This window comes from Phaseolus vulgaris, chromosome 6 (genome assembly GCF_000499845.2).
Source record: "Phaseolus vulgaris cultivar G19833 chromosome 6, P. vulgaris v2.0, whole genome shotgun sequence".
Classification (NCBI taxonomy): Eukaryota; Viridiplantae; Streptophyta; class Magnoliopsida; order Fabales; family Fabaceae; genus Phaseolus; species Phaseolus vulgaris.
In genome coordinates, this window is record NC_023754.2 from 381,213 (window position 1) to 442,168 (window position 60,956).

General features: G+C 29.9%; 3 protein-coding genes across 4 annotated transcripts; all 3 read left to right on the forward strand.

Moving 5' to 3' along the window:
* The first annotated feature begins 13,110 nt into the window (after positions 1 to 13,110).
* Positions 13,111 to 17,217, forward strand: LOC137832958 (ARM REPEAT PROTEIN INTERACTING WITH ABF2-like). The gene is made up of 19 exons (XM_068641362.1): positions 13,111 to 13,303; positions 13,392 to 13,567; positions 13,673 to 13,845; positions 13,942 to 14,044; positions 14,112 to 14,204; positions 14,283 to 14,377; positions 14,501 to 14,576; positions 14,681 to 14,788; positions 14,924 to 15,052; positions 15,168 to 15,236; positions 15,384 to 15,443; positions 15,530 to 15,653; positions 15,744 to 15,886; positions 16,039 to 16,102; positions 16,187 to 16,263; positions 16,482 to 16,546; positions 16,634 to 16,751; positions 16,845 to 16,969; positions 17,068 to 17,217. Exons 1-19 carry the CDS (start codon positions 13,111 to 13,113, stop codon positions 17,174 to 17,176), a joined length of 2,100 nt encoding a protein of 699 aa, XP_068497463.1. The 3' UTR covers positions 17,177 to 17,217.
* Positions 17,218 to 19,371: 2,154 nt separating this feature from the next.
* On the forward strand, positions 19,372 to 26,147 carry LOC137830910 (OVARIAN TUMOR DOMAIN-containing deubiquitinating enzyme 11). 2 transcript variants are annotated; one of them, XM_068638310.1, is made up of 10 exons: positions 19,372 to 19,522; positions 19,756 to 19,932; positions 21,608 to 21,681; positions 22,168 to 22,222; positions 22,339 to 22,413; positions 22,854 to 22,927; positions 23,027 to 23,075; positions 25,344 to 25,428; positions 25,763 to 25,819; positions 25,943 to 26,147. In XM_068638310.1, exons 2-10 carry the CDS (start codon positions 19,765 to 19,767, stop codon positions 25,984 to 25,986), a joined length of 681 nt encoding a protein of 226 aa, XP_068494411.1. In that variant the 5' UTR covers positions 19,372 to 19,522; positions 19,756 to 19,764; the 3' UTR covers positions 25,987 to 26,147. The 2 variants fall into 2 exon arrangements, with proteins under 2 accessions (XP_068494411.1, XP_068494412.1); XM_068638311.1 differs by having other exon boundaries at positions 19,389 to 19,522; positions 19,721 to 19,932.
* Positions 26,148 to 57,963: 31,816 nt separating this feature from the next.
* On the forward strand, positions 57,964 to 60,669 carry LOC137830911 (receptor-like protein EIX2). Its single transcript, XM_068638312.1, has one exon. It carries the CDS (start codon positions 58,014 to 58,016, stop codon positions 60,594 to 60,596), a length of 2,583 nt encoding a protein of 860 aa, XP_068494413.1. The 5' UTR covers positions 57,964 to 58,013; the 3' UTR covers positions 60,597 to 60,669.
* The last annotated feature ends 287 nt before the right edge of the window (positions 60,670 to 60,956 follow it).

The window sequence follows — 60,956 nt, forward strand, 5'->3', positions numbered from 1 at the left end:
TGTTGGAAAATAAGTTAGCCACCAAGTGCAATTTGGTAAGGAGAGGAGTAGAGTTTGAGAGTTATTTATGCATTATGTGCAGGGTGGAAGAAGAGTTTAACCACCATTTATTTTTCGATTGCAAGATAACTTGGCTTGTTTGGAGCCAATGCTACACTTGGTTAGGTGTGGCATCCGTGAACCATTATGACTTTTACTTCCATTTCTTACAGTTTAGGATGTGCAAACCGTCTGAAACTGTTAATGTGGTTTGGAGGACTATCTGGACTACTATAGTAAGTGGGATTTGGAGTATCAAGAATAAGATAATTTTTAAATGAGGGGTGGTGGATGTTTCAGAAGTATTTGCTCTTATTCAATTGAGGACTTGATCTTGGATTGTCTCCAAGGTCCCTTCAACGTGTTTTTCTTATTATGATTGGTGTCTGAATCCTCTGGTGTGCATGTTCAGATTTCATGTTGTTTTTTAAGGTTGGTTGTTTGGTTGGTAGTTGACAGTTGTGCTTTCTGCAGTTGTTAGGTTTGTTTGGACTTTTGTTTTGCTCTCAGAGGATAAGTTTTTGTTATGTATAAGAATTAGACCACCCCTGAAGTGATTCATATTTATTTATTTATTTTTGCCGATAAAAAAAACGGATTTAAGTATATAGTCAATTATACGAAGAAAAAATAGTGTTGTTAAACATGTTGTTAAAATAATCAATTATCTTATTTTAGAGAAAGTTTTTAAAAAATGTGCATATAATCAATCATATTTAATAATAATTAATTAATTTGTGTAGACATGATTTTTACATGTTTAACATATAATTGATAATTTTTAATATATTTAATTATTTCAAGTTTTTTAAAAACATATTTTTTTAATATAATCGATTAAGTATAGTTTCAATATATTAAAATTATCATAAACTACTTTTTCGGTTGACGAATGAATAAATTAATTGATTATATAATTATTTTATTAATTATATCAAAATTTCCTTAAAAAGAAGGCTCATTCATTTCCAAAATCAGTTTCAAAGTCACAATTTTCATTCATTTCATATCTAAAGTGCATTGTTGTGAGTAAGAAGGTTTCATTGATAATACTTTTACAAAATCCATCTTATTTTGAAAGATTGCTAAAAATCCATTAAGGAAAAGTGATCATGTTGAGTCATTCCATAATATATCATCTAACAGGTGATGTGATTGTTTTTGTCTTAATCTAGTTACATAGTTGTTTTTTTGTAATTGGATATTTTAAGGTTTTCAGTAAAAAAACATATACTTCAGGTTATTTAGATGTAAGTTTAGGAAGAATCAAATCATTATAAAATTTCTTATGTGTTGGTTTTACTTTTAATTATTGTATTGACCTTTTATTATTTTTTTATGTTCATTGACTTGACTATGTACTTTATTTACCGATAATAAAAATAAAATAAAATACTTGTACACTTAATCTCTCTTATTATCAGCAACTTTTTTTTTAAAAATTCAACCATCTTATTTTTTTTTGTCATTCTTTGTTTTACAATATTATCGTATTCATATATAATCAATTTTGATATTCTATATCACGGTCACAACATCATCCCACAATAACATAAACACTATAGTTTACTACCTATTAAACAATTTTCATCAATTCTAACGTTAAAACTAAAACCACAATTCACTGAAAAAAACAATATAATTACAATGACCTAAAATGTAATGTATAAGAGTGAAAACAATATATGAAATATGTCTGAAATGAGGAATAAGTAACAAATTGAAAGGATCCTTAATTTATTAAACAATAGAATAAAATAGAAGGTAATGTGAGCCTTTAGAAACATGCATCCAAAACACAGCAGCAACACAATGCAGCACAACTGCGACAAAATAATGACACATATCAATAATTACAGCCAACAAATGAGACATAAATTAAATATATATATATATATATATTTTAATAATATTTTTTCAATAGTATTGTTGTTATTTAAAATGTCAAGATATCAAGTTGTATAATAATGTCTAACAAAACTTTTTATTTAAAAAAATATGACTAATTGATTTTTTTCCCTCTCAAATTTGATTTCGGTGTCAGTACTTTTAATTTTATTTTCAATCTCATTTATTTTTTTAAAAAAAATATGTTTTCGTTTAAAATGAAAGTTGATAAATATTTGGTTGAGGATTAGAAGTTGTTTTCTTAAGAAATGCTTTTAGAAAAAAGCCAAAAAATTTGCATTTTTTTCTACTGCTAAAAATAGTCTTTGATCATTCTTGTTAGGTCTTCCATCATATCTCTCTAAACCTATACTAATACTCCTCATCTTGACTTAAAAACTGTAATGATGACTTAAACTAAAAATTAAAAGCAAAAACAAGTAATAAAAACAAATAAATTTTCTGAACCCTAAAAACTTAAATTGATTTTTTTTTCATGAAAATATAAGTATTTGAGAAATCAAACTTTGAGGGGTGAATTAAGGAGATTGGACATATTGCATGTGACAGAAATGTTTTTCTCATTTTCTGACTGGTATCTTATCCTCCAATCTATATGAGAATGATTTGTTGATGTCTTTTTTCATAGGTTTGTTCTTTTAGGTGGGATCTCAGGATCCAATTAGGTGAGTTGACTTGAGTTTTATTATACGTATTGAATCATCCTTAAAGTGGTTCACATTTATTGATATTTTATAAAAAAAAATGAATAATTACCATCCTTTCCAGAAGCCATCACCCTTAGACTTGGTTTCCACCATTGATGAATTCTGAGGGTATTGAGGAATGTCTTGGGTGGGATAACCAACAGGTGGAGGTGGAGGATAAGCTACATTCAAACAATTAACCACCATATTAGAGAGTGTATGTGTATTTGAAATAAATTTTTTAACTTGAATTGCTTAAGGAAATTTTAATGAAGCCTAAAATGAATATATATGCATAGGAATATAATTTCTGAAGGAGTTGTGAAATTCACAATGGTGGAAATGGAAGAAAATGACATCAAAGTTAAATGTGATTAGTTGAAAAAATATTAAAAAAATAGATGAATAGAAATAGGTAAAATATAGAATATTAAAATATTATTATTATTATTATTATCATTCTATCTTTACTTTATCAAATAATACCAATTATTTGTACACATTTTTTCTTCTAATTGTGTGTGTTTTGATTGCAGATAAACATTTATAAAATTAAATTTTAAGTGGTGACTTATGTTTGAGTATTTTTATTATAAAAAATAAGTTAGTAACTAAAATTATGCAGAAAAATTATCCAATTAAAGATTATTTAAATTGTTTCAACTCAATAAATTTTATCATTTTTGTTGTGAAATAAATGCATTAGTAAATCTATTATAAAATATTTGATCCAATAATATATATATAAAGGGGATTCCCATTATAAGTTCTACACAAATTTCTTTCAATTTTACTCTTATTTAATATATTTCATTTTATTAATATAATAGAGTATTTTTTCATTTTATATAAATTATTTAAAAAATAAAAGTATTTTTTAAATTAATATTAATGTACACTCACTCTTTTCTTAATTCTTTATTTTAAGGCAACAACGGAAAGAAATAGAGAACATAATCTCACACATTTTAACATCAAATTTCACATATCAAATAAAATAATCTTCATTTTTAATCATTCTCTCCACTTTATTTTTTGTTTTTCAATTTTGACTCATCTAAAGTTATTTTTGTATGTATATTAAATTATCATAAAAATTAAGTCAAAAAATAAATGCGAATACAAAGAAGCTGTGTGTTTGGGTAGTATATATATAAAGTTGTTTAAAGACAATTAATAAGTCTATAAGACACATAAAAATCTACTTAAAACTCTAACACGAAACCAAACTCGTTATATAAGGAAGTAGTTATATATAGACTTTTTAGTTATACCTTTAGTCACGCAATCTCTTAATACCACGGAACCTCAATTAAACTTCATTACTTAATCATATGATAGAGATTCTTTTAATGCCAACCCCTTTCATAATCCAATTAAGAACAAAAACAAAAATCTCAAAGTCATTATTATGTTTCTTATGCTTTTCAAAACTCAAATTTCTTGCAAACTAAACACCTACATCTCAACTTTTCAAAGATTATCAAAAATTAAAACATATTGGCACAAATTGTACAATCTTTTTCCTTCAATGATACACGAAAACAAAATTTGTTTTACACAAACAAAATTGTTTTAATTAAAAATCAAATTAATAACAATTAGAGATCTACGTCAATTAGAAATAAATATATTTTATTATATATAAAAAATGAGTATTACTTTTGTAAATTGATTATATAAGATTTTTTAATATGATCAATTTAATAAAATAAATTATTCATTGTAAATTAATTACAAAAATAAAACCTTCTTTCCTATGAGTAGAATAAAGAACATCATCTATGATAAATAACTTTCCAGCCAACATACATCAAAATGCATTAACACTTAATAAAGAATTCATATTCAACTCTATCATATTCCAAAACTTATTGAGTGAATAACACAAACATCACAATAAGTAAGATTAATCTCTGGTTATGGGATTTGGAGAAAAGTGGGAAAGGTTGAAATTAATATAAGAGAAAAATTAAGAATATGGTTTATTTTGTAGAAGTGTGAACTTGTAGAATAATAATAGTACTTTGAATTTAAAAATTGAGAATCATTAGTTGAGAAAAATAAAAAGTGAGAATAAAGAGAATAAAGCATGGAAGGGAACCTGTAGTAGTACTCTGACCTGAACTCATCTTCAAACAAAGGAATTCTCAGCACTTACCAAATATCTGAAAGAAGAAGGATGAAACAGGAGGATATGAAGATTGTAGGGTGCATGTATTTATATATGTATATGTATGTATAATACTTTTTATAAAGAAGAAGAAGCGAAGATATCAATGTTTTTGTTTGAAGAAATTGAGGATGTTACGTGGAAGACAACGAAGAACTGAACAAGGGGACGGCACCGCGTGAAGTGAATGATGAAAAATTGGATGAATGAATCAAGAAAGAGAAGAATCACAATTTTTTTTATAGATTTCTTACTTTATTATTTCAAGGAAATCAAAGTGATAATGGCAAAAAGATTTTCTTTTTCAAATGGGACGCGTGTCCTAAAATGAAAGGGACTTACTGAATCCTTTTGTCGCCAACCATTTCTTTCCTTAACCAAAACTTTTCTAAACAAATGTTTTGTACTTATAACCATTTTATATTTCTAGTTTGATACCTTCAAAAAAATTGAATAGATTAAAGTAAATATGATCATATAACATGAAACTATTCAAAAATATAGTCAATAATTTTGATAAAAAAAATATTTAGGACATACAACAGATAATCTTTTTTTAAAATAAACTAAAATATTATAAATTATATTTAATATATTATTTTCAACACTCAATTTCGTTTAAGTAAATAATATTTATTTTTAATAAAAAAATACATATACAATTAATTTAAAAAAATAAAAAAATGAAAAATGAAAATATTTAAATAATAAAAATATATTTTAGAAAATTAAATATAAATTTATTGATTAATAAATTTATTTTTCAAAAATTTAAAAAAAATAAACAAATTCAAAAATAAATAATATATATATATATATTGAAATAAAGTTTAATCTCAATATATTTATTATTCATCCTAATTTTATTAATGGGAATATGATCTTAATTAAGATTGATATATCACATAAAATGTTAAGTTAGGTAAGCAAATAAAAAGTTGATTGAGTTAAAGAAGTAAGACTTGATTTAAAGTGACAAAATTTAATAATTGAGATTTTGTGAATATTGTGTTAAAGAAAATTCTACAAATTTCATTTTGATATAAGATAACAAAAGATGAAGAGAACCCTTAATTATGTTTATGTTGACCTATGGGTCTATTTTTAGAAAACTAATAAAATCTAGTCAGGACACTCTCTAAACTTTTAAAATTTACAAATTTTTGTTTATGTTGCCTATGCTCACATAAGGTAAGGAAAACTAGATGCATGTGTTGTTAAATACACGTTTCTTAGCTATCTAGAAGGTGTGAAAGGATATCGTCTATGGCATCTTGAGCTAGGATTCAAGAAGTATATAATCAGTTTTGACATCATCTTTAGTAAAATTGAGATGGCTTATAAGACTAAAGTTTTAAAATTTAAGCCTAAGAGTAGTTGTTGTGGTCAGAAGGAAAACATTTAGTTTGGAGTCTAATACACAAGAAATGTCTGATAAAGACAAATGCTCTAGTGACAATAGATGAGAAATGTCTAATGAGGTTTTTTGACCATCATGGGACCTTTTTTTTTGTTTTTACCAAAATGGGATCGTTGTAAAAAAAAGTACAAATCTGGGGCAAGTTGTGCAAGAAGTCGTGCCAAGTTGGCATGACTTTGCCACGTCAGCATGAAATCGTGCCAACTTGACACGACTTCTGCCACGTCAACCTAAAGTCGTGCCAAGTTGGCACGACTTTGTCCACATCATATTTTTTTAAAAAAATTCTTGTGTTTTAAATAAATATATATATATATATTATAATTATTTATTTATAATTAAAATTATAAGTTATGTAATATTTGAAATTCATTTGATAAATAAATTTTTATGAAGAAATAAATACTTAGGTAAAGAAAATGAGAAAATTAATAATCAAACTTGAAATTGAATTTTATTATCAAGTTTGTTTGTACGGACAATTGCTTCTATTGTGACATTCGGTTCTGCAATATGAACATTTTTTTGTTTATTTAGAATTGAATCATCTATTTCATGGATTAAATTAGACCTCATAAGCTTGAAAATATTGTGGAGACTGTACACTCGGGCGAGTAAATGACAAAATGAGCAAACAACAATTACATGTGGACAAGGCAGAGACGTATAGCTTAAAACTCCCCACAATTCTCTATTTATTTTCCAAATAATTAATTCTCATTTCTATTTATTTCCAAATGCAATAACAATTTTTTCATATTTTTTATTAATCTAATAACCAAATTAATATATTACATTACCGTCAAACATGATCCATACACAATTATTCATTTTTTTATTCCCATTTTGATAAAAACGAAAAAAAAGCCCTATGATGGTCAAAACCCCGTCTAATGAAGATAGACGCTCTTATGCATTTGATATAAACTGGTGTGCTCATGCAAACTTGCCAAAGATAAAACAAAGAGAACTACCAGAGCTCTGGAAAGGTATTTTTTTTATCAACAATAATGAATAAATAAATATGGGTCACTTCAGGGGTGATCCAACCCTTATACAACAAACCAAAACAACCAGCCAACATAGAACCATCCAAACTACTTTAAAGCCATCCAAACTACTCTAAAAGTAGCCCCAAATCCAAAAACAAATAATTTAATCGCAAAGCCAAATCGAGTATAAACACACCTTGAAAAATGATCGTATTCCTAAGACACCAAATCTCACTAACCACCGCAATCCAAATATTCCCCAAGACCAGATTAACATAATTAGATACATTACACAGGTTGAACTGCAAGCAAGAAAGCTTTGGAAAGGTATGAGTACACAAAGTTTATATATACTCCTTAATAGTTGCTAGTGAGGTGTTAGGAGATGAACCTTCTAGTGTATCATTTACATTAACAAGTAAGAACAAGACTCAATGGTTAGACGCTATAAATAAGGAGATGGGGTAACTTCATCTGAATAATACCTAGACTCTTATTTGTAAACTTGTAGCTTCTAGATCAATCAGTTGTAAATGGATTTTCAAACGTAAAAATAGTAATCCAAAAACTTGTCAACAAAAATTCAAGGCAAGATTTGTAGCTAGAGGTTTTACTTAGAAAGAAGGAGTTTATTATATTGATGTTTTCTCTCCCATTGTAAAGGAATCAACCATACAGATATTGTCAATCATAGTTGTTGAGCTTAACCTTGAGCTGGAAGAAATGGACATTGAGAATGCATTTTTATATGGAAACTTAAAATAGGCCATCTTTATGGAGCAGTCAGAAAGATTTGATGTAGTAGCCAAAAAGGATTGTACTTGTACACTAAGCAAATCCTTGCATGGTTTGAAACAATCCCCAAGGAAATGGAAGAAGTGGTTTAATGAGTTCATTGTTAGTGTGGTTTTGAACATAGTAAGTAAGATACTTGCGTCTATGATGTGAGTTGATTCTATGATTGCACATTTTATGGGTTACTCTTTTGTTTATAAGTTTTCATATTAGCAATTATGGTGATAAACTCAAAGAAGATTTCCATTGGACACGAACTTAACCAAGTGGTTAAGTAAGTGTGGATGTTCTCTTCTAGAGAGCAAAAGAGAAAACACAATTATATGGTGATGATGATGAGGTACGAAATTTTAAGACAACAAAAGGTAGAAATGATAAAGATGACTAAATGGAGAAAAACATTAAAGAACATGAAATGAAAAGGAATAATGGTGCAAATAAAGAAGGAAAATAGAAAGAGTAAAAAAATCTTATGGATGATTGAGGGGTGGTCACGCCACTTGGAGTGGTGGAAGACTCCAAGATGAATGGGGGAAGACTCCAAGCAGAGATTCTCTTCTATATTCAAATTCAAGTGTAAATTACACGAGGCAAGACTCCTTTTATATAGGAGAGAGTGACTTGGGGAGCAAGAGTGAGAGGGGTAGAGGAGTCATTTGTGAGAAACCTTCTAGAAGGTAAGTCAAAAAAACCCTAAACCTAAGTGCACATGTCATGAAAGGCGGGCTTGACAGAAGCCCAAATTACTAAGCACACCCTACTCAAATTACTAAGCACACCATACTCTATCTTATTCTTCTATTTGGACCCTCAAAGTGACCCCAATTTATTTACATAAACTTGTCTTTAAAAAAGACCATAAGAAAAAACATCTGATGCTCTGGCCTATGTCTAGTTCTTCTTCTGCTGAGGTCTTTTTGAAGTTTAGTGGGACCTTGTCTTGGATGCTGAGATGACTGACTTAATTGTGAAGTTTTTGTTGTGTTCCTAGTCATTTGTTTGTCGAGATATTTTGTATAAGTTTACTTAAAGTTTATAGCAAAACATCGCTTCATAGTATTGATGTTGTATGTTGATGACTTTCTAAATTAGCTAGCAATAGTAAGCTTGAGGCTGCGAAGGTTAAGACTAAGTTGAATAGCAAATTTTATAAGAACGATATTAAAACTGCTATTGTGATCATCATACAACAACATAAAAGGATAATTGTGTTTATTTTATTTTAAAGAGAAATAAAAAGATAGTCAAAAGGGTCATTGTGTACTTATATAAGTAAAAAAAATGAAATTAAATAATATTTGTTTGTAATCTATTGATTATATTAAAACTTTTCAAAAGTCTACTTGAAAGATAATTAAACGTAGCTTAGTAAGAGTAAATTAGGAAAAAAATATTTATGTTTCCTTCTATTAAATGTGTATACTATATATCATGTTTAAGTCCTTCCACACAAGATTTACAAAATAAATATATTTTAACACATCTTATAAATTCATAGATGATAGCCATTAGACCGTGTACTAGTTCATTTGTTTTCTAGCTTCTTTAAAAATATATATAACTCTAATCAACTTTACACTAGGTTAATGATGAGAACATCCAAGCCTAAGGGCATGGTGAATAGGAATTTGATTAAGACATTCCAGATTTAGGTGGACTCATGACAAGAGGAAGGCTTAGAAAGGTTCAAGAGACATTGCAGCACAAGGTGTTGAATCGCCCACAATTTAAGAAGACTAATAATATTATTATTTTACTTCAAGTAAGATTTGAACCCAGATCCAGTTTGAAAGTATTTACTTAACCATTGGGACAAATGATTCTTCTTAAAATATAGGGATTGTATTTTCATTTTATTTACTTACAAACGAGACAAGACCTATAACTAAATTTGTATTTATACACTTTTGGAATTCAGAATGAGTATGAATATTTTGGCAATTTAAGAGAGAATATTTCTCTACTAGGACTTTTCCCTACATCTCGTGATCTTATCAAGAATCCATCAATTCTTGTGGTGATCCTCCTTAGGCTTATCAAACTTAGTTTGTGGTGCCTTCCTTTATCCATTTTTTTCATTGTTACTATTTTTAATTGATTCTATTCCGTAACCCTGAATTCCTATTTCCATTATCAGTTCTATTTGGAATCATATCAATTAACCTCACACTTTAACTTTTACTATGTATACGAATATAACCATTGTAATCTATGACAATCTTCAAAATAATAGTTACAACTTCCACCATTACTACTATACTACATGTCAATACCACCACTAACATATGACAACAATTACCATCACAACTTCAACCTTTATTATCATCATTTTCTCTCCCACCTTCTTTTGTAAATATATATTCCATTAAAAATAAAAAATAAAAATTCTTATTAATATTAATTCTATGGATTTGATTCATTTTCCTCTAACATTTTTTCTGAATTAGAATAATGAAACACCTTCTCTAAAACTTGCACCATAGCAAAGTCTCTTACCTCAATGAAGAACAACAATAAAAAAAATAATTTAAAACACTGCAACCATATAAATTAATTATCAATATGAGATAAATTAAAAAGGACTTGCAAAAAAGTTATAGTTATGACAAAAAAAAAACATTTAGAAGTGATAAGATAAAGCTAGATTATAACTTCTTCTTGTTTTACAATGTGTTTCCATCCAAGTGAGTATTGTTCATGAAGATAGTAGGTAGTGATTCTTGATCAAAAGATTTATGTTGAACTAATGTGAAGATTTGTAAAAATTGATTTAGTAAAATCTTGTTAAGATTCCTAGATCCTTTGACTACTTCAAATTGTCTTATGGTTTAGGATTGTTTGATTGTCCCAATTTATATGTCTTTATCAAAGCATTTGATGACATCAAATCGCCTGCCTTACATAAGACGTTAACTTCCTCTTCGATTAGATCATTTCAAGAGTCCGTCAAAGTGAAGTTTCAAGCTTAATAGTGAAAGCATTGTTCATGTTTCGCTAGTTTACGCATGATTTATGAAAGTTAGTTATAGTAGTTATGCCATATAAATAGAAACTTATATTAATAGTTTTGTTCACTAAGAGTTATTATTCCCGATAGGAGATATTGTTAGTGGAGTGAGAGTTCAATGAAAGAGAAATTACAAGTTGTAACCTTTATTGATAATGAATGATGGTGAATGTATATGAAAGTTCGTTCACACTTTAATTGAGTTATGTAGTTTCTATTAGTGATTTGGTTATGTCTTTTTGTCATTTATCTTTTATCAATCTTTCTTTTTATCAATCTTTCGTATAAACTTCTCAATTATCATTTTATTCTTCATAACAAAAATAAATATAAAAAATTGATATATTTTGTTGATTATATAAAAAAAATCGATATAGCATATAGTTTCTACCTCGGTAACAAAGACAATCATGATTTGCATAAAATATTTTATATCTATTAGCCATGTAATATCTATATAAATTTTCGTAATTGGAAATGTAAATATTATTATTATATATAAACCTTGAAGAATTCTAATGAATTTGACAAAATAAATAAATAATAGTTCGATATTTATTATAATTTATATTATTAACTGACTCGTTAAATTATTGTTCAATTAATATAATTAATAATTTATGTATTTGTTGACCAATTTATATTGTAACGGATACAGTAGTTACAATACTATTGCAATTAGTAGTTACATTCAACCCCAAATGCGAAATTTTGATTTTAATTTTCTTTAATGTTTTATCTCTATTCCACTTTTGTATTACAGTATTGAATCATATTATAAATTTTGATATATGTCTATATAGTATATTTAGTAAATATTAATTAATCTATTTTTAAATGTACACTATGTTTAAATGTTTAATATACAATATTAAAAATACCATATTTAATATGCATAATATTTTATTTCACAGTCAATTTTACTTATGTGTTAATTATAGTATATATTCAATAATATAATTGATTAAACAATGTCAATATATATATATATATATATATATATAATATGAGATAAAAATTGATTAAGAAAAAATTATATATATGTAAATGTATATATGAAAATAAATTAAAATACCTGTTAAGAATTTTATTATTTGTATTACTGTTTAAAAACTATAGAATAAACTGATAATAAATATATAAAGATAATAATATATCTCTTATGATTTATATTTGAACATTTATCTATGATATTTAGTATTATGATTTATATTTGAACAGTTGTCTATGATATTTAGTAAATATAGTGTTTAAGTTTTCGGAAAAATTTGTTAATTATTGACTATTTCAGAAGGAAAGAGTGAAAACAAAAAAAGAAAGAAAAATAAGAAAGATTTATAATATATATATTAAACAATGTAAATATATTTTATTATTCAATGTAAGATTCTGACCAAGCACTCACAATATATATATATATATATATATATATATATATATATATAAAATGAGATAAAAAATTAATTAAGACAGCAATTATATATTTATGTAATTGTATATATGAAAATAAATAAAAATACCCGTTACAAATTTTATTATTTGTATTACTGTTTAAAAACTATTTAATAAACTGATAAATATATAAAAATATATCTTATCATTTATATTTGAACATTTATCTATGATATTTAGTAAATGTAGTGTTTAAATTTTGGAAAATTTGTTGGAAAGAGTGAAAACGAAAAAGAAAGAAAAAATAAAGATTTATAATATATATTCAACAATATAATTGATTAAACAATGTCAATATATAGATATTTAAGGAAACAAGTAATTAAGATAAGTAAATATATTAAATATTATCATAACTATAATTTTGTTATTATAAGAAAATATATATATATATAATAAAGACAGTAATAGAGGTTTGATAATAAATGATAAATAATAGAAAATATATCTTAGACTAATAAATCCGTGTATAATGTATTGAAGATATGGTAATGTAATATAAGATAAGATGAGAGGAAGAAAGAAAAGTATGAAGAATTTGTTTTTGATGAAAGATTTTTAGAAAGAAGAGTTGTTATATTAAAGAGGTCTTTTCAGTTTCACACTCTCAGTCTTTCTTCTCTTTGGCTTGTTCATCCATGGATTCCAGTGCCAGACAAAGCTTGAAGCGCAAGTTAGCGGAAGAGGTGAAGGATTCTCTCTGCAAGCGAGTTCCCCCAACTTTCACTTCCATTATTCTTAAGACTCTCTTTCTCCTCAACTCTTTCGATCACGTTCTTCTCAACAAACTCATCACCATTCTTGTCAAACTCTGCAAAACAACGAAGCATGGTACATATTTTTCTCTCACCCTTTTACGTAAACATGCTGACATGAACACCCTTTTTCGCCTTCTCACCAAATTTCCTTTCTTTCGCAGAAATCCATGACGATTTTATTGATATTTTGGTGAATAACGGTGCTGTCCAGGCTCTGGTGAGGATACTTCACCTACCGGAAAAGGTTGTGGAAGATTACAGTGACAGACTTATCCAGGCTCGTCTCCTCCAACTGAAAAAAGGGTGCGCGTTCATCCTTGGAACTCTTGCCAAAAAGGTAATTAACTAACTTTCTGCTGTTAAAAGAAAAATCAGAAATTTCATTTTTTTTTCTTGTTGTGTTAATAACGAAGCATCTTAACTTTTTGTCTTTATCATCCAGTCGGTTTATCAGCAACTTATCATAGATGCTGGAGCCTTCTTGTATCTTCTGCGCTTGTTAAAGAGCCACAAGACGATTCCCAAATCTCCATCAGTTCCTGGTTTTCTGAGGAGAGTGGTTGATGCAATATCCAAGCTTGCTTACAAAAATAACAAAGTTAAAATGCTTATAAGGTTTTTGTCTTCTTCTTTTCTTTTCTATTTTTAAAGATATGTTTTCTTTAATTATTGTATTCACTGTGCTTGTATAAAATTTTCCATCATGTTTAGAAAGGAAGATGGCATCGCTCCTCTGATTGAATTGCTCGAATTCAAGGTGAAAAAGGTGCAGGTCGCGGTTACAAATGCCTTAGGAACATTGGCATTTGATAATGCTCACACTGTAACTAAGGTACTTGAATTTAGTAAATTGGTTTGATGAAGGTTTATGTGGTTACAAGATTGAAAATTGCTTGCAGATGGTTGAATGCAACGCATTACCCAGTCTTGTACTAATGCTTCAATCAGAGGATTCTGTAACACAATTCACGACGGTAATATGATTTTATTATATGTATTTTGCATAGTTCTAAACTACTAGCACCAGCATCTTAATTAGCACTGTTTTGTAGGTGCAACTGATTAAAATAATGGTAGACACTTCACCGCATATTGGAAGAGAAGTTCTAAAAGCTGGAGCTTTAACACCTGTCATCTGTTTACTTAGGTAAAACATTATACTTTGGTGGTGGTTTTCTGTAAGAAAATCATAGAAGAATGATATGTTTATTGAACATTTTAGTAGTTTGTTCCCCGAGTAGACTTTCAATGTTTGTAATTTCAATGACAGTTCCTCCTTTTCGGAGAGCCAAGCATTAGCAGCCCTTCTACTTGGTCACTTTCTCGGGACTGATTCTGATTTGAAGGTGATTTATTTTGTGTTGCATACTTGTAATATGGTAAATCTGAGTCATGAGTCATTAAACCCTGTTATTAAGTTGCCTACTTTGCTTGTGTTTCATGCATGCAGGTTCATATTTCCCAAAGAGGGGCTATTCCACCATTAGTTCACATGCTTCAGTCCCAAAATACTAACCTTCGGAAAGCATCAGCTTTTGTACTTGTGATATTAGCACAGGTGATTATTACTAGCAAGTACCAACCATCATTTGGCCCTATGCTTACATAAGCAATACAATTCAAACTGATTTCTTTTATCATCATTTTCTACCATAACCATAAACCTTTTTTGCATGAACAATTCAAATGGTAGGACTCACATAATCAAGTTAGTATTGCTCATAGTGGAGGTATAGAGCCTATGCTCAATCTTTTTCAATCGGACAATCCAACAGTTCAACAATATGCTGCTCGTGTTCTCTATTCTCTTGCTGATAATGAGGTGAAGTTAGCTCCCCTTGTTCTTTATTTTGGTCAACTTTGTATGTTGCCCTTCAGAAACAACATTGATGTGCATTGATATTGTCATAACATAAAATGTTTTGTATGTGTGATAGGACATTGTTGCAAACATTATTAAAGTTGGCGGGTTTGAAAAGCTAAAGGATTTACATTTCACCGAGGAAGTATGTTGATTTACTCGTCTTTGTAATTGAAGAAATAAATTTTCATTTCAACGTATTTACTCCTATTTCTTCCTCTTGATAGATATTTGTAATAAATGCTTGCTAACAGAACACTTTTCTCTCCCCAAATTTCCTTGTGATTTGCAGCCTATCAGCGAGTTTGTAGCAATCACGTTGTTAAGATTAGAACGACACATGCAAGGGCGAGTAAGTTTTCTTGATAATTTTGTCTCAATGAAAATCATAGATGACAATCATAATCTGTTTAAACTTTGCTTATTCCTTTTTGGCAGACATTGAAATACCTAATCCATCTTATGTGTTCTGCGGAAGAAAGGGTTAGAAATCATGTAGTTATTGCTCTTGCTCATTTATGTTCTCCTCCAGATCATGAAACTGTATTTATTCACAATGAAGGTAATAAACGTTCTATAAAGTTTTGTTTCCTAATTTCTCACTCACTTTATTCGGAGTGCATTTTCAAACAAGATGCTGCTAAATCTTCAGGATTAGAGTTGCTGCTGAATATTCTTCAATCTCAATGCACAATACAGAAGCGCAAGGCTTCAATGGCGCTAAGCATGTTGGCTAGTAGAGCCAATTTCATTTCCTCTCTCATTCAGACTATTTCTCCATCACCAACTTCCCAGGTTTTTTTTCACTCTTTATGTGTTTCCTTGCCACGTTTGTTTACTTTGATTTGTTTTCCTTATTCATTGAATCATTTGTCTTACCCTATTGTCTTTGAAATCGAATTGTTTTTACTGCCTTCACAGTAATGATGTTGTTGCTTTTGATGTAGATGGACTTGGGCGAGGAATCTATCAACAATCCAAAGCTTTCTGATATCACATTCCTGGTTGAAGGTGGAGCATCTACTGCTGTTAATTTCGGTTAATGCACACTGATTTCAATATATATACTGATTTACTGCGTTTTGCTTCATTCAGGAAAAATATTTTATGCTAATAAAGATCGTTTAGTTTCTTCAAGTGTATTTCAGACCATGTTTGAGGCAGAGTATTTTGTAAGCATTACTTAATCAAAATTGTTTGTCCTTTCCTTCTCAATGAATTTATTACCTTAAACACACTATGCAAATATCTCAATCAAATAGAAACTAATGCTGTAATTGGTTGTCCATTCACTTGCTATCTTCAAACTAATCCACAACAATAATTTGCAATTAGAAAGGGACATGTACAGAACTTAAGACTTATGAATGTGTTATGATGTGTGGTGCAGGAAAAGGAAACCAAACAAGCAGTGATTCCAAATATTAAATGGGATGTCTTTAAATTAATGATGAGGTACATTTTCTGCTATCCCCTTCTTTCGTGCTTCTGTAACATCAAAATTGGTCTTCTGTTTGACCTGGTTTTGGTTGACACTTGCAGATTTATATACACTGGAACAGTAGATGTCAAATTGGATGACGCTAAAGACCTCCTAAGAGCTGCAGATCAATATCTTCTTCAAGACCTTAAGCTTATTTGTGAACGTGTTATTGCTAAAGTACACTAAAAACTGTTTTTCACTTTTCATTTCTTTTGTTTTTGTAGAAAGCTTTTTCAGTGAACTCCATGACTCATCAACCTTTTCTTTCAGAGTATTTCACCAGAAAATGTTTCGCTATTGTTGGATCTCTCAGAAGATTTCAGTGCTAATACATTGAAAAATGCATGCATACTGTATATGCTAGAGAAGTTTGATAGATTGCATTCAAAACGATGGTATGTTCCTTTTTTACTACTTCAACTTGAATGGCATCAAAATTAACCTTCATCAATCATTTGATCATGTTTGTGTTCTTCATCTTTTCAACCTGCAGGTATTATACCATGCTTCATCGCATTGTACCAGACATAGATACTCTCTTCTCAACTTTACTTATTATGGATCAAAGCAATGAAGATGCTTCTGTTGCATACTTGTATTAATAGATAGATAAGTTTATTCATCACGAATAAATTACTATTAGCCACACATCTCATTCTTTGATTATTTGAAGTTGGAAAGAAATGTAAAATTACTTTATTATATGAATCTCTGTCCTTTTTTCAAAAAATGGTAGCTGTGAGGGAAAGTTATTGTTTTTGAAAAACATCTGAATAAAACAGCTTTTAAAACCAAATTTGGTTACAATTTTGAAGAAAAACAATGAATTAGGTATGTCCAAGCATAATAGATGCAATGATATAAATGAACAAACTAATCAACATCATTATATCATACAAAACATCTTAGTAGTCATGACAAAAGAAAATATCGTGAGAACAAAAGAAAAATAACAAAAAAATGGTGGACCTAAACAAAAGTAAATACAATTATAAATGTTTTCTTTAGAGATTTAAAATAAAATGTTTAATTTATTAGATACCCAATTTAAAAGAAGACTTATTAGGTACTCAAAACAAGAATTGAGAGTATATTAGATACTTGAAACTTATTTAAACCAAATTTAATAACATTTATGAAAAAATCCATTCTGACAAGGCTCGGGTTCCTAGATCATCAGAAAATAAATGCAGAACTTTTCAAGAATTATTTGAAAGATAATTAGATGTAGATTAGTAAGAGTAAACTAGTAAAAAAACAAATATTTATCTCTCCTTCAATTAGATGTGTATTGTATACTATTATATATAAATTTTTTTATTAGCTAGAGAATAAATCAATATTAGGTATTTATAAATAATACTGTATATCATGTTTAAATCGTTCCAGACAAGATATGTCTTGTAAATATATAAATGAAAGCTATTAGATAGTTTACGGATTCATTTGCTTCTTAATTTTTTAAAGAAAAATTATAACTTAATAAACTTCACATTAGACCTTTTTGCTTTCACTATGTAAATGAGTGACCACTGTCACCTATGAAAATCTTCAGACTAATAGTTATCACTTCCACCATTACTACTATACAATTTGTGAATATCATCACTATTATCACCACCAATGTCATAATAATCATCATCATAGTTTCAATCTTTATTATCATCATTATCTCTGCACCTTAGCACAGTTTCATACCTAATTGAAGAACAAGATTGAAAAACTAAATTAAAACAATGCAACCATATAAATTAATTATCATATTATATGGGATAAATTAGAAAAGGACTTGCCAAAAAATTATAATTATGAAAAACAAGAAAACAAAATTTCAAATCCCAATCAACATGTGACCATCGATTTTCAACATTAATCACATGTCATGTCTTCGAAATTCTTTTTTAATGTTATAATATTATGCGTAACTGTACAAAAATCCACTTGAAATTTTGTTATCTTTATTCTAATTTCAACTCCTATAAATAATTATTTCTATTTTATAAATAAACGTAATCACGGACGTTCCATCACGCGCAAATCTATATCAAATTGAGAAGAAGAATTATTAGAAGAAAAATTAGGAGGTTTAAAGAGAAGTTTAGGAAACTGATAATATAGTTAGAATAGAAGTTAAGGAGAAGTTTTTTTACCTATTTTTGAACATTTTGAAAATAAGCTTTTTGTTTGGAAATTAAGATAGCAAGAGGTTTGTTTGGACATAACTACTAGTGTGAGGAGTGTTTGGTTAGTAGGTTTGTTTTGAGTATTATGCTAAAACAGGAAGCAATTAGAAACAAACAGTCAATTTTAGAATTTAAAAACAAATTGGCGGTTTAGGATTTAGAGTTTAGACTTAAAGTCCACTTCTTAATCTGATATCAGAACCATTTAAAAGTCACCACGAGTGTTTGTTGGACCTATCGTGCCACCCACTATTAGACCGTTATTGGATCATCTATGATATGTTGTCTCACGCATGAGTTACCAGTCTTAACGTGAGGGTAGTACGTTGGAGATCCGAGATGAGAATATTTCATTGTATATAAGTGGGTGCAAACTTCAACTTTATGAACTGATTTTATGAGACTAAGTTAGGCTTAAAAGTTGATTACTTCTTAATAATTTAGGATTTAGGTTTACAATTTAACAATTGGCGAAGAATTTGGGTGAAGTTTTTAATTGATGAAGTAGAAAGTGATTATTAGGAGTGATAGCAGTGAAAGGGATTGGTGAAATTGGAAGATTTTGAAAAGATAAAAATAAAATAAAAGGGAACGCTGCCGTGTAGCTCTTTTCTTTTCCTTTACCTCTTAAACCACACCTACTTTTCTTCCCTTCAATTCTCTTCAACTTCCACATTCATTTCTTCTCTTATTCAATCCCATTCTTCCCTGTTTGCTTTCGCATCAACCTTTTCGTTAACTCCTCTGCCACGGAACCCAACCACGGTAATAATCCAAACACACCTTTCGCCCTTCGCTTTTCTTTCGTGGTTTCAATTGCTGTATGATAATTAGAATGGAGAAATCATTGCTAGGGTTTGAACTGGTCTATGTATTGTTGTAAATTTTTATTGTTTTCACTTCTCATGAATTCACCTTTTTACTAGATTTTTGTTTAATATTTGGTGTTATTGTTGTGAATACATTGGCGATTGAATTTGGGTCTGTTGAGGTAACAGGAGGAAAGTATGAGCGAGAGGCTGAGGAATGGAAGTGGGAGTTCGAGCTCAAGTTTGAACAGCATATTTCTGGAAACAGAGGATGACCAAGCAATCGCAAGCATATTGGCAGAGGACGAAAATCTGAAGGCAGACAACAGGCTTGGAAAGAGGCTTTCACATTTAGATTCCATTCCAGTAAGATGCCACAATCATGATTTTCTTTCTTACCTTTTTCCTGTTTTTTCTTTGAATATCAGAAACATGCTTTACGTGTTGTTGTCACTATGCTGGAATTTTAAGACACTAAATTGTATTTTTTTAGGAGTAATATGATATTAAGGTGTTAAGTTCATGGACTAATTCATATTTTTCTATCCATTACTAAGTCAATTATGCTTTACTATTTGTCTTTTTTTCGTGTAAATTACCAATTTGGTCCTTCAACTTTTAACTAGTGGCAATTTGGTTATTGAAAGAAAAAAAATATGATTTAGTCCCTAATATTGTAAAAAAATACAAATTGGTCATTGTACTTTACCACTTAATATCAAATTGGTCCTCCAAAAATACAATTTAGTGTGAACTTGATCATTAAACATTAAAATTTAAAAGACAAAATTGTCTTAATATGGTGATTTTTTACACATTCAATGACTAACTAAGAATTTTCGTTCTTCTAGATAGGGCCTAATTTAACACCGGTCTACTCAAATGATTACTTACCCATTTATTTATTTTAGTTCTTATAAATCTTTATTTATTTTTTATTTCAAATAAAATAACGTAGTTTTAGTCTCTCCCAACAAAACTAAAAACTTGAATGAAAGCTTGTATGATGAATTATTAAATCATATCATATTATTAGATACAGCAGTTAAAAATAAATAAAAAATTTAAGAAGACTTGAGTAAAGAATCAGAAATCAGAATGCCAACACCTTTACACTAGCTGGATTCAATTCTCAAATTCCTCCCTTTGATTAGTGTCATGTACATTCTTCTAGTTTAAACTTTTCTGCACGAAAATAAAAAAATCAGAATAAAAATATGTTTAAACCTTGTAATCACCCTTAATTATATGGTTTTTTTGTTTTTTTTTTTAATTTGCTAAAGTAAGAGATAGGCGAGAAACTACTCTCTCTCGATATAGAGTCAATGCCAATCTCCTAATTAATTTTCCTTTTCATGGGAAATTTTAAATTGAATGTGGACCCTACCACTTCCATATGGACCAAATACAGCAATCTCTTTTTCCCTTTAATCATGACTCATGAGAAAAGTAATGAATAAAGTCTTGTCAAACTGAATGTCTAATGCACAAAAACTACCTACAAACTTGACCCTGACCAAGATATATGTAATGTTTGGTTTTCTGTGGAAATAATTTATGAAGGGATAATGTTGAATAATTTTAAAGATATAGAATACTGCACCTTCTTTGTTTATATCCATGACTAAATTAAAAAAATGAATTTGAAGCATAATGTCCTTTTATTACATACGACAACTGCTGTTGAAGGGGTTCCACGTTTACAGTTTAAATTCTTGTTGGATTTCTCCTGATTGCTTAAACATATATCAAAACCTATTCTTCGTAATGAAGAAGTCAGGAAGCGTTTTATTTTATGTCAATGTAACATGAAAAATATGCCGTCACAGATTAATAGTTCTCAGAGCTTTATATATCAATTGTCACTAGGGTGTTCTAACCCAATATCTTATTTTTTTAAAATTTATATTCATTATTTATACCTATTAGAAATTTTTCATGTAATCCACTCATACCAATATTACCCTTTGTTATGTCATTTCTCCTATTCATATACTACTATCTGCATTCGGATAAAAATACTAATTCAGTATGTTGGCAGCACACTCCCCGCGTTAATGGAGAAATTCCTGATGTAAACGACGCAACAGTAGACCACGAGAGGCTGTCTGAAAGGTAGCATAGACTAGCTTAATGTACAACTATTTATTTTAGTTTTATTACCCCACCAATTATATGTTTGATTTACACATTTGCTTTGTCTTTTTGATGAAATTCAATATTGCCCTCCTTGTACTTTGTGTTGAAATTGAAATTAATCAGGTTCTTATGTTTACAAAAGCAAACATGTACAATCTTCTTAACATTGTTACTGTCATAATGAGAAGGAGGATAGATGATATGCTCTTTGGGAATTCTATCACAGTTCTATTTTTCAACTTCCATGAGGCTTTTGTATTTGTTTTCTCGTTTTTTTGAAAAAGGAAGCGCAAGTTGAATTCAAGTTATAACTTGATTGACAAGTTTGTGCATATTAGGTGTTAATTATAATGGTTTAGAAGTGTGGGACAGAGCCTAGTTTGTCTGGACCAAATTATTTGCTTTGTTTATGCATAAGGTATTTTGTTTCACTTAAGAATTATGCTCCATCATTTTTTGCAGGTTACTTACATATGGTTTGGCAGAACTACAGATGGAAGGTGATGGAAATTGCCAGGTTTTTTTCTCTTCTGGAAAAAATAAATATATGCCAACTTACAGTTTCCCTGTCATTTGATACCTTGTTATATAACATTGTGTCTAATATAATATCTGCAAAATCTTACCGGACAGTTTAGAGCATTAGCAGATCAACTGTTCCGCAAGCCCGAATATCACAAGCATGTTAGGAGGCAGGTTATAAAGCAGGTGTGTTTGTTATTCTCTGTTTTTCTGTTGGTAGAGCTAAACAGTGTAGTTAGCTATAGGTAGGATGTTGTAAGGTTGTTTTTCAGAACAGACTCAATTTGTAATTCCTTGTGTCTTTCTCCTAATTCAATATATTCTGAATCCATTCATTCTTTGGAATTCCCTCTTCCAATTCTTCGAGTTTCCTATTCTCCTAGAATTGTCTACATCAGTGGTATCATCAGTTAGGCACCTTCCTGTCACGAGTATGGCAGATAACACTGCTTGGCTCTCACTCTTGGCCCTTTTTCTTCCCTTCATGCTATGTGTAATCGTGTATTCATAGTTGGGCAGTGTTTAATAGTATTCTGCTTTCTGAGTGGCATACATCAAAGTCTGTTTCTTAACTAATCTTATATTCTTATTCATCTTTCTTATTTGGATTCTTTTGTTTTCTCCAGCTAAAGCATCACAAAAAATTGTATGAAGGTTATGTACCAATGGAGTACAAAAGCTACTTGAAGAAGATGAAAAAGTTAGATATCAGTTGCTAATCAATTTTGCTTTGATTTTAGAGAGCATTTAGCATTTATGGTAAACACTAATTCAATATTTGCAAATTGTCTGCCAATAGATCGGGTGAGTGGGGAGATCATGTTACACTACAAGCAGCTGCAGACCGTGTAAGTTATCTAAATTCTATAGATCTTTTATGTGAAATCATAACAACTTTCATATTTTTCCCTCTTAATTACATATGTGTTGCCAATTGGTCATTCTGATAACTATGATGTACCATCAAGAGAACAGTGATATACCCAGACAAAAGAAAAAGCATATTATGTGTGATTTCTCAAGCCAAAAATCATTTTAATGTTTCATTATGTTCTACTATACCTAAGAAAGTTATTTCAAATCATGTCTTCTTTGATATCTCATTGTAATTATCACCAAAAAAGTTTTTCTCGCCTATTATGTTCTTGACCCAAATTTTAGGCTCATGACTGGCTAGAACTGGAGATGACTTCCATCTCTAATGCTCCGTTTGGATCTGAGTGAACACTGTTCACTCGGATTGAAAGGCAATGAAATTTTGGGTTTGTTTCCAGTGATTTAAGAGGATGGAAAAGCGTTGATTTGGGGGAGAGGGATAAAATGAATCCTCTGTGCCATGCCAAGATTAGGAACGAAAGTTTACAAAAATTCACATAGTACCGGTACAAAGTCAAAATTACCCTTAATTATTTTTTATATACATATAAAATAACTATATATATATATATATTATATCATAATAAAAAATACTATATATTTATAACATAAATAAAAATAAAATAATTGATTATAATAATATAATATAATAGTAATAAAATAAATATATTCATGTAGCAATAATATAAATGTATTTATATAGTAATAATAAAAGAAAATAAATTAGTAATATAAATGTAAAAACTATAAAATAATAGTAATATATTTAAAATTTAAAATAGGAATAATATATAAAAAAAGTAATAAAATTATAAATAATATTAGTAACTAAAATAAATTTTTAAAATAATAATAATAATAATAATTAAAAAAATACATATTTAATAATAATTAAAATAAATTTATTAAATAATAATATTAACAATAATAAAAGATAATTTTAATTTTGATTTAATTTTATGAAAATATTTTTTATATGTATTTATAAAATTTTAATTAATTAAAATTTTCACAAAAATAACTCATACTTTATTATTTAAATATTTTTTAAGAAAAGGGTAAATTTGTAAATTTACATTTTATATATTTGAAAAAATATAAAAAAATCTCTTACAACCATCATATCACTCACAAACTTCAAACTTTCCTCACAAATCTACTCTAACATATCTTAATCCAAACAACCTTACTTTCTTTACACTTTCCTCTCAAATCACTACAAATCCACTTCCTCAAATCCTCTCCTCAATCCAAACACAACCTAAATCTTATCTTATTCTTTTTCAACCAAGTTCAATTATCAAAATGAGTTTTCTTTATCAAAATAAGGAGTTTCACGAAGCAAAGGTCTTCGTCTTCCTATACAAACTCATTTCCAAAGTGTAAAATTTAAAAATTCAGAACATAAGATTTACGAAGAACACTTATATTGCCACAGCAAGTAGGTCCTTGAAGAATTTTTAAATTAAAGATGACTTAGAAGATAGATTCCTATCACTGCTCCACTTGTCCTGGCCCATACGCAGAATCACAATTCTACCTTTGGTCATAATTCTTACTTCTTAATGAGTAGGGCTTTGTCTCTTATACATGAGCTAATTCCTGCCTTGCAAAGTTCCCATGTGATCTAGCGTAGTTTAGGGTGCACTTATTGCCAAGATTGTTAACCCATTCCTCCTTTGCTGAAAGAGAGAAAAATATATGCAAGAGATACTGAAAACTATGTCTATGGACTACAATGGAGTCCGCAATCCTCCAAATTCTGTTTTGTATGAAATGGATAGCTTTGTTGTACTTTATACCCATTAGGCTCTCACCACTTTGTTGTAACTTTTTGTGTGGGATACAATGTTCTTATGCCCACGTTTAGTAAATTTGGAAGTTCATGTTGTTACTATTAGCCTTGTTAGGTAGGCCGTCTCGGTTAAGAGTAGGACCATGACAAATAAGCCGTTAGAAAATATTTAGTTGCTATTATAGAGCCGAAGATAATACAGGAAGGCTCTCCTCCCAACAAGGCTTGTGGTTTGGGGTTGGCCTCTGCTCAACACACATGTTGTGTAGTAACAATTTGTTATTCTCCTCCCTTGGTAATTCCCCACTTTTAGGGTGATCATTTTGGTTTACAATTTATTGTCTTTTTTAGTTTCTGCATTTATTTATTTATAATTTCTATATTTGGATTTGTTTGCTGTTTATGGTTAAAAATGATTTCTGATTACTCGTGGAATTTTCTTCAGTTTGACGCCAAAGTTTGTTTAGTCACCTCTTTTAGAGACACTTGCTATGTTGAGATCCTTCCAACTGACAAAAATCCCACTAGAGGCAAGTACTGTTAATGTTGATCGGTGTTTCATTTGCTCTTATTTAGAATTCTCATTTAGCAACTATGTAGTGGTGTTTATTATCAAAAGAGATCTTAAAATAAGGAATGCCTATTGTCACTAAATTGTATCTTTTCCCGTTCCCATTCCTATTGGAGTAAATTTTATAACAATTTTCTAAATTAGTTTGATTAATGAAAATAGAAGTGTATCTTAAATCTATAAAAAAAATAATTGGAGTGGAAATCATAAAAATTCAGAGCACAAGAATTATTTTCATCCTTAGCTTTTATGTTTTTTTAGTTATGTTATTATGATTCTTGTTTGAACTGTAGAGCTATGGATAAGCTTTTGGAGTGAAGTGCACTATAACTCATTGTACACTACTGGAGGTAATGATATGCCTAATAAATTTGAAATGGATTCTTGTTCTTTCTACCCCTATCTTCTTTTCATACATTCAGAACTGATATCAAACAACAAGCTAATTTTTTTTTTGTCCAATGAATTTACAGATGTTCCACCTAGAGTGCCAAAGAAAAAGTTTTGGCTCTTCTAGATTGATGACAGATTATGGAATCGTGTTAAACAAACAGTTTATGCATATTATTTAGCAATTACCATACTTGTACAAATCATAGAAGTATAACTAAACTCTCAATTTATCATTGTACAGTTCTTTTACTTTTTTATTATCAAAATTTGATTGACATAGAAAAAGAGAAATAGTAGAGATATCATGTTTAAAAAGACAATATACAATTTAATTTACAAAATTAAATCTTCATATGTCTTATACAATTCAATCTATTAGCACAAGACAAAGTAGTAATAAACTAATTAATTGTAACTCCAAAAGTATTAAAGTGAAGAATATCCATATCATACAAATTAAGTGAGATGAAACTACAAAATATTCAATTAATTACAAAATACAGGAAACCTCATAATTAATAGTTAGTGATCTTTAAACATGACATGTTTTGTATTCGTCAATTAAATATATTGTTTGTATGATACAGTCTTTCAAAAGCTTCTTGTACTTGAACTTATAGAAAAAATATATATGCCTTACCAGTGCATTGTAGTCTTTGGAACAACATGTGAAATGTTTTCAATTCGTGATAAGAAATAATTTAGGATAGTTATGTTTATTCAATTTAATTAGAATTTTTATGAATTGCATATTTATTCTTAATCCTTATAGTTTCAACAATTATATTTGTATTGTACTATATTTTATATTTTCATTTTTTTATGATGTATTATGCACTAGAGTCGGATGCAGATGCTTAGTCTAATAACTCAAGACAGAATATAAGATATGCAGTATTTTTATCTTTTTTTAAAAAAAATATTTATATTGATTTCATAAAATATGTGCATCAAGAAATTTCAAAATAAATACATATTGAAGTGAAATGAATATGTTTAGAAAATAATCTTTAGAGACCCAAAGAATTTTTTAAGATAAATATACTGAAATAAAAAATATCAAAAATTTATTATTAACCCTTACATACATATATGTATATATTGGATACAAGTAGATTGTGATATTGCTACGATAATGATGGTTATAACTTCCCAACCCTTAAAAAATGAATTATTTTATTCTTGTTCTAAAATAAGAGTTAAAAAATAAATCCAACGTTTTCTCGTGTTTATAATTTTATAAAAAAATATTTTATCTAGATAAAGTCTAGACACTGAAAAATAAATAAAGTATTTTTTATATTGTGACTAAATAATAATACAAATAAATAGTAAGAATATGAAAATAAATAAATAATTAGTTAATTATAACAAGATATATTTAATTATAAGAATAATTATTTAAAAGAACCACATAAGGAAAAATAAAAAATAATAAAAGATAAGATTAGGTTTAATTATGACTTTTAAGAAAAATTAAAATAAAATAAAATGAAATTAACCTAATTAAAGTGAAAGAAAGATAAGGTAAGATACGATAGAGAAAGGAGATTTGGAGCATGACGATTTTAAATATTCTAAAAATATTTTTAGGTCTTATTTTTTCGTGTCACTTGAATAAAAGGTAAAAGGTAAGTAATAGTGATATTAAATTTTTTTTTATATTAATTTTAATAAATTTATGTATGTTTTATTAATTTTTTATTTATTTTGAATTATATATTTTTTCTTTTATATATATCATTTAATTTATTTTCCGTTAAGCACTAATCCAATTTATTTATTTATATAATTTAATTTATTTCTAGTTACATATTATTTATTTATTTATTTATTTATTTTTATGTTATTTAATTGTTTATTGTTTATTTATTTTTTATTTATTTATATTTATGTCATTGAAATTGTTTTATTATTGATCTTATTTATTACTTTATATTTTTTATTTTATTTTTCTACAATATACTGATTCATATCTACTTATTTAAATTTATTGATTTGACTTTTATTTTATATTAGTTGAAATGTAAATTTTTTTATAATTCAAAGACATATATAAAGTAATAATAAAAATAAAATAAAAGTAATTATTATTTTTATTTAATTTTTATATCTGTTGAATGATGTGTATAAATTATTGGTTAAGATAAATATGACATATTTTAATAGACATAAGTTATATGATTTTTTTGAAAATATAAATGAATTGTTAATTGAGAAAAAAAGTCATTCATTATATTGAGTTAAGACCATGTTAATAATGTATGAACTTTTCTGTTTGGAAAGTCACAATTTGGTACATTATAGTGTAGAAGGTAGAGACTCTGGGTCAAAGGAAGTTACCAAATAGGTGAATATTTGGATAGTCTACAATAACGTCTCGAACTAAGATATTCATAGGTCAAAATTGACTCAACATCGTTAAGGTTATGTAGTGAATATATATCTCTTTGTGGATTGATAAATGACCCATATTATTGAGAAAAATAATTATAATTAACAAATGTTTTTAATGATAAATACTCAATTATCTAATTATTTCTCAAGTAAATTTTGATATTCATAATGGATCATCAAAAGTAAAATATAGATTCATAGGTTGATAAAGTAAAATTGAGTTTTATGGATGTAGATAAATTCATAGGTCTCCATTGTTTATATAGTATGTAACCTTTATTAGGATTGATATTTTAGACTTCCACAAACTCAATATAAAAAATAATTAAATATTAACTAATTTTAGAGACAAAAAATAATTAATTGTAAGTTAAATATTATTTTATATACTAAAAAATATTGATATCAAAATAATTTTTATTATTAATAAAAAATTATAAACTAATTTTTAAATTATTATCTAACAAGATTTTATTTCTATTATTAATTGGTGATGAAATAGTATTATATAAGTAGAGTAATAATGTGCAGAAAGCATAAATTTATACAATTTTAGAAATTTCTTTTTAAATAAAATTTAAACAAAATTATAAATTGACAATTAAATAAATTTAGAACCACATTTTATATCATAAAGAGTCACTGAATAAATGCAAACTAAAAAGAATTATAATTTATAGAAAAATTGCGTCAGTTAAAAAAAACAATTTTCTAATAATGGATGTGGTTTAAAATTTGCTAAAGAGATTAAGAAAAAAAATCTAGCGGTTAAAATAATCTCTTTCAATATGTTATATTTATATACTATAAATGAAATATTAATTTTATTATTTAGAGATAAATTCAAAAACAAAATTTTAATATTCATTCAAAATTTAAAAACTTCACTGCATTTATTTTTGAAAAACTAAAAATACAATTATTTAAAATTAAGGACTTTTTAATATATATTTGGGGCAGCTTCTTCCTACATATTTCTAAAAGAAAATTTTAAAATAAAGAAATGACTTTTTTGTACATAAATTAATTTTAGAAATTTTTCTTAACTAATGTAAAAAAAAAATTGTTTTAAATTTATACCTAAATAAAGTTGACGAGTTGGTCTAGAAAAGAAAGACCTACGATCTCGAAAAATGTGGACCATAAATTGTAGACTTCTATTTTACAAAATTGCTAATGTAATTGGGACCACTTGATGACTCAAGGAAATAATAGGGAAACTAAGAGTATACCGACTTATATTTTAACTTTGGGACCACTTTATTTTAATTTTTTAATTAAATTTTTTATATTTAATCTTTTATTAATTGTATAATGTGTGTCCTTTTGTTACTAAAATAAATTATGAAATTTTATGATTAATATAAAATAATATCGTAACACCAAAAATAACATCAATTTATATATAAATTTTATTAATTTAATATATATATACCTATTTATAAAAGAAGAAAATAAGAAAAAAATATTATTTTTATATTTCTCTCAAAATCTCGTTCCTGTACATGTACAAATATCTACTCATGTACAAGTCATTGCAAAACAAACACATGTAAGGTAAACTATCGAAATAAAGTTTTGACATGCGAACATATAAGTAAGAGAACTAATTTGAATAGTAATTCATAATTAATTTAGTTTATTTTTTACTCAAACACAATCATACAAAATCCAAATATCAATCATAATAATTCGATTTCATTTCAATTCACAATACTTTGATTTCATTTCAATCATATTACTTGACATAGATTCATTTACTTCACAGTACCTTGATATCCTTTCAACCCTCGATACCTTTGATTTAATCTAAATCATAGTGATTGCATATGAATATATCGTTTTCTGGAAGACTCAATAATCATATGATTTCCTTGATTTCATTTGTCTCACGGTGCCTTGATTTCCTTTCAATCCCCAATACCCTTTTAATTTCTTTTCAATCAGTGATGACATATGAATTTATTCTCTTCCGGAAGACTCATTAAGTATGCCTCTACTAGAGACTAACATCTAATGCACTCCAATTGGACCAGAATAAGTCCAAACATCCATATCATGTGACTACAAGCAATCACGATGTCTATGAACTCCCTCTTTAGCTTTTCACCAACTAATACCTTAGTCTATGTGACTTAGATCATCAGTAAGTCAAAGGATCTCTACTCGTAGGCTTTTCATACTTAATGTACCAAAACATAACATCTCCTACATTACCTCGTATGTATGACATCAATGAAAACTTTCATCAATCACATACAACACATATCTACAATGCATATCAATGACTCATGTTGTTGATCAAGAGTGATCAAGAGTTTTGAAGAATCCAAATCCAAGGTGTTTGATGAAAGGCTGGTGTTTCTGCTGTGTGTGGGTGGGATCTAGGTAGATTAAAGTGTGATCCACTCTTTTGTTGAATCTAAAACTGATGTGAATTAAAATCTTTTTGAAATTAAACGTTTTTCCAACTAAGTTAAAAACAACCTGTTGTTTTGTCGAATCAACCGGTTGTTTTGTTCTTAGATGTTTTGAAAAAGGTTGAAAGTTGTTTGACTTGGTTGACTTAACTGTCAAACCAAATCAATCGGTTGTTTCATGGTTTCAACCGATTGTTTCTTTGAAAATTCTAACAGAATTTTGTTTTGAATGGTGAATTTGTCTTGATTTCTAACTGAATATGCTCCTTCATTAAATGTTTTGACCAATCTTTAGAAAATATAAATAGTTTGTTATATGTTTCTAAAGAGTAAGAAACAGTTTTGAGAAATTCAGTTTGACATATTTGATCTCAAGTTTTCAAGATTCATATCAAGCTTTGGATTTTCAAGTGAGAGTGGAATAGGATTGCAATTATATTCTTTTCAGATTGTACTTTGATTAGGTGTAATCCTTTCTCAATCTTCTGTATTTTTGTTGTTGTATTTTCAAGGAGTGTTGTGTGTTCTTGAGGTGTTCAAGATCAATACTCTTGGTGTGGTTTGCCAAAGGTAGTGTGTTTCTTGAGGGGTTCAAGGTCACTACTTTGGTGTGTGGTGTTTGTAATATGGTTTGATTGCTTAGTGGATTACCTAATGGTTTATGGGAACTGGATGTAGCTCTTGTTGTAAGAGTGAACCAGTATAAACTGCTTGTGTGCATTTCTCTTTCTCTGAACTCCTTTAATTTTTGTTTTTAAGTTGTTTAAGTTTTAATTGGTATAAACAATTGATTGTTTTTCTGTGTTTTGCTTTGAAACAGTTTGTGTTCTTGGTTAACTTGATTCCTCTTTTGGATTTCTTCACAGAGTTTCATTAAACCTTCAAAAGTTTTCGAAAATCTCTTATAAACAATTCACCCCCTGTTGTTTAAGGCCACATATTCTAACACATGCAACATTTAAGATGTCTCAAATTAATTACATATATATATATATATATATATATATATCTCAAATTCATACTCATATAAACTCAATCAAATTTAGTTTAACTAACTTTATAACCTAACATGCATACAATTACTAGATCAACTTATTATTTAAATTAATTATCTAAGGTTCTATTAAAAAGCACATAGATAACTTCACTTACCTGTAATTTCTTATCCCGAGGAAATTTCTATTCAGCTAGGGGAACCACTATCACATATAGGGACCTAAAACAAGTTATCCAAACATTACCAAATTTTAGTATGAGTTTAATCAAGTTAAGAGAAACATTTTTACCGATTGATCCTATATCGTCCCGATAAATGGCCAGGAATTCGGCTGAGGAACCTGGGTCTCCATACCGACCAAGAGGCTCATCAGAGTACGTCCAGGTCACACCATAAATGTTAAACGCAATATTCCTGATTATATTATAAATGTTGATGCAATATTCCCTATTACGCTACAAATATTTCTTGATTATATCGCATAAATGCCTTAATTTATTTGCCTAATATCCCTTATTGTATTACATAAATGCTCCGATTATATTACATGATATTCAAATTTTATGCAAAGTTACCATAACATGACACATTGATGCCTGGAGGAACCAGAGTAAAAAATCCAAGCCCAAGAAGGTTTATAAATAGACAACCATCCACAGGGAGTATCTCGACTTGCATCTTTGCAATGTATTCCACTATATACAATATATGTTGTGCTCTCATTGACTTGAGCATCGGAGTGTAATCGCAGGTGGAGCTCTCCTCGTCCTAGAACATCGGTTCGCTAAAGCTTGGAGGTAGCTACCAACGCCTCATCCAGTTGGCCGACCGAGTACCAGAAGGGAGACCAAGAAGATCTCATCTAGTTGGCCGACCGAGTACCAAAAGGGATACCAAGAAGAGCTCATTCGTAATCCGACCGACTTCGAGCAGGCGAGAACATTTGGCGTCCACTGTGGGGCCCATTAAAACTGTCCCCACAACCCAGATATTTCTATAGAAGAGAACTAGCACTCTCGTCATGAGGACCAAACAAACACCAATATCGGAGAATGGCGAAACTCTCACCTTGCAACAGATAGTAGAGGCTATGCAGACTCTGCAACATGAAAACGAGGAGTCTAGAAGGCGAGCCCAAGAATTCCAAGTCGAACAGGAGCGCCTTCATGCGGAGTCCCAAGACGAACAACAAAGGATGAGGGATGATGTCGAGGCGTCAAGAAGATTGATGGAATAAGCCCTCGGAGCAAACGAAGAATTACAAAGGGCAAATGAAGATATGAGAAGAACAATTCGGGAACGACCGATGCAGGAGTTTGGTGACCAGGCGGGAAGGAGAAAGAGGGCGGATCCCCCGCCTTTCAGCCAGGCCATCATGGAGGAGCCTATTATGCCGAACATCGTGATGCCCAAAATGCCCCCGTTCTCAGGGGTAGAGGACCCGAAAACACACCTCAAGGCTTTCCAAGCCCATATGCTGATCTCGGGGGGCTCAGACGCAGTCAGATGTAAGTTGTTGTAGGCCACCTTTACTGGAACGGCTTTGCGATGGTTTACTGGGATCCCGAACGGAGCGATAAGCTCATTCCAAGAGTTTTCCCAGCTGTTCGAGGAGCAATTCATGGCCAACATCATCAGACCACCGAGGATTTCTGACCTTTTTGACGTTAAGCAAAAGAAGGGCGAGCCGCTGAAGGAGTACCTAAATCGTTTTTGCGAAGTATTAGTATTGCCTCCAGAACCCTCGGGACGAGATGGTGGTGGACGCGTTCGTAAAAGGTTTGCGGGCGAATCCTTTCAGCGACTCCCTACTCAGAGAGAGACCGATGTCAATGACGGAAATCAGGGAACGAGTCTTAGTTCACACAGTAACTGAAGAGGCCATCCGACAAAAGAAGTCAAACGAACGGCAGGACAAAGGGAGATAAAAGGAGCGAATTCGAGAAGCTCAGCTGAGATCGTTCAAGAACTCTGTCAAGCAGTCGAATAATAGGTACGTGCCCTATGTGGCCCAAAAGGAGGACAGACAAAGAGATACACCGCAATTACCATCGCCTCCACGTTTCCTACTATAGACGGTGAAGTCATCCCACGGACTTGGAATGCTTCAAATCTAAAATTTACTTCAGTTAATTGTTTAATGATTTCCATCTATATACACTCGTGTAATAGTAGTTCGACACTCTTTTCCCTTGAGTTTTTTGGAATTTTTCTCAAGGGTTTTTAATAAGGTTGTCTTTATCCTAATAAAAGCTGCTCATTTTCCAAATTTTTGCAGATATCCTAACGAACCAGACTTTCTTAATCTAGTCACTACAATAACGAACCTGAGCAGTTCGGTGGGAAACAAACCATAGTTTCTTAATCTGGTCACTACAATAACGAACATGAGTAGTTCAATCAGCACTAAACCAATGTTTTTAAATCTGGTCACTACAATAACGAACTTGAGCAGTTCGGTCGGCACCAAGCCAAAGTTTCTTAATCTGGTCACTACAATAATGAACTTGAGCAGTTCGGTCGGCACTAAACCATCGTTTTTAAATCTAGTCACTACAATAACGAACCTGAGCAGTTCGGTCAGCACCAAGCCAGAGTTTCTTAATCTGGCCACTACAATAACGAACTTGAGCAGTTCGGTCGACACCAACCCAAAGTTTTAAATCTGGTTGCCATCATTTCGGACTTGAGTAGTTCGATAAAAAAACAACCTAAAGTTTTAAATATGGTTGTCTTTGGTCAGACCGGAGAAGTTCGCGATCGACAAGCAACTTGGAACAAAAACCAGTTGCCCTTATATCGGATTTGGGAGTCCACGATCAACAATAGCTTCGAAGCAACTCAGAATCATCTCAGAATCGAACTACCCGACCGAACAATTTCTTAAAAATATAATATTTTTCAAAGGTAGATCCAACAAGCGATCGAGCTTAACAGCAAATGAATTCAACAAATGCTCGCACACATGAGCTAATTAAAGGTCAGCCTTTTCACCTCGATCGTTTGGCTCAAGGCTGGGGGGCTGTGTAGCGCTCTGATAGGTTGGTAGGAATTAGGCCAACCTGCTTAGCCAATCTAGCAACTAGGACAACCGACCTGATGGCCCAAGACATGGTGGGTCAAGCTCAACATTGTTAATACGCGCCAAGGGGATTGGGAGAAGGAATACACGTCAAGGTCAATCAGCGTTAACTTTCACACAGCTTGGCCATGAGCTGACACCTAAAGCGAAGTCCCAAAAACCTAACCTAAGTCGGTGCTTGACCGATGTGTGCCACTGATGAGCATATATTTATTCAAAACAATAGCTTTAATCATGGATTATTGGACTATAATAATAATTGTTTTAATTAATATTCATATAATTGGGTTTATTTGGACCTTAACTATTATTTTTGGTAATTTTGTGTTTTTAGGGTAAATGATCTGAAGTTGTCTACCTTTGTCAATGGGCAAAATATGCAAAAGTCCAAGCTGCTTCTTTGAATCGAAACAAAAAAACAAATTCTGAGGAGAAGAAAGAGAAAATAAAAGCCATAAGATCCTAGAAACATAATTGGAAGCAAATCTTCTGCAAAATAAAAAGAATTATGGAAAGTTGAAAACTGTTTACAAAATCTAAACTACAATATTTTCCCAAATATCTTTGGAGCAGAAAAGCCTATAAAAAGACACAAGGCTCAAGGAGAAAAGGGGAAAGCTTTATAGGGTTTTCTTAGTTTCTTTTCTTCTTTGTAATTCTTTTCTTTTGCCTCCGCATGGAAGGCTAAACCTTTTTGGTTGATTCCTTTGTAATTCCCCATTGAGTTATGAGGTTTTTTTTAATAAAAGTTTCGATTTTTAATTCTCTATAACAGTTGTTTTAATAGTGTAATCTCCTGGAAAACTGATTTTTGTGAGAGGTTGTACTTGAACACATGATTGAGAGTCTTCCTTATCTTAAACTTTGGTTTCTTAGTTAGTTCGCATTGTTCTAACTAATTTATTGGGCGCATGATTCAAGAGAGGGGAGGTAAGCATTCCCATGGAGTATACACATGGAACAAAGTGGGTATTGATTAAACCAGTAGACGCATGTTTTACTGGTGAGTTTAAGTTGAATCAGATCAGCGCATGTTCAATCTAGTTTAACTTTGTTGGAGGATTGATAAAGGATTAATCTTTAGAGAACCTGTGAAGAATCCAATGGTGGATGAACTTGGGGATCAACCACTTTTTATTCTTTATTTTAAACTCTTTAATATTTTATGCACAACTATCTCAACCCTTTTTTTATTATTATTGTTATTACTAACTCTTATTATTGTAGATAGATTCTAAACACCAATCTGTTAATTTCACTATTGGATTCGTTGGGAGACGACTTGGGGTCATCTGATCACAATTATACTATCATCTCTCTAGTGTTAGACAAGTCTACACTAGAATTATATTAATTTGACAGCAAAATGACAGTTATCAGCCACCAAGGAAGTTCGCTCGGAAACAAGTGTCGACGTGTGCCGACGCATGTCGCTAAGGAAGTTCGCTCGGAAAAGAAAAAAAAAAGCACTTAAGCCTTTGCGCCTCGTTGACTCGATTCAAGGCTGGGGGGTTGTGTACAGTCTCGATAAATTGCCAGGAATTCGGCCGAGGAACCTATGTCTCCATAACGACCGAGAGTCTCATCAGAGCATTTTGCCGAGCTCCCTAAAGGCCCATGCAGGAAGAGCAACAACACGAGCTGTTGACATGGGCAATAAGCCGACCCCTCAGACCCGAAGCAGTCTTGCCTCATGAGGACGATCGACCTGACCATGAAGAATGCACTCACCCTTTGTGCCTAGCAAGCTTGGCTCAAGGCTAGGGGGTTGTGTACCGTCCCGATAAATGGCCAGGAATTCGGCCGAGGAACCTGGGTCTCCATACCGACCGAAAGGCTCATCAGAGTACGTCTTGGTCACGCCATAAATGCTAAACACAATATTCCTGATTACATTATAAATGATGACGCAATATTCCCAATTACGCTACAAATATTCCTTGATTATATCGCATAAATGCCTTAATTTATTTGCCTAATATCCCTTATTATATTACATAAATGATCTGATTATATTACATGATATTCAGATTTTATGCAAAGTTACCATAATATGACACATTGATTCCTGGAGGAACCAGAGTAAAAAATTCAAGCCCATGAAGGTTTATAAATAGACAACCACAGGGAGTATCTCAACTTGCATCTTTGCAATATATTCCACTATATACATTATATTTTGTGCTCTCACTAACTTGAGCGTCGGAGTGTAATCGCAGGTGGAGCTCCCCTCGTCCCAGAAGATTGGTTCGCTAAAGCTTGGAGGTAGCTATCAACGCCTCATCCAGTTGGCCAACCAAGTACTAGAAGGGAGACCAAGAAGAGCTCATCCAGTTGTCTTTTCGTAAACATATCTCTAACAACACTCATGTTACCCTGATCCAAGTTTAAACTAATATAGGCAACATCAAATACCAACAAATTTAAATCCATAAAACCTGGAGATATGTACAACTAAATCGAAATATAAATTTTTTCATGTTTATTGAAAGAGCCATTTTTACTTTCTAATGATCATGATATGGGTGTCAACATCATTACCTCTTTTTTTGCTTCATCTCAAGCAATAATATTCTCATATTCAAAAGGATGTGCAAGATCAATTACTAGAGACCTATGCTTATAACTAAGATTAGGATCTACCACCATCTCACTCCACCCAATACCTGAGGTTAAATGATTCATTTTCACCTTTATGAAAAGATAAGCATAATTCAACCAAGCACAAACTTCCATAACATTAGTTACAATACCTACTACCACCTCTTCACCATTTTTTTAAACTAAGATCTCTTAGATCACCCAATTATCTGCATAACATCAAGTATATAATTCCCTTTCATAGATAGAAGTGTGTAGTCTTCATTAATCTATCCCTTATTACTCATACTGATTCACTTTTTTTTTCACTGTATGTGACAAGTAGGTGATAAAACTCAAGAAAATATTATTTCACTTTTAACCAGGGAATATCGAACTATGTTAACATACTTCCTAGTCGTTATTTGTTCGGCCTTTGATTTTTTTGACATATAAACGAGTAACTACATACTTAACTATGTCTTCCTTCATACCATGTCACCAATTAAACTTTCGAAAATCTCGATATCCTTGGGTCATACTTATATGTAAACTGAGTTGAGTTTCATGACTCTTAGATCATGTGCTTCAATCTATCATCCTCTAGCATACATATTTTGTTCTAAATGTTAAAATAACATTCACTTTCCATAGAGAATTCTTTAGTTTCACCAATACAATAATCTTAGAATAAAAATCAAATTCAATTTCACCAATTTCCTTACTCTCCTTTTTCTAAAATCTTGTTAGTTATCACAAATGTACTACAACTTCCAAATTCAAACTGTTGAAACTTCCACTCAACTTCAACCATTTAATCTTAAGTGTTGATAGTTATATCTCTTTATGACTTGAAGCATCTACAATAGCATTTCCTTTTCCAAGATAGTACTTCAACAAAAGATCATAATCTTTTAGAACTTCATCAATCTTCTTCGAAAAATTATGCATCATTGATTACTCAGTCTACCACATTCAAAATTCTATTATGTATTCTCAATGCCTATGGAAAGGAGACACTTGTATAACAATACTACTCCATTTCTAATTGATCACGTCCAATTGTTATAACATTCTGCTAGATCATTGATACTCCAATCGAATCTCTAACAAGTTAGACAAACAAGGACATGTGGAGTCATTTCCTCTTTATGTTGAACCATAAAAAGAAAAAAAGCTTCTTCAAATATTATCTTATTTATGCATGATGCACAATTAAATCATTCTTATAACTCATACACTAGACTATATTCTCTAACTTCCTATTTGCAAATGCAAACAACTTATCCTAAACATCATAATTCCCCCTTTACTTCCATCATGAAATTCTTAGTCCACTTAGTTCTTAACACTGTTAATTTGAGTATTTAACCATTACATCTTACACTAGAAATGTATCATTTCTCATGACAGTTTCAACCAAATTTTTCTTCCCTAGATGATACACAAACATGAAATCTTACTCCTTTAATAACTTCACCAATCTCTTTTGTCTTGTGTTTAGTCTCTTATGATCAAACAAGTACTTAAGATTTTTACAATATTAAAAATATAAGTAAGAGAACTAATTTGATTAGCAATTCATAATTAATTTAGTTTCCTTTTTACTCAAATACAATCATACAAAATCCAAATATCAATCACAATAATTTGATTTCATTTCAATTCACAATACTTTGATTTCATTTTAATCATACTGACTTGACATAGATTCCTTTGTCTCACAGTACATTGATTTCCTTTCAACCCTCAGTACCTTTGATTTCATGTCAATCATAGTGATTGCATATGAATCTATCGGCTTGCGAAAGACTCATTAATCATATTGTGGCCACATAAATCCATTTGTCTCACGGTACCTTGATTTCCTTTCAATCCCCAGTACCTTTCCACACTGTGACTCATTATTCCTTTGTCTCACAGTGTCTCTCCACACTGTCTAGTGGCACGTTGGTACATCCTTGTGACCGATGTCTGACCACTCTTTGGCTCCTTGGCGCACGTGCTTCGCGAGATACTGGCCCACGCCGCTCGTGGGACCCTGCTTACGTAGCACCAATATTACCAATGGTCAACGACGCCCGAGGACTGGTTGGTACACACTTTAATCGGATCATGGTAAGTCCAAACATCCATACTGTGTGACTACAAGCGGTCACAGTGTGTATGAACTCCCTCTTCAGCTTCTCACCAACTAATACCTTAGTCTATGTGACTTAGATCATCAATAAAGTCAGAGGATCTCTTCTTGTAGGCTTTTCATACATAATGTACATCAATCACATACATCACATATAATTCATATCAATCACACACACAAATATATATATATATATATCTCAAATTTATACTCATAATCAAATTTCATAACTTTATAACCTAACATGCATACAATTACTACATTAACTTATTATTTAAATCTACTATCTAAGGTTTTATTAAAACAAACATAGTTAACTTCACTTACCTGTAGAGTAAAATGAACTTATTTTGCTTGAGATGTATCTTGGTTCGTAGCTACAACATGACTGCTTTGTTTGGATTAGGGAGTGAATTTGAGATGATTTGAAGAAAAAGTGTGAAGAAAGTTATGTTGTTTGAATTAAGATAAATAGATAGAAAGTGTAGGAAAAATTTATAAAAATTTGTGAATGATATGTATATAATTAAAATTGTACTTTTTTAATTGATAAAAATATAAATTTAAAAATTACTCTTATATTTAAAATTTGTTAAAAAATTAAATTAATTAAATTTATTTTATTTATAAATTATAATTATTTTTAATTAAAATATTATTTTCGGTAATATATTAGAACTATTTATAAAAAAATACAAAATGACATAAATTTAATAAAAAAAATTAAATATTATAATTATAAATATTTGAGAAAATTATATTTTATATTAAATAAAATTATTATTTTTATATTAAATAAAATTATTATTTTTATCTTTATTTTTTATTATAAAATATTTTTTTATTATTAATAATTATAATTTATAATTATTATATATTTTTATAACATAAATTTTATAATATTTAATATTTTTATTTTTAAATATTATTATATTATATTTAAATATGTAATTTTATTTTAAATAAATAATAGTTTCAGTTTAAAGTAAAAAAAGGTAACAGAATAAATTATAAACAATTATATATATATATATATATAACCTTTTTTACAAATAACTGTAAATAGAGTGAAAAATGTAGGAAAAATTTATGAAAATTTATGAGTGATGTAATGAGTGTGATTGAAATTGTATTTTTTTAATTGATAAAAATGTAAATTTACAAATTTATTCTTATATTTAAAAATTGTTAAAAAATTAATTAATTAATTAATTTATATATTATAATTATTTTTAATTAAAATATTATTTAAATATTTATAATTATAAATATTTGATAAAAAACTTATTTTTACATTAAATAATAAGTTGTTTTTATCTTTACTCTTTTGTAATTAATATAATTATATAAATTTATTTCCTTATTATTAAAAAATATTTATTTATTTTTATAATTTATTATCTATACCTATATATAAAGGGGATTCCCATCTTAACTGCTCTTAATTTTTTTTCCTATTTTATCCTTATATTAATATTTAATTTTATTATTATATTATGGTCAATGTGTCATTTCTTATTCCCCTCTTAACTGCTCTTAATTTTTTTTCCATTTTATCCTTACTTAATAGTTTATTGTATTAATTTATTTTGGTTATTTGGACATTTATAATTTCAAAAATTAATAAAATATTTTTTTAATTTTCAAATTTATTTTATTTGTTATTATTTAACTGGAAAGTGGAGAGAGTGGAGAGATTGATTAGTTACTTTTCTGATTTAAACTGATATTTTTTTTATTAAAATTGAATTAAGAAACAGATTTTATGATTCTCCACTGCACATAACTCACATATCCTACTTTCCACTTTCTCTCTCCTATATAGGTACATATTTCCTACTTTCTCTCTCCACTACTCTTTAACTTCTCATTTTTAATGTTATTAAGAGAAATTGTTTTTGAAAAATAAAAAAAATACTAAAAAAATAAAAAAGCGGATACACAGGCACGTCAATACCTGTGTTCCCGCTAGTATATATAATATGATTAATTATGTTATTTATAGTAATTATTATTTTTATAATTAAATTATTTTTTATATTTAAATTGTAATTCTGTTTTAAATAAAAATAAAAATAATTTGAATTTAAAATAAAAGAATAAAAAAGGATATTAATATTAATTAATTAATTATATATATATATATGACTATTTTCCCACATCTGCGAAGAATGTTGAGTGCAAAAAGTTTTCCATTTTTGTGTTTTTTTAAACTTTTTTGCTTTGGTTTTTTAAATATGCGTTTTCTGACTTCCAAAAACAAAAGTGAACTTAAAGACGGAGGAAAGAAGGAGAAGTCGTCGCTTAATATATTTATATCGGTTTATATTTTAAATATGTTAAAAAAGTTGGTTGATTTGTTATAATGAGTCATTTTTATTCATTTAAAAATAATAAATAAAATGTATTTTTAAAATCTAATTCATATCTATAAACTAATTTGATTTTAAATATAAGAATTTGATATTTAATATACTACAAAAAAAACTTGTATAATGCGGCGGTTTTAATATGGCGGTTATTAATAACCGCCACAATCTGCCGTATAATACGACATTTTAGTAACCGCCACAATGATCCTTTAGAATATGACATTTTTAACCGCCATAATTATCCTCCAAAATAAAATTTCCGCTTTTGCTTTCCCTCCTATACCATTCCTCTTTATTTTCATTTAAAAAAAATAAAAAATTTGTTAAAAATTAATTTTGTTTTTGACCAGCCTTTGGACCAGCCTTGTCTCCCACTCTTTGGACCAACCTTGTCTCCCACTTTGGAAACCAACTTCTTCTCCCTCGTGTCTTCATGAAACCAGCAGCATTTTGTCTTCCTCTTCTTTGGAAACCAACATTGTCTCCCACTTTGGAAACCGTCTTGTAGTGTCTTCATGAAACCAGCACCGTTTTCTGTTCTCCTTCTCCGCTAACGCAACCTTCACGACCCACGAAACCCTCAGGTGAGCTTCACGAAACCCTCTGTCTGCCATTGCCGCTCCGCTCAAGGTTGTTCCTCTGACCTTCAAGAAACCCTGAGTCCGCCATTGTCGCCTTCGCGCCAGGTTTTTCAGGTCTGTGCTCACGAAACCCTAAACCTCTGTCTTGGGAGTGTATTTTTTGAAATTGTTATAGGTTAAAATCGTTAGCAGATTTGGGATTCGTTGGTGGAAGGAATGCTCATTATCTCTCAATGAGATCTTTTTCTTCTTTAGAAACCAATAACTTCGTTGGTTTGGATTTTGTGGTTCTGTTCAGCACAAGGATCTCTTAATTCACTTTGAGAGTTTCCATATCACTCATTTGAGAGTTAAACAGAGCAGGTGCTGGCTGAAGGTGCTGCTCCAAGGGTGATCGGGTTTGCTAGGTGGCTTCCAGGTAACTCTGATGCTAGACTTGGAGGTAGAAGCCGATTGGAGGTGTAAAAGGGAGGTTTGAAGTTGGTTGATGTTAGACAAAGAATGCTGGTGTGGTTTGTGCAGGTCAAGGTAGAGTGGCGGTAGAAGCATTTGCAAGAAGCTTTAATTATGAGGTTTTGTGTGTGGAGCAGAGCAAGTGGTATGCACGATCACCTTGGGAGCTACATGGAGAAAGGATCTTGAATTTGGTTGCAGAAATTCTGTTTTAATCATTCAATTTGTTGGTGTGTATACGTTGGAATGTAGAAGTACACAAATCAAATTGTGGTCTGCTGCTGGAATGTAGAATATAGAAGAATGGAAACAAAATGGAAGTATGGTTGAAAGAATGGTAGCAAGGGTGTAGAGCGTTTGTGTTGGGTATGCAGATGAAATAAGGAATGAAACATTGTTAATGAACCCTGCAGGTGGCCATGTAAGGTATATTGGATGTCAACAACCGTTGCTGGTTCATGCAGGGTCATGGAAGATGAAGAATGTGAAGTCACTACATATCAGTAAACTAGAGTGTGGAAGGGAGGTTCAACTTTGGATTCAAATTCTTAGACGTTGCCACCATCATTTTTATTATACTTGGTTTTACTGCACAAGTAACATAATGAGTGCTGAATTGTGGTATTGAGGGGACCTTAAACAATAGTTTCTTTAGACCATATGTGTAGGTTTTTGGGTTGGTAATGATCGGGGTAAAAGGAAGAGGCCCGTAATATTCCTGTGGAAGAATCAATCAGTTTTATGCTTTGATAAAAGTATATGCCCATCAAATGCTCCATCAAATAAATTTATGAATAAACTAGATGTAAACAACTTGGAAGCAATGACTTTTTTTCTGTGCATGTGATAAGTTGCTTCACGAGAATTTGCTTAAACAGTGACAGTGATCCATTGGTTTTTTTGTGTTGGGTTTGGTCCCAAAGCAGTATAGGAACATGAAGGGAACATGAATGTGAGTTATGGATTATTGATTGGATCCTTTAAGATAGAATTTGGGTGAAGAAAAGCTAAGAAGTGGGAAAATACTAAGGTTGCTGCTAAAATTATGCAGAAAAAACCTGCACACAACGTTTTTGACAGCAGGCACAGGGTGATTGTGTGCTAAGCACTTTTATTTCCCTGATCAAGGCTTTTCCTGTAAAAACCAGCATGCTTAAAAGATTATCACCACAAAAAAGAGAATAAACTTCCCATAAGTGTAGCTAGATATAACCACTAGTGATACTACTCCTGCCACCAACCCTTACCAAACTTACTCAACATTTCCACATAAGGATTAATCATCCACCAAGGGGAGAAATCTGCCAACAGAGAAGTCCAATGCTTAAAAAAGCAGCTGAAAACAAAAAACCACCCCATTAAGTACTAGCTATTACACTTGCTTCCTATTGTTTGAGCCTGAGTCGTAAGACAACACCTCCCATTTATCCAATGCCCCTCATAACCATCTGCACACCTCCAGGCCCTCCCACAACAGAAACCATTATAGCATTTGTTGTCTGCCATGCATAAGACCGGAAAAAAACTTACCAGGGCCCAGAGAAAAAACCCATACCTGTAGATCCTCTTTGCCATTCACTACTTAAAAACCACACCCTTTGCTGCCTGCTGTAGCTTTAAGGAAGCAAAGAAACATCATCAAAAAAACTACTACCGTACCACCAAGAAAGCGAAACCTCAACCCCTGCTGTTTCAAATTATTCATAGCAGAAATTGTAGAGGCAGAATAGAACTCCACTCCCCTTGCGTTTAAAAGAAACGAACTACCACAAAACCATGAACAGAATCTTAACAATAGAACTTCCGAACATCACCTGTAACTTTTTACACAAAGTTCAAGGTTTAAGAGTCAATCTGAGAAGGAAAAGTTCAGAGTATTTTATTTGGATCAATTGACACCATTGAACTCTATAAAATGAATTATCTCAACTTGTTCTTGTATGTCTGCATTGTTTAAAAATTATATCTTAAAGGTTATTTTTATGTATTTTCCAATGTGTAACGTGTTATTTTTTTTTGTTTTCTTGCAGGTCTATTTTATTTCTTACACCATACTGTTCCCGGATAATATTGCAAATTCAGGTTCAACCCCAGGAATTTATTACAGGTTTAGCCATTTATTTTTATTCTACTTAAGCATGAGTCGGTTTTTATATGAATGGTTAACTACAAAAAGCAAGGGTTCATGTCTTACTTCAACTTTTATTATATATTAGCCTTTACAGACTTAGTTTCATTAATTTGAAGATGACCTGCACGTACTTAAATTTTGATTGCATTGTGTTAGCTTATAGAATGATAATGGTTATTTATAATGGTTATTTGATAATGATTATTTATAGAATGATTAAGAAATTCATAGAGACAACAATTGATCCAAACCAACTTGCAAATTGGTTTGGATCTAACTTTATATTCAACCATCCAGATCTATTTTGAAGCGTATAGATTAGTTGTATAATTAAAATTTTGTTTGTGTGACCCATAAAATTTACCAAAAGCTAGTTTGGTAAATGTAGGTTCTGATTAACTATTTTATGTAGTTAACACATTTATGTAAGTAATTTTTTGTTATGGTGTTTTGTTTTGTAGTCATGCCAATTGATAAAAGTTGGATTTCTAAACCACGAAACACCATTGAATATGCAAATGGTTTGAATGAATTTTTGGAATTTGCATTTGGACATGCTAATGGTCTTGTCATAAAGTGTCCGTGTTCAAAGTGTGGTTTCAATAAGTGGCAAACAAGGGATGTAGTTCAAGAACACTTAACATGTAGCACTTTTCCTCAAAACTACCAAACTTGGTATATGCACGGTGAAGGACTAAGTGGAAATGAGTCTGTGGTTGTTCCAAGTGCGCATGTCATTGAAGATGTCATAGAATCTCATAATCCAATGGAAGACATGTTGAACGATGCATTTGGGTTTGTGGGGCACCACGATGATCACATTGATGAGGGTACTCAAGATGATGGTGTACAAGATGATATGTTGCATGGTGAAGGAAATACAAACTTTGATGCGTTGTTGAAGGACAATAATGAACCACTATATGAAGGTTGTACCAAGTATTCAAAGTTATCATTCATGTTGAAGTTGTATCATATAAAATGCATGTGTAGAATGAGTGATAAAGCAATGACCATGATTCTAAACTTGCTAAAGGACGCATTTGAACATGCTAAGTTTCCTAACTCATTTTATGAGGCCAAGAATGTGATTAACAAACTTGGTCTTAATTATGTCAAAATACCAGCTTGTCCAAAAGATTGCATGCTATATTGGGGTGAAGAGAATGAAAGCTTAGAAGAATGTAAACGGTGCAAAATGTCTAAGTGGAAAGATAAAGATAAGAAACAATATGCAAAGATCTTGCGTTACTTTCCATTGAAGTCAAGATTGCAACGATTGTTTATGAGTTCTAAGACAACTGAATCTATGACATGGCATGCATCAGAGGATAACCAGGATGGGTTGATGAGGCATCCTAGAGATTCCGAGGCTTGGAAAGCATTTGATGTATTACATCCAGAATTTGCAAATGATCCTCGAAATGTACGACTGGGCTTAGCTAGTGATGGCTTCAACCCTTTCGGAACCATGAGTACAAGCTATAGTATATGGCCAGTAGTCCTCATCCCATACAATCGTCCTCCTTGGGAGTGTATGAAGCAAACCTCTTTTATCCTATCCATGATAATTCCTGGAAAACAAATGACAGGAAACGATTATTTTCTTAGGGAATTTAAAAGTCATTTGCGAAGGAGGTCTAGAGGGAGAAGAATTTCAAATATAGAGATAGAAAGGATTGTTAATAAGGATTTCATGAATTGGTTTCCTCAAAGGGTACGTAGACTGTTTTTATAATTGTTTTATTAAAGTTTGTAACATATGTTCACACATTCAATCCTTATTTTTGTAGATTAATAACCCAGACATTTCAAGTACAGTGTCAAATGATCTTAAGTATCTATCTCAAGGTCCGACTCCACATGCTAGAAGATTTTCTGCCTTCAATGTAAATGGATTCAAGTTTAGGACCGAAAGTCGAGAACATGGGTTAAAAACCCAAAACAGTGGAGTTTACTTAACTTCATCAACATCATGCGTTGCAAGTATGGCTGATCAAAACATTAGGGAAGCGGATTTGGCATACTATGGAAAATTAGAAGATATAATTGAGCTTAATTACTATGGTCGTTTTAAAGTGACATTGTTCAAATGTAAATGGGCTGACACCACAAGAGATAGGGGGCTTAGAAAGGATCCGTGGGGTTTTACTTCTATTAATTTTTCAAGATTAATTCACATGGGAGATCGTGAGGAGCATGATCCATATATTGAAGCTTCACAAGCTGAAATGGTATATTATGTTAATGATGAAGTTAACAAGGATTGGAAAATTGTCGTCCACTTGAAACCACGAGACTTGTATGATATGGGAGAAGGAGATAATGAAGTTTGTGAACTGGAACCATGTCCATAACAAGATTTAAATCATTTTTTCAGCGAGTCTGAACATTTGCCATTGTTTAGAGATGATGAAGATGATGAATTATTAAACGAGGACAACAATGATCACGAACTTCATGAAAATGACTCAATGTCAGAGTAATAATAAGCTTGGTTTGTTAATAAAACTGCACATGCATGGTTATTGTTAGTTGCACATCTATTTGATTATGTACTTTGATATGCATTGTTATATCTTGTTTTTGTATTTTATTCTTTCCTTTTTATGTGCAGATATGCCTAAGCCTAAGAGGATTAAGAACTTGCTTAAGGCAATTGGTGGACATAGTTCAGACACATCTGTGAGGAACTATGTTCAACCTAATGACACGCCTCAAACTACACGTCAACAAATAACTAAATCTGGTCAACCACATATTGGATCTCCATTACCACAAGCATCTAGACATACACCACCACAAATCTCAAAATCTGCACAACCACGAGATTTACAACCTACTTTTGAATCAGCAGCACTACCACAAACTGAGTCTACTCAACCACCAATCTCACAATCTGCACAACTTGAAGGCACATCTGAGTATGCACAACCACACACATCTGACTCTGCACTACCACATACATCTGAGTCTACACTGCCACATACATCCGAGTCTACACAACCACATACCCCTCAATCTGCACAACCGCATACATTAGAATCTGAAGCAGAAAGGGTGGCACCAAAAAAAGGCAGACATTCAAACCACTATTGGTTTGTTGATACTATAGGTAAACATATGTTAATTTTGTTGTTGTGTTTTTCTTTTTCATTTAATTACTTTCATTGCAGATACCTTAATGTATTATACTTTATAGATGAGCATGGAGTTACTCAGAAAACGAAGCTCAAGGTTAGGGATGCTCATAATTTGCCCATTGGAATACGTGTGGTTGTCAACTATGATGATAACTTTCAACCCATTGGAGAAGCATGTGGTTTGCTTGCTGGAGTTTGTGGACAGCTAGCAGCAAATCATATATTGTTGCCTATAAGTTTTGAAAGTTGGTCATCTGCGCCTGATACTTACAAGGATACTATATGGGAGAGTGCACTGAAGGTAATTGACCCTACATTCAATAAAACATTAAATACGTACATTCTTATTTCAGTTTTTGAATATATATGTGGACTAACAATTGTATTATTTGAAGAGTCGTTTTTGCTTCATGGTAAATGAAGATCTCGCTAAGAGAGATGTTATTTTCAAAATTGGCAAATTGTGGAGGGAGTATAGATGCAAGCTCTGGAATGAATTCTATGACCCAGTGTTAAGCAGAAATGACTTGATAAAGAATGTTCCAGATGGTCTTAACATGGAGCAGTGGGCTATATTTGTGGATTATCGTCTCAAGCCTTCCACAGTGGTACATACTTTTCATTTCATATATTTCTCACTCAACTTGATTTTAAATTTGCAAAAACTGATTTCATTTTATTGTGTAGAAACTGTGTAATAGGAATAGAGAGATAAGAAAGAAACAAACTATTCCTCACACTGGTGGAGCTATGGCATTGTCAAGAAGGAGGGATAATCTGGTATATTTACATATATTTAGCTTTGTGAATTTGGCATATATTTTGATTTATAATATATTATGTATTTTTGTAATTATATTATCCTTTTTGGAATGTATAGAAAATTGAGACTGGTAGGAACATTGGCCGAGCTGAGATGTGGAAGATCACACACAAGAGGAAGAATGGCACGTATGTTAATGATGAAGCTATGGAGATTGGGGTAACTTCTAATTATATCAGTTTTGAACCTCTCATTTTCTTCTTTATGTTGAACAGAGTAATTGTTTTCTGTATATACTATTTTTGAGACATACTATTTTGGATTTGGATACTGATTTGGATATTGTTTTAGACTATTTTGGACTATTTTAGATACTGTCTTAGACTGTTTTGGGTTATTTTGGACACTGTCTTGGACTTTTTTAGGAACATATTGTCTCTACCATGGGTATATATTGTTTTGGACTGTTTTGGATTGTTTTGGATTGTTTTGGATTGTTTTGGGCTATTTTGGATACTGTCTTGAACTGTTTTGGATTGTTTTGGGAACATATTGTCTCTATCATGGGTATATATTGTTTTGGACTATTTTGGACTGTTTTAAGCTATTTTGGATACTGTCTTGAATTGTTTTCGATTGTTTTGGGAACACTTTGTCTCTACCATGAGTATATATTGTTTTGGACTGTTTTGAATTGTTTTGGGCTATTTTGGATACTGTCTTGAACTATTTTGGATTGTTTTGGGAACATATTGTCTCTATCATGGCTATATATTGTTTTGGACTATTTTGGACTGTTTTGAGCTATTTTGGATACTGTCTTGAATTGTTTTCGATTGTTTTGGGAACACTTTGTCTCTACCATGAGTATATATTGTTTTGGACTGTTTTGAATTGTTTTGGGCTATTTTGGATACTGTCTTGAACTATTTTGGATTGTTTTGGGAACATATTGTCTCTATCATGGCTATATATTGTTTTGGACTATTTTGGACTGTTTTGAGCTATTTTGGATATTGTCTTGAATTGTTTTCGATTGTTTTGGGAACACTTTGTCTCTACCATGAGTATATATTGTTTTGGACTGTTTTGAATTGTTTTGGGCTATTTTGGATACTGTCTTGAACTGTTTTGGATTGTTTTGGGAACATATTGTCTCTATCATGGCTATATATTGTTTTGGACTATTTTGGACTGTTTTGAGCTATTTTGGATACTGTCTTGAATTGTTTTCGATTGTTTTGGGAACACTTTGTCTCTACCATGAGTATATATTGTTTTGGACTGTTTTGAATTGTTTTGGGCTATTTTGGATACTGTCTTGAACTGTTTTGGATTGTTTTGGGAACATATTGTCTCTATCATGGCTATATATTGTTTTGGACTATTTTGGACTGTTTTGAGCTATTTTGGATACTGTCTTGAATTGTTTTCGATTGTTTTGGGAACACTTTGTCTCTACCATGAGTATATATTGTTTTGGACTGTTTTGAATTGTTTTGGGCTATTTTGGATACTGTCTTGAACTGTTTTGGATTGTTTTGGGAACATATTGTCTCTATCATGGCTATATATTGTTTTGGACTATTTTGGACTGTTTTGAGCTATTTTGGATACTGTCTTGAATTGTTTTCGATTGTTTTGGGAACACTTTGTCTCTACCATGAGTATATATTGTTTTGGACTGTTTTGAATTGTTTTGGGCTATGTTGGATACTGTCTTGAACTGTTTTGGATTGTTTTGGGAACATATTGTCTCTATCATGGATATATATTGTTTTGGACTATTTTGGATTGTTTTGGCCTATTTTGGATACTTCCTTGGACTGTTTTGGACACTGTTTTGGGAACATATTGTCTCTACCATGGGTATATATTGTTTTGGACTGTTTTGGATTGTTTTGGGCTATTTTGGATATTGTCTTGGACTGTTTTAGACTGTTTTGGGAACATATTGTCTCTACCATGGGTATATATTGTTTTGGACTGTTTTGGATTGTTTTGGGCTATTTTGGATACTGTCTTGGACTGTTTTGGGAAGACGAACATTAAAGTTGGTTGCTTCCATTTTTATGTAGGATAAAATTGATGAGTTAATGCTGGAAAATCCAGAAACTGCATCACATATATCTCCAAATGATCCTGTTGGTGTCATTTTTGGAAAGGAGCATCCAGGGAGGGTCAGAGGACTTTCATATGGAGCTTGTCCTACCCTTGCTTTCAGGAAATCCACAACAAGGGTAAGCAATATGAATAATGGTTCCTCTAGTGGTGGGTCTTCAACAAATGTTGAAGAAAAGGTAGAAAAGATGGCAACAGAACTTGCAGTTGTAAGGAGCCAAATGCATACTATGCTAGCCTACATTGCTTCTAGACCAGACGTGCCGGAACATTTTGCTGCAATGGCAGCAAATTTGGTACAAACATCTATTAATGAGGTATAAATTACTATACTTAAAATTTTATTATAATATTGTTTTCATTTATTTTTTAAAAAATTTCAATTAATTTTAAACATATTTTAACTTATTCCAGGCACCGGATGTTGCTAGTGGTGCTCCATCACCAAACCAGAATATAAGATCAAGTGGAGGGAGTAAGACAAATTAGGATTGAGAATTTACTTGTAATATGTTTAGAAAATGAAACAATTTACATTTTGACAATTTAATTTACTTGTTGTTTGGATTAGTTTGACATTATCAACTTTGTTATTTCAATGAATGAATGAACTCATCTTTTGATTATTATATTTCTCAATTTTAAATATATTATGAAATTAGTTTATGTTATAACTTAATTATATATATTATGAAACATAATATCAAATTAATTAATATTATAAAATCAAATTATAAAATAGAATTAAATAAATTATTATAAATATTAAAAATAAAATTAAAGTTTAATTATAATATCAAATTAAATAATATTATGAAATCAAATTATAAAATAGAATTAAATAAATTATTATAAATATTAAAAATAAAATTAAATATTTAATATTCGAATTATGACAGTTATAAAGTATATTATAAATGTCATACTATACTGTATTAAGTGGCGGTTAAAACTGTCACTATTTACGTAAGAATTGGTTTACCCAATTTTAAAATTACGACATTTATAACTGACGTCAATTGCACGCTTAAAACCGCCACATTATACAATGCATACTATGGCGTCTGCTACAACGGTTCTCATTTGACCGCCACATTAAACTTTGTGGCGGCAAGAATTTTGGCGGTACGCAATACCGCCACAGACGTATAATGCGGCGGTTAAAAACGCCAGTTTTTACGAAAATAACCGCCGCATTATACACGTTTTTTTGTAAAGTTATAATATATGTATATGTTTTAATAAAAAACTTTTTAATATTTTTATTATGATATTATTTTTTAATCTAATTATTAGGTTTATTGACCATGATGAAGTTATTTTTTTTTTTTTTTTTACCAAAATGGTGTCCGTTTTAAAAAAATTATAAATTTAGGCAAGTCGTGCCTAATTGGGACGACTTCATATGCAGAAGTCGTACCAATTAGGCATGACTTCTGCCATGTCATACTAAAGTCGTGCCAAGTTGGCACGACTTCTGCCCTGTCATACTGAAGTCGTTTTTGGCACGACTTATGCCCCGTCATACTGAAGTCGTACCAACTTCGCACGACTTCTGCCCTGTCATACAGAAGTCGTGTCACGTCATATAGAAGTCGTGCCAACTTGGCACGACTTCTGCCACGTCATAATTTTTTTTTAATTTTACTGTTTATATATTGGGTAGTAAGTTCTGTAATGTTAAAAATTAATTTTATACATAATTTTCTAAGAGTATTGGTTTTAAGGAACAAAAAATTGGATAATCGTGTATGGATCATGTTTGACGGTAATGTAATACAATAACTTGATTATTTGATTAATTAAAAAATGAAGAAAATTGTTATTGAATTTGGAAATAAATACATAAATGAAAATTTATTGTATTTGGAAAATAAATAGAGAATTATTGTTGAGAATTTGCAAAAATAAATAGCTTGAGAAGTAATGATTTTACAGAACACGTAATGATGATAAGAGATTAATTAGAATTAAACAAATTAGTAAGATTCATTTCAAGATATAAAATAAAACTATAAAGTTGAACTCGAAGTAAATTATTTATGAAAAGACGTGACACAATGTTTTATATATGATAATAAAAAAATGTGTCTAATTTTATTTAATATTTAATATTTTAAGAATCTGTAAAAATATTTGTTTGTATTACTTAATTTCTATAAATCATTATTATATATAATTTTAAATATGGTAATAAAAAATGTGTCTAATTTTATTTAATATTTAATGTTTTAAGAATCTGTAAAAGTATTTTTTCGTATTACTTAATTTTTATCAATCATTATTATATATAATTTTAAATATGGTAATAAAAAAATGGTGTCTAATTTTATTTAATATTTAATGTTTTAAGAATTTGTAAAAATATTTTTTCGTATTACTTAATTTCTATCAATCATTATTATATATAATTTTATATATGATAATAAAAAAATGTGTCTAATTTTATTTAATATTTAATATTTTAAGAATCTGTAAAAATATTTGTTCGTATTACTTAATTTCTATCAATCATTATTATATATAATTTTAAATATGATAATAAAAAATGTGTCTAATTTTATTTAATATTTAATGTTTTAAGAATCTGTAAAAGTATTTTTTCGTATTACTTAATTTTTATCAATCATTATTATATATAATTTTAAATATGGTAATAAAAAAAAGGTGTTTAATTTTATTTAATATTTAATGTTTTAAGAATCTGTAAAAATATTTGTTTGTATTACTTAATTTCTATAAATCATTATTATATATAATTTTAAATATGGTAATAAAAAATGTGTCTAATTTTATTTAATATTTAATGTTTTAAGAATCTGTAAAAGTATTTTTTCGTATTACTTAATTTTTATCAATCATTATTATATATAATTTTAAATATGGTAATAAAAAAATGGTGTCTAATTTTATTTAATATTTAATGTTTTAAGAATTTGTAAAAATATTTTTTCGTATTACTTAATTTCTATCAATCATTATTATATATAATTTTATATATGATAATAAAAAAATGTGTCTAATTTTATTTAATATTTAATATTTTAAGAATCTGTAAAAATATTTGTTCGTATTACTTAATTTCTATCAATCATTATTATATATAATTTTAAATATGATAATAAAAAATGTGTCTAATTTTATTTAAAATTTAATGTTTTAAGAATCTGTAAAAGTTATGTATATTCAATTTTTTATTGTTATAATATTAGTAAGCTTTTATGTGTGTTTTAACTCTCTCCAAGACTTCATACATACTACGTAGATTTGTGTTATTTCACATTTTTAAATTTGTGCTATATGGATTCCTGGTATTCTGGTGAAAGTTCTTTGAACACCGAGAAAGAACCTATTATTAGAGATATGGTTCATGAATTCAGTGCAGATGATGAACAAGAGGAGTACATTCCGGCAGAAGTCGTGCCAAGTTGGTACGACTTCAGTATGACGGGGCATAAGTCGTGCCAAGTTGGCACGACTGGCACGACTTCAGTATGACAGGACAGAAGTCGTGCCAAGTTGGCACGACTTTAGTATGACATGGCAGAAGTCGTGCCTAATTGGTATGACTTCTGCATATGAAGTCGTCCCAATTAGGCACGACTTGCCTAAATTTATAATTTTTTTTAAACGGACACCATTTTAATAAAAACAAAAAAAAATAACCCATCATAGTCAATAAACCCTAATTATTACTTCATAAAATAGGTTTATATATAAACTTACATATTGACTCCACTTAACATCATTTGAGTTAGGAAAAAAATACGCAGGACAATAAAATAACCTAATTCAGTAATTTTGTTTTACTTGATCTGATCCTTTTATAAGTTTTTGGAATTTATTATTTCTTATTTTCATATTCAAACAAATTGTTCACACTACAATAACTAATACTTTTCAAAATAGAAGTAATTTATTATTTCTTATTTTCATATTCAAACAAATTGTTCACACTACAACAACTAATAGTTTTCAAAATAGAAGTAGTTTATTATTTCTTATTTTCATATTCAAACAAATTGTTCACACACTACAACAGCTAATACTTTCCAAAATAGTTTTCAAAATAGAAGTAGAAGTATCATGCATACAATGACTTTTAATTAAAGTTTGACGAATTCAACCCTTTTTTCATCTATAGTCTCCATCCATGGAACAAAATCGCCTTTTTTAAAAACTAACGTATTAAATAAGTTTTTTTTTATATTTAGGTTTTTTAATTTAAAGTTGAGAATTAAAATTAAAATTTTAAAGTTGTTATTTTTATATGTTTAAAATAATATTGAAATGTTAAAACTTTTTAAAGATGTAATTAGGTTGTTTTAGATAATAAATTTTGAAAAAAAAAATTATAACTTAGGTTAAACTGATTTTTTTATTGAATGATGAAATTATAACTTTTAAAATCATTTTTATGATATTATTATTAAAATTATATATTTTTTTGTTTGTAATTGAAAAAATTTATTTTACTTTTTCATATCGAATTGAAGATAATAATTTATTATTCTTGTTAGAGGATCAAATAATTATATTTTTAATAATTGCTGGTTGTTCTTGTCATTTATAAATAGTTATATTTATTGATTTTCTCTAAATATGAAAAACTATTTATAAGACTTATAAAATTTTGTTTCATCCCATTCAAAATCAACTTTAAATCATAAATCCTAAACTCATAAAAAAATACATATTTTATTTTAACTCTCATGTAAATACAATAATTATAAAAATGACCTTATTTCAAATAATAATCACAAAAATCTCCTTGTTACAAATTAACTTTAAAATTGTTTATTCTAACTAAATGAATGCCGTAAACATGCTAATTGTCCATTTACATAATAAAATACCTGAAACATTGTACTATTTTAGTTTTCTTTAGTTTAAAACTAATTTATACACACTAAGAAAATCATCAAGTATAAACTAATTTTTAGATATCAAAATAATTAGTTACAATAGTAATTAAATTAGAGACCATTTTAGAAACTAAAAAAAAATTGGTTTCTAATTTAGTTTATATTATTGTTAAATAGTTTCTAATAATAGAAATTAATTTAGAAACCAAAAATTTAGAAACCATTTAACAATAATAGAAACTAATTTAGAAACCAAAAATTTATTTAGTCCCTAAAATGATCTCTAATTTAGTCACTATAGCAACTAATTATTTTTTTGTCTTTAAAATTGGTTTTTATTTTATGATTTTTTTTAGTGATATTGTAACAATTTATTTGAATTTACTTTTCCATTTCCATGTTTTCATTTATATATTAATTAGTATTTAAATTTATATATTATACTAAATTTTGTCAATAATTTAATTAATTAAATAATTTCAATTTATAAATTAATAATTAATTATACATTTTTTCAAATAAAAAATATTTTAAAATATAATATACATACTACAAGAAAATCATTAAATAACAACTAAATATAGAGACAACAAATAATTAGTCATGATTAAATTAGATATTATTTTAGAAACTAAAAAACTATTGGTACAAAAAATGATTTTTATAAGTAATAAAAATTTATAAAATGATTTATAAATTAGTATCTAAATTAGCTACCAATATTTTAGTTACTCATATTTTAGATTCTGAATTAGTCTTTAAAAGACTAATAGAGACTAATATAGAATAGTAGCTAAAATCTTGATAGTTAATGCTTAAATATCAATTTAGAAACTATTTTATAATATTCTATTAATAATAGAAACTACTTTAAATATTAATAATTTTTAATTTATAAAATGGTCTTTAATTTAATTAATATAATGACTAATTATTTTAATCAATAAAATTAATTTTGATTTATTGATTTATCTTAGTGACACTTTACTATATTGAATAAAAATTTCACATAGTTACCATGATTATTTTTAATACATCTTTCAAAGAATAAAACTCATTTAGCAAGTTAAAACATATTATTGAGAAATACCTAACTACATTTTAAAAAAATAAACGTCCAAATATTATTTATAAAACTAAAAAAATGCACAACTTTATAATTTGAAAACTCTTAAATTAAAATCCTAAATTACTATCTCATTTAATACAAACGTAAAAAAGAGAAGTATTAAGGATTTACTTGACAATCATATACATTTATAAAAGAAAATTTGAAACTATTAATTTACGTGCAAATTAATTTATGACAGCTTTCTTGTATAATTGCTTTATATTTTCATTATTAAATTATATATAAACTAATTTTAATTTATTAAAAAATATTTTATTTTATTTTATTTTATTTTTTCTTACTTTTTATTCTAAAATTAATTTTATAAATGTCATCATTGAGTTAAGCATACGGCATCCCACTTTTATTATTCAAGAAGAAAATATTGTTGACTTAAGTTGACGAAGACAAGTTGACGAAGACAGACTTTGACCTGGACAAAATTGGAACACAAATTGTAGACTTGTAATTTACGTTTACAAAATAATGGATATTATATAAAAAAATTATTTAATTTTTCGTTCAACCCGTTAACATTAAAAATAAAAACAACAAATTCCCATTTTTAAAAAGTAGAAACTGAAATAACTACAAATACTGAAATTATAATACACAGCAGTATATTTTAAACAATTATTTTCTATAGTTTTCTTACTTTCTAATCATCTATGCAAACTTGTAAGTTTATAGAAACTTAAATAAATATATTTATAGAAAGAATAATGAAGTTTTTTTAGTAAAACTATTTAACACATAACATATATTGTCCTACTTAATCTTTGTAAGAAAATTCTTAAATCATAATCACTTTAAAATGAAATGATTAGGTGTAAAGAGCACAACTTTCTATAGAATATCTAACCCAAACATAAGTCACTGAATATTTTATATTCAACTTTTGATATGTGTGTATATATACATGCAGAGAGAGTGACCAGCAAGCACAAGTAGAAAACAACATTTGAGTTCTCATTTCCAAAATCAAGCAATCAACCATGGTTTGCTTCTCGTTACAATTTTGTGTTTTACTACTTTTGCTGTATGCAGTAACGTTTCAGAAAGGTGCCTGTAGTACAAATATGAAGCTTAGTTGCAATGAAAAAGATAGATCTCCATTGCTGCTCTTCAAACACAGTGTGAAAGATCATTCCAACAAGCTCTCCTCTTGGTCCAATGGAGAAGATTGTTGTGCATGGAAAGGGGTGGTGTGTGATAACACCACAGGGAGAGTCACAAGACTTGATCTTAACCAACAAAACTTGGAAGGTGAAATCAGCCTATCTCTACTTCAAATTGAATTTTTGACCTACTTGGACTTGAGCTTGAATGACTTTACAGGTTTAACTCTTCCACCTATCCTTAATGAATCACTACCTTTACATTTCAACTCCTCTAACCTTGAACTCTTGGACTTATCCTTCAATGAAGATCTTCATTTGAACAATCTTCAATGGCTTTCTCAACTTTCTTCATTGAAATTTCTCGATCTCAGTGAGATTAATCTTCAAAATGAAACAAACTGGCTTCAAACCATGTCCATGCATCCTTCTTTGTTGGAGTTGAAATTGGCAAGTTGTCATTTAGTCGACATGAGCCCTTTTGTCAAGTTTGTGAATTTTACATCACTTCTCACTCTTGACTTGTCTGGGAATTACTTTGACTCTGAGTTGCCTTATTGGTTGTTTAATATTAGCAGTGATATTTTCCACATTGACCTTAGCTTCAACTATTTGAAGGGTAGAATCCCCAAGAGCATGCTAAATCTTCCAAATCTTAAATCTTTGAGATTGGCAAACAATAAACTTACTGGACCAATTCCGGATTGGTTAGGGGAACATGAAGGCCTGCAACAACTTGTTCTTTCTGAAAACTCGTTTGAGGGTCCCTTTCCTTCAACTCTTGGAAACCTTTCATCCTTAACCGAATTAGGTGTTAGCTCCAACTCCTTGAGTGGTAATCTTACAGCCAACATTGGCCAACTCTTTAACTTGAGGACCTTGTTCATTGGAGGTTCATTGTCTGGTGTTATATCTGAGAAGCACTTTTCCAAACTCTTTAACTTAGAATCACTTGTCTTGAATTCAGGCTTTTCTTTTGACATTGATCCTAAATGGATTCCTCCTTTTCAACTTCGTGAAATTGGCTTGAAAAATACAAGTCTAGGTCCTACTTTTCCAGAATGGCTATACACACAAAGGAGACTAGGAACTATAGATTTTTCTCATTCCAGACTTTCTTCCATAAATGCAGACAAGTTTTGGAGTTTTGCAGCCAAAATCAGAGCCATTAACTTGTCCTACAACGCAATTAGTGCTGACTTGTCAAATGTCACAATAAATTCTAAATATATATGGTTGGGTCACAACAACTTCACAGGAACACTCCCACGTATATCAGCAAATGTCTTCTTTATTAGTTTGGAAAACAATTTCTTGTCTGGATCCATCTCTCCCTTTCTGTGCCATAAATTTAGCAGGAAAAGTGCATTGGGTTACTTGGATGTATCATATAATTTATTGACTGGAGTAATTCCCGATTGCTGGGAGAATGTGAGAGGTTTAACTTTCCTTTTCATTGGCAACAATAAGCTAGAAGGTGAGATTCCTCCATCAATTGGGCTGTTAAATGAAACCATTGTCATGGACTTTAACAAGAACAACTTGTCTGGGGAGTTTTCATTGGACTTGTCAAACATGAAATCCTTGGTATGCATCAACCTTGGAAACAATTGTTTTTCTGGAGTTGTACCATCGAAGATGCCAGAGAGTATGCAAGTGATGATATTGAGATCCAACCAATTTAGTAGCAACTTTCCACAACAAATATGCAACCTCCCCTCTCTAATACAACTCGATGTCTCACAAAATAAACTTTTTGGATCTATTCCTCCTTGTGTCTTCAACATTTCTTCCATGGATGGTGAAAGAAGAATAATACATTTCGGATTTAATTTGGATTTGTTTTGGAAAGGTCGAGAGTTGGGGTATAGAGACATTGGGCTGCTGAGAAATTTGGATCTCTCATCAAACAATCTGTCTGGAGAGATCCCGAGAGAACTCTTTGGCCTCACTCAATTGTTGTTCTTGAACTTGTCTAGAAATCATTTAACAGGAAAGATACCAATGGAGATTGGTGGGATGAAAAATTTGGAGTCTCTTGATCTCTCCAACAATCACCTTTCAGGCACAATTTCCGAAGCAATCTCTAAACTAACTTTTCTGAGTTATCTCAATATGTCGTACAATGATTTCACTGGACAAATCCCATTGGGGACTCAACTTCAGAGTTTTGATGCATGGAGCTATGTTGGGAATTCCAAACTATGTGGACTTCCTTTGTCAAAAAATTGTTCGATCCTTGGTGTTGGTGACAGGAGAGTGCAAGGTGGTGCAAACAAGTCAGAAATTGAATCACTCTATCTGGGGATGGGAGTTGGATTTGCTGTTGGCTTATGGGGAGTGTGGGCTTCTTTGTTCCTCAACACAGCATGGAGACACAAATATGTTCTGCTCTTGGATCATGTTGCAGATTGGCTTTACGTGTTTATAGTTCTCAAGATCAATAAATTTGTTAGATGAAATAAAACAGAAATATTTCCTTCAACATTTTTTGTCATTATGTTGGAATTATATTACTTTCTTCACATACCTAGAGATGGTATAATATCATAATTTAATTTGTAGTATGTATTCAAAATTTACGTTTTATTCAGTATTTTTTTTTCTTCAATTGATTCTCTACTGTATGATGTTGCCATCATTTGGATGTGACATGACTCTTATTTCCCATTGTAATTGCTTACATGTTTGTACATGAAAAAATAGAAAATGACTTAATTAAAATTTTAAGTTCATCGTAAATTTAAGTATTTCTAATTAAATTTCCACCAAAATTTCCACTCTATTAAATATTTAATATATTTATATTTTAATTAAATT

Coding starts and splice junctions, on each gene's coding strand:
- LOC137832958 (XM_068641362.1), top strand. CDS start 13,111: ATGGATTCCAGTGCCAGACAAAGCTTGAAGCGCAAGTTAGCGGAAGAG. Junction 14,577..14,680: donor GGACTGATTCTGATTTGAAG/GTGATTTATTTT, acceptor TCATGCATGCAG/GTTCATATTTCCCAAAGAGG. Junction 14,789..14,923: donor TACTTGTGATATTAGCACAG/GTGATTATTACT, acceptor TTCAAATGGTAG/GACTCACATAATCAAGTTAG.
- LOC137830910 (XM_068638310.1), top strand. CDS start 19,765: ATGAGCGAGAGGCTGAGGAATGGAAGTGGGAGTTCGAGCTCAAGTTTG. Junction 21,682..22,167: donor CACGAGAGGCTGTCTGAAAG/GTAGCATAGACT, acceptor CATTTTTTGCAG/GTTACTTACATATGGTTTGG. Junction 23,076..25,343: donor TACAAGCAGCTGCAGACCGT/GTAAGTTATCTA, acceptor AATTTTCTTCAG/TTTGACGCCAAAGTTTGTTT.
- LOC137830911 (XM_068638312.1), top strand. CDS start 58,014: ATGGTTTGCTTCTCGTTACAATTTTGTGTTTTACTACTTTTGCTGTAT.